The sequence below is a fragment of the Nicotiana tomentosiformis genome, chromosome 8, assembly GCF_000390325.3.
Source record: "Nicotiana tomentosiformis chromosome 8, ASM39032v3, whole genome shotgun sequence".
Lineage (NCBI taxonomy): Eukaryota > Viridiplantae > Streptophyta > Magnoliopsida > Solanales > Solanaceae > Nicotiana > Nicotiana tomentosiformis.
Window position 1 is genome coordinate 109,893,916 of NC_090819.1, and position 72,089 is coordinate 109,966,004.

At 37.7% G+C, this 72,089-nt stretch overlaps 3 protein-coding genes, 1 long non-coding RNA gene and 2 other non-coding genes across 6 annotated transcripts; 4 read left to right on the forward strand and 2 right to left on the reverse strand.

The window, feature by feature from the left end:
- Nucleotides 1–3,331: 3,331 nt before the first annotated feature.
- LOC104095124 (BAG family molecular chaperone regulator 6-like) lies at nucleotides 3,332–4,390 on the reverse strand. The gene has a single exon (XM_009601169.4). The coding sequence runs from the start codon at nucleotides 4,388–4,390 to the stop codon at nucleotides 3,332–3,334; it is 1,059 nt and encodes a 352-aa protein (XP_009599464.1).
- Nucleotides 4,391–9,483: 5,093 nt separating this feature from the next.
- Nucleotides 9,484–9,581, forward strand: LOC117276501 (small nucleolar RNA Z161/Z228). The gene has a single exon (XR_004506756.1). It is a non-coding gene; the product is annotated as a small nucleolar RNA Z161/Z228 (small nucleolar RNA).
- An 86-nt stretch (nucleotides 9,582–9,667) lies between these two features.
- On the forward strand, nucleotides 9,668–9,740 carry LOC117276500 (small nucleolar RNA Z105). The gene has a single exon (XR_004506755.1). It is a non-coding gene; the product is annotated as a small nucleolar RNA Z105 (small nucleolar RNA).
- Nucleotides 9,741–37,287: 27,547 nt separating this feature from the next.
- LOC138896938 (uncharacterized) lies at nucleotides 37,288–38,709 on the reverse strand. The gene is made up of 2 exons (XR_011410562.1): nucleotides 38,323–38,709; nucleotides 37,288–37,432 (listed from the first exon to the last, which is right to left on the reverse strand). It is a non-coding gene; the product is annotated as an uncharacterized lncRNA (long non-coding RNA).
- A 25,209-nt stretch (nucleotides 38,710–63,918) lies between these two features.
- On the forward strand, nucleotides 63,919–64,905 carry LOC138897983 (uncharacterized). The gene has a single exon (XM_070184011.1). It carries the CDS (start codon nucleotides 63,919–63,921, stop codon nucleotides 64,903–64,905), a length of 987 nt encoding a protein of 328 aa, XP_070040112.1.
- A 2,286-nt stretch (nucleotides 64,906–67,191) lies between these two features.
- Nucleotides 67,192–67,677, forward strand: LOC138897984 (uncharacterized). The gene has a single exon (XM_070184012.1). It carries the CDS (start codon nucleotides 67,192–67,194, stop codon nucleotides 67,675–67,677), a length of 486 nt encoding a protein of 161 aa, XP_070040113.1.
- Nucleotides 67,678–72,089: the final 4,412 nt, after the last annotated feature.

Sequence of the window (72,089 nt, forward strand, 5' to 3'; positions counted from 1 at the left end):
AAACTCTACAAAGTGAATTCAATATCAGAATACACCACTAAATACCTTGACTACCATAGTTTTATGTGTAAACTCGTCTTAATAACTCAGAAAATGAGCAGCTAGAATAGTTTCTTCTTGGGATTGAACTATATCTCCCATTTTCTTCTACCATTTCTCTTGTTCTTCTACTATTGAGTCCTTCTGTTGTCTTTCCTATGCTACCAGTCTTCCAGTGTTGTTTCTTATCCTCACATAATAAAGAAGCATTTTGTATGGTTGAGTTTATAGGTAACCCAATGCACTTTGACACTTCTGGTTCTTCTTGGTCTACCTATAATCTGTAGTAGAATATTTTCATCCACATCTTTTTATCCTATCATCTTCTTGTTGTAAGACATGGTTGCTGAGCAAATTGAGTAATTAGACACCTATATTGCATCATGTCTTAACATAGTTGTAAGGCGTCAACAAATTTCACTATAACTTCATTCTCAAGATCAGTTGTAAGGCGTCAACAAATTTCACTATAACTTCATTCTCAATATCACTTAGTTCAACAACTAGGTGCAATGTACCCCTTCTTTTACTCCTGTTAAAGATTTCTTCATAACATGGGCATCACCTTACACCAAAATTTTAAATTAGTTTCTGCCATTTTCAATGTTGAAAATGAGACTAATGTAAATCTACCGTCTAGCTAAAAATCACTTAATTATAAAAAATTTACAACCTTCTACAACAATAGTAGAAATTCAACCAGGAGATAACAATTGTCTATTGCCTAAGCTGTTCAAACTCAGAAACAAAGACGCATGAAACTCAAGTTCCACAGAGCAGGGAAAAAATATCAACAGGAGCATCAGATCTGCAATACCTTTTTCAAGTCAACTAATATCAAAGAACTTACACTTCTTCATGTGACTGAAGCTCCTAGTTAGTAGGCAAAGCCCCTTCACTTCAAAACAATCAATGTGGATTCTGGAGTGACGCCATTTGCATTTCTTTTGACTATATTGAAAGTGAAAGTTCAAGCTTTGAAGCTAATCTTCCAGCAGTCCTTTCAATTTTCCATAAGACTGCATCGTCGAGCCATAAGCGCCCTCAACCTAGTAATTTCAACATAGAGCATGAATATATGTGGTAAATTAGTAAACTATGAGCATATATTAAATTTTGAACTCATAATTTCAAAAGTTGGCAGGAAAATACTTCCAACTGTATTACCAGCATATGCAATCTAGGATATACTTGTAATTCCCTGTTTTTTAGGGCAAATACATCATCAGCTCCTCAAACGAGTTTCAATATTTCATCTGGCAACCTAAAACCTATGACCTTTTGAAAAACTTGACCTCTATGGAACATAGCAAAGGACCGCTCAAGGAAGACAGAGAAAGAGAAAGAGAAAAAGATATTGATGTCTGTAGAAGGAGCACTTTGGTGTCATGACTCAGATATCATAAAGTAATATCAAATATTCAGCCATCACATGTTGGATGGTATTTAGTTTTCTATTATCCAATATGGTAAAACTGTCGGTTAAAAAAAATCAACAAAAAAGGATGAAGTAATAACTGTATTTCAAAAATACTCATTCAGTCATTTAAGAAGTTCTTACTGGCACCAGTTGTATGGTTGGCTGGGTGTTCTATTTCTCTGCAATCATGTTGTTCGCAAGTAATCAAGACAAATAACTTTTACACAAAGTTAAAGAATTGAGCAACTGATTATTAAATACATTGAGATAGCAATGTAAAAGGAAGTGGAAGAATAAGTAGATGGTCAAATCTATGATATCGAATAAGATCATATAAGCATTAAGATCTAGTAATATGATGGAAAACCCTTACTACTGAACTTCTTTCCGAACTTGAGGTAAGTAAAATCCATTCTCAACCTCGTTGACTATTTGACAAAAAAGAAACAAATGTGAATAGTTGTAACCATATAAACATGAGTAAAAGGGCGAAATAGAGCAGAAATTCATCCAATTTGGAGATAGTGAAAGACTTACATGGACGTCTTTGGATAATTTCATCATGAACAATATTATATGTCGAATGGTCATCGTGGTTGGCTGGTTGGCTAGTGTGGACGGACGAATTGGCACTTTCACGGAGTTTGAACTCTTTGCTCTCGATAAAGCAAATCAGTTATTTTAATGACCTGCAATAATTAATTCAGTGAATAGAAAACACTTCGATGAAGCTCAATACTAATTTAAGTTCAAGAACTCAAATCACCCGATGGGACAAAAACATAACCAAAACAAAGATACAAATTACAAGCTACAGAAGCACTATTGGTCCATGTAGCAGATACATGGTTAAAAGATGGATTGTAACTTTTAGTAACTTATCAGATTCTCAAACATATTCTATGCTACATACACAGTTTGCCTTGGCAAAATTGAGCCAGTAATTACATCAAGTATAGCCAGACTTCAATTCATCATCTTGCAAAGTGTCTATTCTGAAGAATTCCAAGAGAATCAAAATCTTCTAATCAATAACTGGTTGGATGGGAATTGTCCACTGGCTATAGAAAAACTTATTCATTTATTGCGCAGAGGAGAAACTCATGGCAAGATGGAGTTTTACGGGAGTATAAAGATTAAACACAATTGAGTGGTCAACGACATAACCGAACCAACACGTAAATGCAGCATGTTTGCCTATAAACGCCTTTTTTCAAATCAAACAAGTAGACACCTGATCCTCACTTTCTGCAAAATAATAAGGTAAATCGTAGTTGAAAGGCATGGAAATAAGAAAACCCAAATAAAAACAGGAATACACAGCAACATGCATAAATTGTAGCATATAAGAAGTGACAAAATTGAAGAAAACACCTTTCCATCGAGCTCGCAGATTGGAAGCGAATATGGTATAAGAATCGTTCATTTTATTCGACAAACTTGAAGAAACAAAACTAAACTATGCGGGAAATGTAACTTTGGGAGTTTCCCCTCTTAATCACAGAGCAAGTAAAGTCAACCAAACTATTACCGGAGAAAGCAAATAACAGCAATTTAGACTACAAATATAGACCTTTCTTGAATAAATAACCGAAAAAATAAAATAAAACAAACAGAAAGGCCAATGCGCAGTGTGCAAACTAACCAGTTCACAGTTGTAGTGAAGAAGAACCCAACCAAAGAATTTGTCAATCTATCAATTTCTCTAATTTCAGCAAGAGACACGTCGCACTACAGACATAGGTAGATAGGAAAGAGCAGAAGATTAGAACAAGACAAAAAAAGACAAAATCAACGAATTGCTCATTAGAAATACTAAGTCACTGGAAACACTCTCAAACAAGATTGGCTCGGCTTCTGCCAGAGCAGTTTTTAAGCAGTATGCCTCTTTTTCTTTGTCTTTGCCTTCAACTTATCACATAGGAAAGCTTTCTCTAATTGCGTCACCCTCTGCGCCAGTGAATTCAGCATCAGCGTTTGCATTTCGTTTCTCTGGCACAGCTCATTCATCATTCTCATCATCTTCTCATTCTCTTCCACCATTTTCTCCATCAACTCTCTGTTTTTTCTACTCTCATTTTCCCCATGTAACCTTGCTTCATTCTCCTCCTCATCAATTCCTTCAATCACATCTCCTACTTCGCCTCTTTCCACACTTACCTCCGGCAACTCATCAGACTTCTCTGCATCGCATTCGCCCTCTACTTGTGTTTTCTCATCTTTCTTCCTACAATTCAATGCTGCTTGATTTTCTGCTTCCACACTCTGCTCCAATAGATCAGAAACTTCACTCTGACATGTCGATTTTTCATTTTCGTCCTGATCTCCTGTAGAATGGGGGATGTCTTCGGTCTGATTGACCAATCTAGGGACTTCATCGGAATCGTTGTATTTATTCTCCTCTTCGACTGCAATTTGATTACCTGCGGAAACAATAAAGTCAATTTTCTCTTGCAAAGAGATTGCCTTTTTAATCACAGCCTTTCTGCAGTCCCTAACACCGGAATCAACTCCACGAACGGAATCCAATTTCAAAAGCAGAGACATCAGCGTCTCATTTACCCGCAACCTCTCCCTTTCGTCTCTCCGAATCAACTCCGCCATTTCGCCGCACAAAATCTTGCGCTCAATTTCGTCCACCTCTTTTCCTATTGATATAATTTTCTTCAAGCTTTTTCTCACTAAAAACCCTCTGAATACCTTCTGAATCCTTAAGGCGAATACGGACTGGTCCGGCTTAGGTTCCTGAGTCTTCAAGGATGAAACGGGCCGCTCAGGATCCGAACCGACGAAGTGGACCGGAATCTGAACAACTGGCTTAATACCGATAGTATTTTGATGTATTGGCCGCACGGGTATTCCTCTCATGTTTGAGGAATAGCGAGGGCGAGTCGGCTGGGACCAATAGCTTCCGTAGAATGGGCTTTCCATTGTTAACTTTGTTGATATTCTTCTGATAGCTAAAGAGATTAGTAGTGTTTTACGATGAGAGAAGCGGGGAGGTTTTCTGCTATTTATGTGTTTGCAGGGAAACTGAATTGAATGTTCCAGAAGTTTCAGGAGTTCTCTTTAGACGGCATGGAAATATCTTAGCTATCGCAGTAGTGATGTAGAATGTTCCTCAAACTGTTGGACCGCAATCAACTTTAAGCTTTGAAAAAGTAATACAGTACTTAGTTGGCGGGCGTTTGGACATAAGAATTGTAAAATTTTGGGAAAACGTGGAAAAAGAAATTCTAAAATATTATTTGAAAATTAAAGTTGTGTTTGGATATGAATATAATTCGGATTATTTATAAATTTTTGTGAGTGATCTGAAGTGAAAATTTTTAAAAAATAGCTTTTTAGAGTTTTTCAAATTTTTAAAAAATTTTGAAATTTATTTTCAAGTAAAAATCAAAAATTTCATGGTCATACACTGATTTCAAAAAAAAAAAGTGAAAACAAAATTCAAAAAAAAAAATTTTTTAATGGCCAAACGGCCCTTAGTATATATAAAATAGTGAATTTATCGCGGTACAATGATAAAATTAAATAATCTATTATAAATTAAGTAGAGATAGAAAAATAAAATATTTACTAACAAAATGGTCCAATTTTTTTTTAAAAAATTACAATAAGTTGACGCTATAGAAATTGATCAAAAGGAAATCTAATTATCTTTTTGGATTGAGGACCCTGTGAAACTTAGTACCGGTATAATATTAGCATTCACAGTTGTCATTCATCATGAAAAAACTCATTATTATTAAAAATCAATTGGAAAACTGAATAGACAATACGAAAATATTCGCATATCTTAATTAAATAAACTGTGAATATTTAACTCTCATACCCTTATTATTATGTTAAAAATTGTATAGTAACAACTAAAACTCATGGGAGGAAGATCCTTATTTATGAGCATATATAATAATTTATTGAATAACTTTCTCATAATTTCAAATGGCTACAATGTAATTGTTGTTTACCCGGAATATATTACAGTTGAATTTGTTCGTGATTTCTACACAGATGAATCAATTTGATCCCATAAGATAATGGATCAGTCAATTTTGATGTAAGATACTTAGCTCAAATGTATATAAAATGATAAATATGGAGAGCCCGGGGACATAGTTTCCGGGCACGATGATAATAAGAACAACAAGCTAGAAAGAGAAAAATAGTATCAGGATGTTATTTTAGAATGTGTCTTTTGATATCCAGAAAATCGTGTCTTACAATGACAGTTGAGCTTTTTAATCTATAACTCAGTGGGCATAATGGTCGGGCCCACCACTAATGACAATTATTAAAATGTGATAATGGAAGCCTAACGATAAACATAAATGCCCAATTTTCTGTAATGAGTCGTTACCCTTTAATGCTATGGAATATTCTTCATTAAATATTACCGGGCGCAGCATGCTTAATGCCTTTATGGACTTGCCTTTCTCGGTGACACACAAGGTATATGTGCCCGATTTTTCGTCCTCCTGGCTTCGATTCCACGTGTCCCCTTCTTTAATGGCCACGTACCATAACATAATTTACCCAATACAGATAGTCCCCCTACTTTTTGGTGACATAACTTTGTGTTACCGGAAAGTTGGTGAGAATCTTCTTTTGGCGGGAATTACTATAATTCATTTTGAAGGTTACTAACGATTTATTAGACACCAGTCTCTCCGCATTTAATGCCTTGAACACGCGTCCTCACATGATTTAGCACGCCTTTTTCCGGTTATCGAGGTAATTGGAGCCAAGTATTTTAGCCGCCCAAAATTTTTACCTATACGTATCGACTCCCTTTTTCCTTTAGGTTTCACCAGTTGCTTGAACTTCCAACCTGCATCCCTGTTTTACATCTCTTCTCTAATTTCTTCCAAACACATAACTTTTTCTTCCCCTCTTCTAATGTCTTCTTCATCTAAACGTTCTGGTTTTTCAAAGAATAAGAACAAAAACGAAGATTCTGCTCCTCCAATAGTGAGTTTCATAATCTCCAAAAAGGCCTAATACTTTGAAGGATTTGGTGGAGAAATTTCCCACTGATAACCCCCGTACATAGGGCGGTTAGCAGGTATCCATCTTCCATTCGTCCTTTCAGTATCCCCACTGTGAAGGAAGACTGCTGCTGCCCAAATTTGGACATCATTGCTCCCGACCTATCGGAGCGAGTGACCCTTCCCAGAGAGGGTTTCACATATTTTTACACGTACCCTTTTACCTTGGGCACGTTCTCTTTGAGTGGGGAGCTTGATTCCGTGATAGCGGAATTTTGTCTTCGCTACTAGGTATGTCTGGCACAGGTAAGCCCCTCTGTATGGAGGACGGTTGCATGCCTTCGGCGCTTGTGCTTTAAAACCAGAGAAGAGCCGACCCTGGCTCACATGATGAATCTGTACTCCCCCAAGATCTTCCGGGGGAGATGATAAATCTTTGCAAGCGTGGTCACCATACTTTGATTTTTAGAATGGATGATGACAATGACCGAGGGTGAGTGGAACGGTTTGTTGCAGTTGCTTCCGGTGACATTATTCCAACAGCTGCCTCATCCTTTCCGGTTGCTTGGAACCGTTCCCGTAAGTTTCTTTGAATACATTCTCCCTCCCTAAATGTGTTTTTTACGCATGTATTGATCTTTCAACTTCTGTATGTTATAGCGACCTGATGGGTTCCACCGGTGGTAGAAGGCTTGGACCGGTGGGTCAAAAAGATCTTCGACATTACCACGCCCGAAATCCGCTTGTGGAAAGAACTGTCTATCAAATACAAGTGGAAGGCCAAAACTCATGGTAACTATAATTTGCTTTGCTTTGTTTTTGTATATATGGAATATGACTGAATCTCCTGTCTTGTTTGTCAAATTAGGTCTTCCCCCGGGCTCAGTCGAGATCCCTAAAGAGGATGTTTTGGCCGACCCTGCTGATGCGGCGAGGCTACTCCAGGAAGCGCTTGCTCGAACGGGTGCCGCCGGGTCTACTCCGGGCACAAATATTTCCTCACATAGTCCCCGGCTAGAGAACAAGCAACCAAAAATAAGGCGTTCTTCTGCGGCCGGGGAGAAGAATAAGAGGGCAAAGGTTGATGCCCCAGAATTATCCCAGGTGGCGACGTTGGTCGGTCCTCCTTCCGGCCGATCATAGACAGTGTCGTGATTGATGATGAAGAAGCTAGTGATGAGGGAGCTTCTCTTCATAGAAGACAATGATCCTTATCCTCTCAACATGATGCTCAACCTGTTGATGCAGTCATATCCATCGAGGATGATGTCTCGGCACTTTGGGGAGAGTTTGATTTGGTGAAAAATGCCAACTCCCGTTCTCGGGCCCTAATCGTTGTGCTCGGTACTGCGAGGCAGAGTACCGGGTCCTTGTCGTCCTTGGTTGGTGAGCACCCAACAACCAGTGCTGCCTTCGATGCAGCCATTTTCCGTTCTTCTCCTTTACCAGCTTTGTCACCACCTTCTTCGCCACCAGCAGCTGCTACATCTTTTCCATCTTCATCCTCATTTCCCCCAACAACATCATCTCCAACGGTTGTACCTGGCTGTGCTGAAGGCGTTCTTCTTCCCCAGTCTCCTGTTCATGGGAATTTGGAGTAAAATTATGCTACCCCTTCTAAAGATCCTCAAAGGAGGAGAAATGTTACCTTCTCGATCTCTACTGGGTGCAACCTTCTTTCCCGGCCGGTGGAGCTTGCGAATTACCTGAAGCCCTTGGCTTCATAGAAGGATTGGGAAAAAGATTCAGATACTCTCGAGGGAGTGTTTGTTGAACACTGCCATGCATAATGCCGCAACGGTATATTTCTGTCTTTCTCTGCTATTTTCCAGCTTCTGACTTAGTGCATTTTAAATTTTTACCTCTTCTTATCTTGCAGGCCAATTTTCTTGCTTCCGAGGGCCTATAAAGGTTAATCCGCGAGAAGGAGGAACTCTCTTCTGAACGGGATCACCTTTTGGCAGAAAGTGACCGGATTGTTCTTCGCCTCTCGGAGCTGGAAACCAGGGCCACTGAGGCCGATGTTTTGGAAGCCCGTTTGCAGCAAAGTGAGCAAGAAGCGGTGATCCTTAGCCAGGAAGTTGGGCTGCTGAGGGACGGTTTTGATGAAGTCAAGGCTAAATGGGCTGAAGTCCAAAATGTCATTCTTACTGCCAATGATCGTGAGGCTGCTGCTGCTAAAGGGGTAACTAATTTAGAAGCAACTTTGAATTCTAAGGTCGAATAACTTGCTGCCGCGGGGACGAGACATGCCTGGTTGAAGGAGAAGTATAAGAAAACTATCGACCACAACAGGCTGTATAGTTTAATTGTCCATGATTTTGATGTCAGTCTCCGATCTGCTAGGTCCGCTCGGGACAATCTTTCTGCAGAGATCGCTCAACTCAAAGAAGAACTCAAGCGCCGAGAGGCTCCTCTCGTTGTTGAAAAAACTTACACCATGTACATTATGAGGAGAAAGACATTGGAAGGAGCCAAAGCTTGCATTTTTTATATTGATGCCTAAATTGGTAAGGCACGCGAGCTTGAGTTGGCTGCAAAGAAAGGACTCCCAGTGCGGTCTGATGCTCCAGGTTCTTCTGATTCTGATTTCGAGATTTCGGACACTGAAAAGCAGCAGAGATTGCATATGAACGAGCTAGGGATTCTTTTATAAAGCTGTTATACTTTTTATGTCCTCCTCTCACCCCTCCTCCCCCCCCCCGCCCCAAAACCCCAAATTATACTCCCTTGTATTAGTGTAGGTGCAGGTGGGCTTTGTCTTTTGGGCTTAATGTACTATACCATGATCCATAACGAACCACCAGTTAAAGCCCAATAGGAAACATCCGTTGAGGTTAAACCCTATTGACACGACGTTCCTACCCTTATAAATAAGTTCCCATCCTCTGTTTCTTTCGTGGCGCTCTTAAACCCTGAAAGCTTATTCTAATGTAAATTAGTGTAGATTTTTGCTGTTCTAAAGTTTCATTACGTCTTCAATGCTTTCATTTATGTATTTTTCTAATGTTAAGAGTATTTTTGGTAAATCAGTTAAAGCCAAATGATGATTTTTTGGATTAATTCTCACGACGGTCGTCTGAGGCACCTTTTGGTGTCGAAATTGATGTAAAGATCCAAATTTTCTGATGGGTTCTTCTTCTTGTGAAAAAATGTTTTATTTAAAAAGTTGCTGATTTAGCTTTTAAAGATATTCAATTGTTTTGGTTTGATGGGGCAAGCATAATGATGATGATGTTATAATTATCCGATTTATTTCATGAAAGGAATTACTAACCTCCTACTCATTCTGAATGCTTGCTCTTATTTACGCTGACCCCTTTAACCTCTCGAATTTGAAAAAAAAAATCCCTTTTTCTCTTTTGGAGTAGATACATGAATGTCCACATTTTTTTTTAATTTTCGGGGTATTTACAAGGTCCATATTTTTTTTTAATTTTCGGGGTATTTACAAGAAACAGATCTGGATATAGAGGAAACATATTGTTTGGATTTGATTGATTTAATAATAATTTTTTTGTCAACGCGATGATAAATCTGATGTTTACTACTAGTTAATACATGTTATGCATTTTAAAATATTAGTTTCTCGACAGCGATGCACATATGCTAAGTAATGTACTAAGTCATGTAGTACCTCAAATTTATAATATTATTATTATTTCAATAAAGTTTTAAGTATATACTTATACCTGAAAAAATAAAACTACAAATTATGTGAAAGATCAATATATCTTCTAAACCTATGACCATGAACAATCAAATATATGTTCCTTTTGTGTGGCTTAATTGCTTTGTCATTACTAAGACTTGTGTTATCAGATTATAACATGCTTCATATTACATAATTATTAATATCAATAGCTGATATCTAAATTTATGAAAATCGTGAATACTTTAGCTGAACATATATTAACATAGAATTCACTTACACCTATAGTATAGATTGTGTTGACCTCCTTTTATTGAGTAATTATTTTTGTATAAATATAGATAGATAATTTATGAAATCTAAATAAGAATAAAAACACTAGAAGAATTATCGATTAAAATGACGATGGTACGAATATAAATCAAATTTAGAATATTATACCAGCACAAGTTTCTCTTTTATATTAAAAAAAAATACTAAAATAGATATTTTGATTGGTACACCAGCAGTAATACTTTTTGACAAATACAACTTCAAAATCAGATCAGTTCAAAGTTCATTTACATGTAAAAGAAAGGCCGCTAATTTATTTTTAATTTTAATTTTTTTATTAATTATTGGATGTTGATCTTTATTATTTCATCTTCTTCCTTCGTATCATTGCTAATTTTTCTTAATAAAACTCCTACTTGAATTTTCACTATCACATCAATTTTGACAAGAAAAGTGAATTATTTCTCTTTACTAATACCAACTCGAGATAGTACTTAGATTCTTGCTACTGCAGCACTAAAAAATAGTCCATATGTTAGAAATATTTATTTTTAAAAAAACTTAATTGACTTGTCTTCTTTTGATTAAAGTATTCTCAACCTGTTAATATACTAAAATTTCTATAAATAACATTTTGGCCTTCTCAGAGATAGATTGGAATGTATTGACATGAAAACCTAGCAAAAATATTTTGTAGTATCAAAAAGTATATCATGAATACGACATCTCCATCACAAACTTCAAGCCTTAAACAGTATTTAAAACATTATAAATAAACAAATTAATATTTTTTCCGTGAAAAGGGCGAAGAATTTTTTATGCATCCGTCTCCCTTCGTGTAGCTTTTATAAACTCCCGTAAACTTAGCAGCACTGGACCTAATCTTTGGACGACATTTGAACTTCCTTCTAAATTATCAGACTTCTTATGTTTCTGAAGATCTTTTTCTTTGAAATTGATAATTGTCTAGTTTTTTTTGTTCAGTAACAGTTTTCCATCAGTAAAAGTTCTTCCCATATTTTCTACTATAATCAGATAAACCCATACACTCTAGGCTACATCTGCTTCTGAGTATAATGAGAATGCGAGAAGAAAGAGCATAAATTGCTAGGCAACTTGCTTTGAATCATTACTAATAGAATAGACAGTGAAGGAAAGAGATCTAACTAATGCATGATACATATATAAATGTTATGTGATGATACTTTTGTTGAAATTGGCAAAAGTCCCACATCGGTGGATGACAACTTTGAATGAGAATTTCACCCTATAAAAGGAGGCCTAATGTTTAAGATTTAAACACACCTCTCATTTGCCTTTTTATCTTCTTAAGGTATTTGTATCTTCTCTCTTTAGTATTATTTCACTTGTAATTTTGGAGTGGAATAAAATATTGATTGTGTCCGAGGAAGTAGGTAAAATTGACCGAACCTCGTAAATTCTGGTGTTCTTTTATTGTTGTCTTATTGTCTTGTTTATTATTTAGTGGTTGTCATAATTTTTGGTATAGTAGTTGTGACTCATTCACACTATATACATTTGGCTTCCGCAACAATTGGTATCAAAGCCAAGGTACTGTCTAAGTATGCTCTGTGGTTGCAACATAGTCTGATCTTCCACATTAGAAAAGATCTATCTTGGTAACTGAGTCAAGGTTCTGTCTGAGTATGCTCTGTGGTTGCAGCTTAGTCTGATCTTCCACACCAGAAAGAAAATAATCTTGATTTGTGTCGTCAGCTACTAAATAATATTTGTGTCAAAATGGGAGACAGTAAACAAGAAGAATCTATATCAAGTGTCAATAATACGTCATCGTTGGCATCTTCGCTTATGACAAGAATTGTGTCAAATGCGAAATTTGCAGTAGAAATTTTTGACGGGTCAGGACATTTTGGGATGTGGCAAGGCGAGATTCTAGATGTTCTTTTTCAACAAGGGCTAGATCTTGCCATTGAAGAAAAGAAGCCAGATGTTATTGGAGAAGAAGATTGGAAAATTATCAATCGTGTTGCTTGCGGTACCATTCGATCCTACCTTGCTAGAGAGCAGAAATATTCATACACAGAGAAAACTTCTGCAAGTAAATTATGAAAAGCACTGGGGGATAAATTTTTGAAGAAAAACAGTCAAAATAAATTGTACATGAAGAAGAGACTGTTTCGCTTCACCTATGTTCCTGGTACCACAATGAATGAATATATCACCAGTTTCAATAAGTTGGTCACATATTTGCAAAATATGGATGCAATTTTTGATGATGGTGACTTGGCCTTGATGTTGTTGGGGTCACTTCCTAATGAGTATGAGCACCTTGAAACTACTCTACTCCATGGAAATGACGAAATTTCTCTCAGAGAAGTTTGTTCGGCTTTGTACATCTATGAACAAAGAAAGGGAGAAAAACAGAAGGGCGGAGAAGGAGAAGCACTAATTGTGAGGGGTCGTCCTCAAAATCAAACGAGGACTAAGAAGGGAAGATCCAAGTCGAGATCTAGACCCAGCAAAGATGAATGTGCTTTTTGTCGAGAAAAGGGGCACTGAAAGAAAGACTGTCCGAAGTTGAAGAATAAGGCCAGACATAACAATGGAAAGGCCATTATGGATTCAAATGTAGCTGATTGTGATGATTCGGACTTCTCATTAGTTACAACAGAGTTATCAACATCATCAGACATATGGTTGATGGACTCGGCTTGTAGCTATCATATGTGTCCCAACAAGGACTGGTTCGTGAATTTTCAAGAAGGAGAATATGGAGTCATCCACACAGCGGATAACAGCCATCTTACCTCATATGACATTGGTTCAATAAGATTAAGGAGCCATGATGGAATGATCAGAACATTAACAGATGTTCGATATGTACCGGGTTTTAAGAAGAATCTCATCTCTGTGGGAGCCCTAGAATCAAAAGGGTTCAAAATCATTGCAGAAAATAGAGTGATGAGAATATGCTCCGGTGCACTAGTGGTAATGAAGGCCAATCGGAAGAATAATAACATGTACTGCTATCGTGGTAGCACAGTTATTGGGACAACAATAGTGACATCCAGTGATGACAAATAGGCAGAAGCAACCAGGCTATGGCACATGCGCTTGGGACATGCTGGAGGGAAATCCTTGAAAGCTCTATCTAATCAAGGATTGTTAAAAGGCGTAAAGACTTGCAACTTGGAGTTTTGCGAGCATTGTGTCAAAGGGAAACAGACAAGGGTTAAATTTGGTACAGCGATCCATAATACTAAAGGCATTTTGGATTATGTACACTCTGATGTTTGGGGTGCTTCCAAAACACCTTCATTGGGTGGGAAGCACTATTTTATAACCTTTGTTGATGATTTTTCCCGAAGAGTGTGGGTGTATACAATGAAGAGGAAAGATGAAGTGTTGGGAATTTTTCTCAAATGGAAAATGATGGTGGAGAATCAAACAGGCAGGAGGATCAAGTGTATTCGCACAGACAATGGAGGTGAATACAAAAATGATCATTTCAATAAGGTCTGTGAAAATGATGGCATCGTCCGATATTTCACTTTCAGACATACACCACAACAGAATGGAGTGGCAGAACGTATGAACCGGACTTTACTGGAGAAGGTACGGTGTATGTTGTCCAATGCTGGCTTGGGCAAAGAATTTTGGGCTGAGGCAATTACATATGCATGCCACCTCATTAATCGTCTACCATCTGCTGCTATTGATGGCAAGACACCATTTGAAAAATGGTATGGAAAACCTGCTGTAGATTATGATTCTTTGCACGTGTTTGGCTCAATTGCATACTATCATGTGAAAGAGTCAAAATTGGATCCGAAAGTAAAGAAGGCTATATTTATGGGGATTACTTCTGGAGTCAAAGGATACCGCTTATGGTGTCCAGAGATAAGGAATATTATATTCAGCAGAGATGTTACCTTTGATGAATCTGCCATAACAGATAAGGTGACAGTTGAAGATGTCAAACAAACTGGTGGTGCATCAAAGCAGGTGGAGTTTGAGGGAAAATTTATTTTTCCTACACAAGAAGCAGAGGAGGAAACTCATGAAGATTACCCTCTGGAAGAAGAGCCAGTAGAAAGGGAGATTCCAACTCAGGAATCTCGACAACAACTTGAATTAATAGCAACCAGCAGGCCAAAAAGGACAATAACGAAACCTGTTCATCTCATAGAGACGGTTGTTTGTGCAACCTCAATTGTAGCTGATGGTGTTCCTACCACTTATAAAGACGCAATCCAAAGTTCAGAAGAAGATAAGTGGAGGATTGCCATGAATGAAGAAATGCAGTCCCTTCATCAGAATCATACATGAAAATTGGCCAATCTCCCGAAGGGAAAGAAAGCAATTGGGTGCAAATGGGTATTTGCAAAGAAAGAAGGATTTCCTAACCAAGAAGATGTTCGCTACAAAGCAAGATTGGTGGCCAAAGGATATGCTCAAAAGGAGAGAATTGATTACAATGAAGTATTTTCTCCAGTTGTAAAACATTCCTCCATTAGAATTATGTTGGCTTTGGTAGCACAGTTGGATTTGGAACTAGTTCATATGGATGTAAAAACTGTGTTTTTACATGGAAACTTGGAGGAGGAAATCTACATGACTCAGCCAGAAGGATTCAAAGTTGCTGGAAAAAAAATATGGTATGCAAACTTGAAAAATCGTTGTACGGATTGAAACAATCTTCTAGACAATGGTACAAGCGATTTGACAAGTTTATGTTGCAGCAAGGGTACAAGAGAAGCAAATACGATCATTGTGCATATTTGCGCAAACTTAATGATGGTTCCTTTGTATATCTTCTCCTATATGTTGATGATATGTTGATAACTTCCAAGAATTCAGAAGAAATTGATAAGTTGAAGATTCAACTAAAGGAGGATTTCGAGATGAAGGATCTGGGTGAGGCAAAGAAAATTCTTGGCATGGAGATAATAAGAGATAGACGTTCAAAGAAACTCTGTTTATCTCAGAAAGAATATTTGAAGAGAGTACTACAACGTTTTGGCATAGATAAGAAGACTAAGCCAATTAGTACGCCACTTGCTCCCCATTTTAAGCTAAGTACTACTATGTCGCCAAAGGATGAAACTGAACAGGAGTATATGTCAAGGGTACCATACGCAAATGTTGTTGGTAGCTTGATGTATGCAATGGTTTGTACGAGACCTGACATTTCACAAGCCGTTGGAGTTATTAGCAGATATATGCATAATCCAGGAAAGGAGCATTGGCAAGCTGTGAAATGGATTCTACGGTATATTCATAGTACTGTAGATGTTGGGTTAGTTTTTGAGCAGGAAGACAATCGGTCTGTAGTTGGATATTGTGACTCAGATTTTGCGGGTGATCTAGACAAACGAAGGTCAACTACTAGTTATGTGTTTACTTTTGCAAAGGCACCAGTTAGTTGGAAGTCTACTTTGCAGTCAACAGTTGCTTTGTCTACAACAGAGGCAGAGTACATGACTATTACAGAGGCTGTGAAGGAGGCAATTTGGCTTCAGGGGTTGCTAAAGGAGCTTGGTATTGAACAAAAAAATATTACAATTTTTTGTGATAGTCAAAGTGCTATTCAATTAGCGAAGAACCAAGTTTATCATGCAAGGACGAAGCACATTGATGTTCGGTATCATTTCGTACGAGAAATCATAGAAGAAGGTAGAGTCACGGTGAAGAAAATTCATACTACGGAGAACCCTGCTGATATGCTGACAAAAGTGGTGACTGCGGTCAAGTTTCAACATTGTTTGGATTTGATCAACATTGTTGAACACTAAAGATTGAAGATGAAGACACAATCAAAATTTGTTATTGAGAGAAAATTGAAGATGTGGAATTTTGCCAAGGTGGAGATTTGTTGAAATTGGCAAAAGTCCCACATCGGTGGATGGCAATTTTGAATGAGAATTTCACCCTATAAAAGGAGGCCTAATGTTTAGGATTTAAACACACCTCTCATTTGCCTTTTTATCTTCTTAAGGCATTTGTATCTTCTCTCTTTAGTATTATTTCACTTGTAATTTTGGAGTGGAATAAAATATTAATTGTGTCCGAGGAAGTAGGCAAAATTGGCCGAACCTCGTAAATTCTGGTGTTCTTTTATTGTTGTCTTATTGTCTTGTTTATTATTTAGTGGTTGTCATAATTTTTGGTATAGTAATTGTGACTCATTCACACTATATACATTTGGCTTCCGCAACAACTTTTTCATCTTTGAATTAATATATTTTTCGGAATAACGAAAAGATTAAGATGATGAGACGCTAATGTTATGAGTATAATTAAAAGAAGCAAGGGAGTGCCGCTAATTGAGAAATGAGTGTCGGGTTTGTAACTACATGCCAATCAGCCTTCTAAATTATCCCATGTAATTATTGCTGATGATGACCCAAAAGAGATAATTGTGCCTTATAATATTTCATCCCATGATGACAAGAACTTTGAAATAGAACATAGAAACGTACTGTTTGGAACAATAGTAACCTATTATGAAGGTGTTGTGTCCCTTCAAACAAATTTGTTACTTTAATTTAATTTTCTTCTAAGTAGTTGTTGGCTAGCTGTTTAGGACAGAAAATTTTCGGGACATTAGTATTTGTTCCGAAGGATTACATCCCTTCAAATAAATTTGCTGCTTTTATTTAATTTTTTATAAGCGGGTAATTAGATTTTTTAAAAGGGTAAATATGTAATTTGACTTTTAACTTTAAGAGTTCATGCTTTTAATATAATACTAGTCTCTCGTCACGTGCGTTGTACGTGTATCCCGAGAAGACGTCAAGCATAATTTATGTGTGAAAATTCACTAAAATTGTAACAAATAATAATATGAACCCATAACTTTTAAAACATAATAGGTTCAATAAAACAAACAAACAACAATACTAATCTAGTGTAATCCACAAGTGAATAGATTCAATGCTAAAATCTTAAAGATTGAAACCCATAGAATTTAAATCTTGGATCCGCCTTTGATCTCAAGTTATTTAGTACAAAATATTTAAAAACACACGAGTAATTTAGTACAAAACTTTAAGAAAACCATGAGTCATTTAGTACAATTTGTTTTTAAAAACCATCATATAAGATTATTAAAATATGTTTTTGAGCAATAAAATAAAAACTAAAGAATAATATATAAATTCACATTATAAAAATCATATAATATATGATCCTTGATTAGTGATTTAGTAGTTGAGGTTAAAAATGATTGGATGCCATTAGTTCGTATGAATATGAAGAACTAAACTATTTAGATGCATATGTTATTGTATAATTGATTTGACACGTGTGCTCCTAAAAATAATATTATATGGCAAATAAAAAACTTAATTATTCTAATTTTTTTATATTTAAGTTATGAAAATATTAGCTTCCTTGGCTTCTTGCTTGTCGTGAAAGCCAATAATTTCAAACAACATGCTCTTCGTATATATGCTATATACAACGAAAGAAATATTCAAAAGGATAATAAATAATTATACATGAAAAACGCAAGCTTATGCACTTCATCAGATCATCAGATTATTTGTTAAGTATACACCAGAAACACAATAAAATTAATATACATGACATAGTCCTCAACTACACACTCGGTCAAACTGTTCATGCTTCTTTGAGACTTGGGAATATTTTTTTAAAAAAAATACTATTCAAGAACACTAATAGTCACAGTACTGTTCCAATTAGAAATCAAATAATTGCATTCTAAATAAATCATAGGAGTACTTAAGAATTTTCGTGTTCTAATATCTTAAAACGTGCATGTATGAGATATGTGAATAGTGAGGTAATGGAGTACAAATTTAAGAATATTATCCTATTTAGATCTTGCTCAATATTTTTATTACATATACATATAGTTCAATTAATTGAACAACAACTGAAGGGGTTAACATGTAGCCAATAAGTGTGACTTTTTAAATATCATGATCTTACTTTCCAAGAGATGCTATCAAGAGCTTGGATCTTGTTACAGAGATGGATTTTATCCACAAAATAAATAAAAAAATAATTTAAGTTATTTTTTCAACAAATATTTTGATTTTTTATGGAGGTAAATAATCGGACAAATAAAGTATGTGTGCATAAAAATACCATGAGGCCATCGGTTTATACAACACTTCAGCTCCTTATTAGGAAGATGGATATACAATAGTCACTGCACAAAAACATATATCACACACATAAAATAACGCTATTTAGGCGTTAATATGAGAATCAACACTATAGGAAAAAAAAGGAAAATAACATATAAAGTGAAGTAGATGGGTCAAGGATTATGAATAAAGAGAAAAAAATGAACCCAACTTTTGCCAACTAACTCATAACAAATCTCTATGACTTCAGTGCATTATCGGCGTTAGGTCCTAAATAGTCGTAGGAATGACTGTTCAAATACTACGCATTTTACCTTTACATATGAACCTGGTCTATAATTGAGATTAAATTTAACTTTTCAAATTACTTTTCTATCTTATGAGATTAACTAAGGAAATAAAAGCATTGAGTTTAGAAATTATAAATTATACATGCATATGAAACTGGTCTATAACTTTTCAAATTGTTAACCTTTTGAGAGTAACCAAGAAAATTATGTGTGTGTTGAAAGTAATAATCCAAAGAGAAAGAGAGACAAAAAGGTAAAGTTATCGAGTAGGAATCGATTGGAATGGAGCCCAACGTTCATAGTCGAAACCAGATTGTAGATGGTATGTTGGAAAAACTGATAAATAAGTAAATTGAGGAGTGAAAAAGCTGATATTCATGAATTTATAATTACTGTTATAAGGTGAAAGAGTTAACTATTCAATGCACATTTTAAAGACTGATATTAATCGATAGTGGAAGATGAAAGTTATTCTAAATTTAATAGATTACAATAAATGACATTAACTTTAGAAACATATTTGTCAATTTTTCAAATCAAAACAATCTGTTAACATTTTATATTTAATATACGTACTATACATTTATTATATATTGAAATGTAAATTTACATTTTAGTAAATTTGATGGACATTTTCATATTTCAACTTTAGACTTAGTAGTCCTATTTAATTAATTAGATTTTTAATTAGATTTTAATTTAGTGTAGGGGTAAAATGGTAATCTAACTTTGGAGGTAGGAGCTTCCCACTCTTAGTATAATATGATAGATATAGTAAAATATTTCGAAAAATCTTACTAATTCTAATAGATTAATATAGGTGAAACTATTTTTTATTTTTCTTTAATAATCATGTAAAGTAAGAAAAAAATCAAGAATTTTGATCTCTTTAATATATAGAAATAAATATTTGAAAAATTCGTTGAAGAAACTTCGTATTGAATGAGAGTTTCTAATATTTGAAGAGGATTAATACATTATCCTTATTCTAAAAGGTCAGAGACGGAGTGTACTCTAATTTTAGAACAACGTCAAAGTTTCTTTTATTTAAGAAAGCAAAAATATTAATTGGAATATGCGATAGTGAAATATGCTGCAAATAAACCCAAACTCCATCAAACCAAATATAAATTGGTTCCTTTTCTTTAAAGTAAGTACATATCAGTTTTTATACTATTATTTTGTTAAGAAAGAATTAGCTTCTAAGCAATACCATTTAGCATTCGCATTCGGGAAAGGGCCGAGAAATGTACCTAAAACCAAAAAGAAAAAATAAGATAAAAAATGCAAGTACACAAGGATAATTTCTAAAATTATTTCAGGAAGATTAAAAGAAATTTGACAAACAAACGAAAATAAATTCTAGGACAAAAGTAAATGGCACCTAATACATAACAATGAATGAAGACAAGAGTGAGAAAAGTGGGATTGATCTTCTAAATCGATAGAGTCAAGTAAGTTTTGAACTTGTAATCATTCATATGACATATAGGCACAAACATGATTATTGATATCGGGTTTGTCCATGCATTTATTATAACCCACATTCATGAGGCAATTTTTGATGATTAACTATATCATAAGCAGATTAGTATTTTAAATTGGGAAAAACCTTAATATAACATATAACTACAAAATAAAAAATGAAAGAAAGACAACAAAAAAATTACCTTGAGAGCTTGTAACGTAATATCCATATCTGCTAGACTTCAAAGCTAGCTAACCACATAGTCATCAAAGTAATACATAAATAATGGTGTCGCAAACTAAATTTATCATTATTTTATAAATTCAAACAGAAACTCTTGAAGAAAAAAAAAATAGACACCTCTCATTGATCTTCATTTGCTTTTCGAGTTTGTTCATTATCAAATTATCATCCTTATGGGTCTACTTCTTCAATTTATCATTCTTAACATATATTATTATCATTATCATATAGTAGTAATGGACCAAAATTATGGAATAGGGAATGTTGGCATTTATTGTTGGGACCGTTTCTTTAGTTAATGGGTGGATATTATATTGTATAAAAACAAATAGCACACAAATATGAAAAAAGGGATAAAAGCCAAAAAGGAGAAAACAAATAAATAAGATCTCTGGCCAAAGAGATGAGTCAGTCAACTCATCTCTTGTTGTCCCATATATATATAAAGTTGGAGATATAGATACAGAGATATAGATATAGATTCGTTTGGTCTTTCTCATTCTGAGTAATAGTATTTATTACTGATAATATTCCAAGTCTTTTCGCCTTTTCTTTGAATATTTCAATTGGTGCTTTAATCTGTATGGTGAGCAGTATTAAGGGTCTAACGTTTGGCTCTTTGGCAGCTTAAAAAGCGATGCCTCAGGGATGAACGCAGAGAGTAGCGAAGCCGGGAATTTTATTTAGGGTGTTCAAACTTGAAATAAGCATAAAATATTTTCGATAAAAGGAGTTTAATATATGTTATATACAATTAAAATTTAATATTTTACCTATATATGCAGTGTAATGTTTCGACGAAGGGTGGCTAGTTGTTTACCTTTGCCCCAAAATGCAGAACCCTATATCAATCACTATCCTTCCTTCTGTTTAAATCTTGCAGGTTTAGTAATGTACCTGCCTGAACATCTAGAAAGAGAACACCCTGATTTTAGCAATTTAAATAGTATTGAATGGGTGTATCAGTAGCGCTAGGTTTAGTAATGTTGGGTTTAGTAATGTTGGAATTAATTATACTGCAATTAGTATGCTTGTATTATTTCTTATGAATTTTTTGGTCTGGTGTATTAAAAATAATATGTATGCATAATTTTTAAAATTATTTTGAATACCAAAATATCCTTATATTCTTTAAAAAAGATTTGTAAAAGGTTTTGAAAATGTAGTATTGTCTTTTTACATGCTTATTCATGTATTAAAAATCGTATAATACTGAATATGGTGTATAACTAATTAATTATACATAAAATTGAAAATTCTATGAAATAAAGGATTAATAATGTTTACCCTAAAAACGGATAACAATTGAATTTATACGCGGTTTTAAGGATATGTGATATAATTTGACACAAATTAAGAGAATATATTAATATTGAACTTGACGATACAAGAAATAAATGCAAACCAAACAAATCGAATAGCCTTGGCCCTCGAGTTAGATCACCTTTGAGCCAAGAGAAGTTTCAACTTGATATAAGAACAGAGTAACAAGATAATGAAAGCTAGAAAAAGATAATGTATTGCTTTATGTTGCGTAAAAGTGCCCCCTTTACAAATAATCATACCCCTTTTATATAGTAGGCGAGTCCTACTCTTAATACAGTTCTAAATGAAGTAAGAAATCTCCTGATTGGCTAATTAATCGGTCTATCCTTGATACATGCCGAGATTTTCGCCGTGATCTACGCTCGATCGTGGATATTTCGTCTTTCTGTTATCCGACTCAGCAAGTTTTCCTTGATCTCGCCTGATCTCGACTTTGTTCGGTCCCGGGGTCTCGATCTTGGCGATATAACTTCACATCTCGGTTTGATATGACTCGAGGTCGGACCTTAATCTATCATATTCCAGTCTCGATTAGTCAAGCAAGGGGCGAGCCCGATTTTGGCCGTATACAGATAGTTCCTTCGTTTCTCGGAGAGAAAATAATGAGAAACGACATTAATTTCCGAATCCCGTCTCGATGGGCCATGGCGTAAGCGACGAACCCGACTATGACGTTGACCTATTGTCTAGCCATAACTAGGCTCTTCCTGAATCAACTGTTAACTAGTCGTTGGCCCATTCTCATATCAATATTCCGTGTAGTTTTTCTTGGGTTATTTTCTTTGTCTTAACTTACCTCTCGCACTGGCTCCTTATTCATCAATAACATCTCGGGTAGGAACCCTCACTTCCTCTCCTTGACGCCGTGTTTGCATAATGTTCTGGAATCGTAGCATATCTGTAGGCTTTGAATAAGTGCAATCTTATCCTTTTTTCATTTTATTGCATTCTTCCTTTACCATTCCATAATTACTGTAACGACTTAATTCTGACTTAATGCCACATCACTCCATATTCCCCCCCTTTAGAGGAGTACTAATATTTAGCGCTACGACGATTTACCTATAGATGTTTTACCTCTTTATCTTTGGCATCTTCTCACATCATTGTTGACCCTTACTCGCTTTGCGGTGATCCTTCTGTACCAAGGATAGCAACTTTTCTTACTCGTGAGGGTATCACTTAGTATAACTGGCACATACAGTCCCTTAAGCTTAACTTTGCTCACATTGCTTGCTTTAGGGAAGTGTCTTCCTGAATGACCATTCTCTGAATCTTTCATGAATCTTCTTCTGTTGTCTATTCTATTATTGCTGGAACGAAATCTGAATTTCTCATGATGTCGACCATTATCAAATCACTCAATCCCTAATCCATGCTTAGTTTATCTTGTTCGCCAGCCCATACGGATTTCTAGTACTTTGGGGTCTAACTTTTGTCACACTCCTTTTTCTACCCGCAAAATAATATTGTATGGATTAAAGGGTTTTTCGAATTAAAGTGACAAAATTGAGTAGGGATTATTTTATTTACAGAGTCGCCACTTGGAATTGATTTTGTTGGTGTTCCAAGTCACCTTCTATTTGAATCCCTAATCAAAGGAAGATTTGACTCTATTATTATTGGTCTGCGAAAACAAAGTCCGGGTAAGGAATTCTGTTAACCGGGGAGAAGGTGTAAGACATTCCCCGAATCCCGTGGTTCTAGCACGGTCGCTTTTATTGACTAAAATTTGGCTTGAATTATTTTTGGATAAAGTGTGTATTATTTGCCTTAAGTTACTATTGTCTAGTGCTGCTTAATAATTAATAATTTTGGCCTAGGAGCGTGCAAGCACACAAAGTCCTTACTTGATTATATGTATTAAAACAAAGAACGTGTCAGTACACATGGTTTAAATACAATTAATATTGAAAAGTCAAGGAGCGGGAATGCACACATGACTACTTTATTAAAAAAAACATCGACCAAGGACCGTGTATGAACACATGGTCTACATCTCAAACGTGCCTAAAATTGCCTATCGCTTAAATTAATTAAAAAGCGCTTCTTTTTTGTTTATTACTTGTTCGAATGAAAAAAATAATATTATTATTAAAAAAAAATTCACTAATGCAATACATTAAACCCGGGTAAGCTTATGTTAAACTATCATGATATTGGGCCACTTATTTTATTTAACAGAAGACAATTTATTGGTTTTAAAGAAAATGCCCATCTTACTTTCTATTGTCATTGGCCTACAAATTTTAGCTTATTTGGCCCATGTTGCTTAAGAGCCTCGATGACCAAGACAACACAAAATAACAAGTATTCTTCTAGGCCCAAATTACTTCTTATATTGATGTCCAAACTAAAAATTATTTTTTTCATAAAAGAAACTTACATGCTAATTATTATCTTTTATCTTCTTAACCAACTATTTCTTAAGGACTAACATAATATTTCTACTCATCTACACCAATCATGGCACTAATCAAACTACACTCATTACCAACATAAAAACCACGACTAAATATAAAAACTACAAAAAACGGTAATACTTCAAAGCTAAAGAGATGAACTATATTAAGTATAACATTATGTTGACTATAATTCAAAGCATCAAAACATTTGAAGCTAGAAGTCTTTCTTAGATAATTATACATAACCATGAAAGTAACTCACGGAAAAGAGCCCAAACTAAACAAACATGGTTAAAAGTGGGGTTTTTATCTTTTCCTTAAACTAAGTAATCTTAACATAATGCAATTTTAATCACATATATAAAGAAGAAAACGATAATTTAACTAATTTTTAACAGATTTACATGATGATAACACTAATATAACATTCATCTTGAAACAAAATCAGATCAAATATGTTCCATCAACCAAACCGGGATCAAATCCTTCTTATTATCATCAAGAATATGCAATATAAGAATTTGAAAGTTACATGGTTTGTGGAATAATAAAATACAGCAGTGCAGCAACAAAAAACTCAGCAGCAAATACAGTAGAAACAGCAGCAACTCAAGTGTTAAGACAACCCAGAAAACTCAAACAAAGATGCTTGAAACTGGTAGCTATCAACATCACAAATTGCCTAAGGGATCTTTCTATTTTTCTCGAGGTTTTTGCACTCAAATAATCCTCACAAAACTCTAAAATTTCAGCTTGTTATATGTATTAAGCTGATGATTTTTCTCAAAGATATATGTCTTTAAGCAACTCTCCAAGATGTGTCTCAGTATAAGATAGAGTGTGTAATAGAGTGTCTTCTTCTTTTCAGTGAGTAAAGAGCCCTTTAAATAGGCCAATAAATCAGATTTTTTTGGACAGATTTTGGTTCACCAAAAATCTATCCAAAAGACTGACTTTGTATGCTAAACACTGTTCAAAAGCTGTCAAAAAGTATTGTACTTGTCACCACACAATGACTTTTGAGTTTTGCACTCCAAAGTCTTTGCACAGTATAAACAACCAAACTTGTACTATTCCTTCTTTAATTTCAGCTTTTATCAACACAAAAATTCAAATACTCAAATCCAATAAAAACAAATTCACTAAGCACTTGAAACTTCTATCATAAACTATCATGACTAAGCAAATAGCTATTTCAAAACTAATGAATAACTAATTATCAGTGATTAATAACTATGAACGACTAAGCTAACATAGATTAAATATAACTAATAATAAAAATATAAATAATAATAATAATAAAAATAAATAAATAAAAAAATCAGAAATTATGCTAGACATAAACTAAATACAATACAATTAGAAAAAATAGACAAAGGAAATGAGAATAAGGGTATACCAATAGAGGGTGTTCGGGGTGGTCGCCGGAATTTGGCCGGATTTTTAGTTGCCGGATTTTCGGGATAGAATTGACATCAATAGGTAGGTCTTGATGAGTTATATCCGTTGATATAGGTATTGTGGGGGTAGTAGTGGCCGGAACTTCAAGATTTTGGGTAAAAAAGTGGCGGCTAAAGTTTCTTAGATCTAAAATTCAAGGATTTTGAGGGTTTTTTGAAGGAATTGGTTTGGAGATATGGGAAGAGGAGGTTGTGGAGATTATATGGTGTTAATTTGGAGGTGTTTGGAGGTGGTCCGCCGCCGGTGGGTGATTTCCGGCGGCGGCGGTGGAGAGAAGAGAGAGAAGAGAGAAAGAGTTATGGGTGAAATGAGGGAAGTTTTCAGATTTTTGAGGCTTTAAATACCTCTTGAGAGATCAAATATGGACCATTAGATCAATGGGTGATCAATGTGTGAGATTTGATCTTGGGTCACTTAATGAAACGATGTAGTTTTGAGGCAAAACTACGTCGTTCCGGACCCTTTCAAAGGCAGCCCCTTATCTTGCACTTTTGGCCACTTTCTCTTTCAAATTTGGCCCAATTTCTTTCTTAATCCTACTTATTAAACTAAATTTATACAAATAAATAAATTAATTAAGTAACTTATTCAAATGATCAATTAACTAGATTAATTCACCAATTGAATAGTTAGTTAATTCCTAAAATGCACAAATAAAGAAAGAACTATTTTTTGGTATTTTTATGAAAGGAAATATGCAATCAAAGACTCAAAAATTAGAAAATATAATTAAAGCAACAAAATACTAATGACTTTAGGAGGCGTTAAAATAGTACAAAAATTAGGTATTCACAGCTGCCCCTCTTTGCTCGAGAACATGAAGAGTTTTCGTGCAAAGAAAAGTGAATGCCATGGCTAATTTTTGCTCACATATTACTCCAATGAAAGCATTTTTTTTTAAAATGGTGACCGAACTGTGCTTCCGAGGTAGCCTACATATCCTTATTTAGAGGAATCAGGTCAGTGTAGTTCTGGGAAAATTTGGTAGCTTGGACTACCAGACACTAGATTTAAGACTGTTGTTGTTGCTGTTACTGTTACTTGCTGCTTGCATCAAAAGGAAAAGAGAAAGAACTACATATGTCTGGAAACTAAGAGTTACAAAATTCCTAATCTATGTGTCTTGTGGAGTCAAATCTTGATTCTTGACCTGCTCGCTTGTGTTGACCTTAGATTGGATCTTGATGCTCTTTGAGGAAAGGATCATGGCTCATTCTCGATTGCTTGCTTTCCGGATCAGAGTTCGGGAAAATGAAACTCGAGAAGCTGAGTTGCTGACACATTATCCAAGCTAACTCCAACTAACTTGTGACCGAAAAACTTCTTTATTATGATGAGAAAGCTGAAACTGCAAGCTTTAATCATCACAACATGTGCTCTACGGCAGGGCCTGCAAAGCCATCAAAGACAAACAAAACGAACAAAATTTTCTGCCCCAGTTTGGCACTGAGAAAATTTTGCGAGTTATTGGGTAAAACTGCAGGTCAGCTTATTTTATTTGAAAGATCCAAAAATGAAACTAAAGGCTCCGAAAAGGATGTTCTTATCTTAGGTATAAAATTGATATAACTTGGACTTAGGAGGTGCGTGTCCCATGGGTATCATTGGAATGGCTGTGAGATTGAAGGACTCGAACTAGGAATTGCATCTCCTTGGAATAATGACTCATATTAGGGAGTGCATCTCCTATTAAAATGAATACGGTTGACTCAAGCTAGGAAGTGTGTCTCCTACGAGTGAGGTTGAAAGACTCGGACTAGGAAGTGCGTCTCCTAGGATTAATGGTTCATATTAGGAAGTGTGTCTCCTATTGGAATGACTCAAGCTAGGAAATGCGTCTCCTACGAGTGAGGTTTAAAGACTTGGAGGTAATGTAACCAGGGGTTGGCACCCTGTATCACTGATAAAGAATGTAACTAGGGGTTGGCGCCCTGTATCACTAAGAAAGAATGTAACCAGGAGTTGGCGCCCTGTATCAATAAGGGGCTATATAATCAAGGGTTGGCGCCCAAACTAGGAAGTGCGTCTCCTACGAGTGAGGTTGAAAGACTTGGAGGGAATGTAACCAGGGGTTGGCGCCATGTATCACTGAGAACGAATGTAACTAGGGGTTGGAGCCCTGTATCACTAACATAGAATATAACCAGGGGTTGGCGTCGTGTATCACTAAGGGGGAATATAATCAAGGGTTGGCGCCCAAACTAGAAAGTGCGTCTCCTACGAGTGAGGTTGAAAGACTTGGAGGGAATGTAACCTGGGGTTGGCGCCCTGTATCACTAACAAAGAATATAACCAGGGGTTGGCGCCCTGTATCACTAATGGGGAATATAATCAAGGGTTGGCGCCCAAACTAGGAAGTGCGTCTCCTACGAGTGAGGTTGAAAGACTTGGAGGGAATGTAACCAGGGGTTGGCGCCCTGTATCACTGAGAATGAATGTAACCAGGGGTTGGCGCCCTGTATCACTAACAAAGAATGTAACCAGGGGTTGGCGCCTTGTATCACTAAAGGGGAATATAATCAAGGTTTGGCGCCCAAACTAGGAAGTGCGTCTCCTACGAGTGAGGTTGAAAGACTTGGAGGGAATGTAACCTGGGGTTGGCGCCCTGTATTACTGAGAACGAATGTAACCAGGGGTTAGCACCCTGTATCACTAACAAAGAATGTAACCAGGGGTTGGCGCCCTGTATCACTAAGGGGGAATATAATCAAGGGTTGGCGCCCAAACTAGGAAGTGTGTCTCCTACGAGTGAGGTTGAAAGACTTGGAGGGAATGTAACCAGGGGTTGGCGCCCTATATCACTGAGAACGAATGTAACAAGGGGTTAGCGCCCTGTATCACTAACAAAGAATGTAACCAGGGGTTGGCGCCCTGTATCACTAAGGAGGAATATAGTCAAGGGTTGGCACCATATATCAGTGAGAAAGAATATAACCAGGGGTTGGCACCCTGTATTACTAAGAGAGAATATAGCCAGGGATTGGCACCCTTTATCGCTGAGAGGGAATGTAACCAGTGGTTGGTACCCTGTGTTACTGAAAGAAGTGTAACCAGGGGTTGGCACCCTGTATTACTGAGAAGGAATGTAACCGGGGGTTGGTACCCTGTATTACCGAAAGGAAACGTAACCAGGTGCTGGTACCCTGTATTATTGAAATGAGTGTAACCAGGGGTTGACACCCAGTATTACTGAGAAGGAATGTAACCAGGGGTTGGTAGCCTGTATTATCGAAAGAAAATGTAACCAGAGGTTGGTACCATGTATTATTGAAATGAGTGTAACCAGGGGTTGGCACCCAGTATTACCGAAAAGAATGTAACTAGGGGTTGGCACCCTGTATTACTGAAAGGAGCGTAACCAGGGGTTGAAAGGGTTCTACCTAGGTTAAACTACGAAAAGCAAACCTGGGCGAAGAGTAGTTCTACCCAGAAACATGAGCTGGTACCCCCTAGGTGAAAAGGTTCTACGTGCGTTAAACTACGAAAAACAAGCCTGGGCGAAGAGTACTTCTACCCGAAACTATGAGTTGGATCCCCCTAGGCGAAAAGGTTCTACCTCGGTTAAGCTACGAAAAGCAACCTGAGCGAAGAGTACTTCTACCCGGAACTATGAGCTGGATCCCCCTAGGCGAAAAGGTTCTACCTTGGTTATGCTACGAAAACAAGCCTAGGCGAAGAGTACTTCTACCCGGAACTATGAGCTGGATCCCCCTAGGCGAAAAGGTTCTACCTGGGTTAAGCTACGAAAAACAAGCCTGGGCGAAGAGTACTTCTACCCGGAACTATGAGCTGGATCCCCCTAGGCGAAAAGGTTCTACCCGGGTTAAGCTACGTAAAACACCCTAAGCGAAAAGTACTTCTACCCGGAACCATGAGCTGGATCCCCCTAGGCAAAAAGGTTCTACCTGGGTTAAACTACGAAAAAATAACCTGGGCGAAGAGTACTTCTACCCGGAACTGTGAGCTGGATTCCCCTAGGAGAAAATGTTCTACCTGGGTTAAGCTACGAAAAACAAGCCTGTGCGAAGAGTACTTCTACCCGGAAACTATGAGTTGGATCTCCCTAGGCGAAAATGTTCTACCTGGGTTAAGCTATGAAAAACAGCCTGGGCGAAGAGTACTTCTACCCAGAACTATGAGCTGGATCCCCCTAGGCGAAAAAGCTCTACCTGGGTTACTACGAAAAACACCCTGAGCGAAGAGTACTTCTACCTGGAACTATGAGCTGGATCCCCCTAGGAGAAAAGGTTCTACCTTGGTTAAGCTACGTAAAACAAGCCTGAGAGAAGAGTACTTCTACCCGGAAACTATGAGCTGGATCCCCCTAGGCGAAAAGGTTCTACCTGGGTTAAGCTATGAAAAAACAACCTGAGCGAAGAGTACTTCTACCCGGAACTATGAGCTGGATCCCCCTAGGCGAAAAGGTTCTACCTTGGTTATGCTACGAAAAACAAGCCTAGGCGAAGAGTACTTCTACCCGGAACTATGAGCTGGATCCCCTAGGCGAAAAGGTTCTACCTGGGTTAAGCTACGAAAAACAAGCCTGGGCGAAGAGTACTTCTACCCGGAACTATGAGCTGGATCCCCCTAGGCGAAAAGGTTCTACCCGGGTTAAGCTACGTAAAACACCCTAAGCGAAAAGTACTTCTACCCGGAACCATGAGCTGGATCCCCCTAGGCGAAAAGGTTCTACCTGGGTTAAACTACGAAAAAACAACCTGGGTGAAGAGTACTTTTACCCGGAACTGTGAGCTGGATCCCCCTAGGAGAAAATGTTCTACATGGGTTAAGCTACGAAAAACAAGCCTGTGCGAAGAGTACTTCTACCCGGAAACTATGAGTTGGATCTCCCTAGGCGAAAATGTTCTACCTGGGTTAAGCTATGAAAAATAGCCTGGGCGAAGAGTACTTCTACCTGGAACTATGAGCTGGATCCCCCTAGGCGAAAAAGCTCTACCTGGGTTAAGCTACGAAAAACACCCTGAGCGAAGAGTACTTCTACCCGGAACTATGAGCTGGATCCCCCTAGGAGAAAAGGTTCTACCTTGGTTAAGCTACGTAAAACAAGCCTGAGCGAAGAGTACTTCTACCCGGAAACTATGAGCTGGATCCCCCTAGGCGAAAAGGTTCTACCTGGGTTAAGCTATGAAAAAATAACCTGAGCGAAGAGTACTTCTACCCGGAACTATGAGCTGGATCCCCCTAGGCGAAAAGGTTCTACCTTGGTTATGCTACGAAAAACAAGCCTAGGCGAAGAGTACTTCTACCCGGAACTAAGAGCTGGATCCTCCTAGGTGAAAAACCTCTACCTGGGTTAAGCTACGAAAAACAACCTGGGCGAAGAGTACTTCTACCCGGAACTGTGAGCTGGATCCCCCAAGGCGAAAATGTTCTACCTGGGTTAAGCTACCAAAATGATCTGTATGAACAATAGTGATGCATGCTGAAAATAAAAGAAAATGGAGATTATGTGAAACCTTACCTTTGGTGACATTCGTCCTTTAGGAATCGACATTCTGCACTGCTTTGTTTCTGCTGCAAACAAAGAAAAAAATGTGAGTTTTAAAATGTGGTGGTCGATTTGTGGCCTTGATGTCTTTGGAAGCTTGGCTTTGTGCCTATCTTTTTTATGATGACTTCCTGAATACCACGGTTGGCCGCGTGGGACCTAACCTTCTCAACTTTATTTTTACTTTGTGGCATTTCACTTTCGACTTCTTTCCTCAACATTTTCAATTTCAGAGCATTGGCGAAACCTTTGGCTTTTCAAACTTTTGCCAAAACGGTTAGCCACTTGAGACTTAACCTTTTCAACTTCATTTTACCCTTGTAGGAACTTTCAATTTGATTTCATCCTTACAAGAGTTTTTGATTTCGAAGCATCGGCCGCCATGGCCAATCGGGGTCAACTCAATGCCCATACCGAGTCTGGGTGCCTTTTTGCATATTAGCTTGTATTAAACCGGAGTCCTATAAATCAGTCTTGCTATCCCTTCTTTGCCTTAGTTTCAAAACAGAGTTAGACCAAAAGGGATTCAAGGAAAAACAAACAGTAGAATGTAGAATGAATTTAGACAGGAGGTATCCCTTTCAGGGAAAGGAAAGAAGGACTTATCTGGAGTACATACAGATTTCAGTGAACATGACATACTTTTTGGACTGGATGCATGATCTGTGTAAACTGTCTGACTCTTAGAAATTCATCAAAACTTTTGCCTCGAAACCGAGAAACAATGCCGAGGACTATCAAGTGACAATACCAATGGCTGTGAAGTTCCTTTTTTCGATCAGTAGTCCCCTTTGCGGGTTTTCACCAGCTAATCTCTCTCATTTCTCTTCTCACCATCGCCTTATAGTGCCCTTTGCGAGTTTTCACTAACAAGAATCTCTCATTTTCATTTTCTCTGCTCTGCAACGCCCTACGATGGCCGTGAGGATTTTTACCAATAAGACTCTCTTATTTTATTTCTCTCATTTGATTGTATCAGATCCAAGTAACTGTATCCTCCAATTCTTGAACTTTCTCGTTGATTGATCGGAAGGACTTGAAAGGGATTTGGGTAAAAATAATTTGGATTGAATTACAACTTTGGAACCTTTAAAGCGAAACTATCTTCGACCATCTGTAACAATTGCCCTAGTTTTAATTTTTTTTTTTTTGGAAATGTTGATTTTTATTTTGGTGTGACTGAACCCCAGAGAGAGGCTGCCTACGTATACTTTCGGAATCAAGTCGAATGTAGTTCAATTCACTTTGTTTTGATTTTCTTTTGTTGTTTTTTTTTCATTTTCTTTTCTCTTTTTTTTTCATAAAAACTTCTAGGATCCAAAGATGGTAATCAAAGAAAAGTAACCAGCTCAAGAGGGTTGCAAAGGGTTGATAGAGTTTGGGTAGCGAGAATGAAAGCCTTCGTCATCCCAATCAGAGAACATTAAAGATGCGTAAAAATGGTCAAACATAATACCTTTTGGCAGTGTCTGTATAGACAGTTGTCTCGGAGACATTTCCTTCGATATCTCCCAAATACAACGCTTCCTTTTGGCAGCAATCTTGTTACAATGTATGAACCATTCCAATCTGGAGCCAATTTTTCTTTGTCTCCTTCATGATGCTAGAGGATACGTCTTAGGCCGGGTTGCCCCACTTCGAACTTTCCGGGCCGCACTTTCTTGTTGTAGGCACGGGCCATTCTTTGTTGGTACAACTGCCCGTGGCACACTGCGGCCATACATTTTTCATCAATCATCGTCAATTGTTGCAAGCCGGTTCTTGACCCAATCTTTATCCTTAATCTCGATTTCAACAATGATCCGAAGAGAGGGAATTTCAACTTCTTCCGATTTCATTTGGACTTGGCTTAGGCCTAGTGTTCCAATTCTTTGTTTATTTTCTCACAAGCCTTATCTTTAACACATTCTGCTTCTTGATTCATTATTTTGAGGTCTGACGGCGTTTTAGGATCTGGGCATGAAGTTCGCAAGCATGTCATGTTATTAAAATCTGCATTAACAGCACTTCAAAAAGAGAATAAGAAAGGTGACAAGATTAAGAAAAGAAAACATTCCTAGACAATGAAATATTAATTTCATTTAATTGATTTTTATTTTTTTAAATTTGATTTTTTTTCATTTTGAATTTAAAAGATAGAAGGGTTTTCATCGAAAAGTAAGACAATAATGTAAAACATCCGGATTACACCCTGAAATAATCTGGACGCAGAAAGGATAACAAGACTGGCTACCGAGTCTCCCGTCTGATGGGGGACTTTCAGGTTTGGCGACCATTTTTTGCTTTTCTTCTGTCTCGGCAATGGATGCAATAGCTTTCAATGCCGGATCAAATTCCTCATCTTCACGGATCATTCCAACTATTGGCTCATTGGTGTGAACATTCAAAGGATTGTTCATCATATTAAGGGCATCTTCATCCTAAGCATTATTGCCTTGACCTCGATGAGATCTTCCACTGCTCTCTTAAGATTCCAACAGTCTTCCGTATCATGTCACACTGCTCTAGAGTGGTATTTACATCTAGCAGTAGCCCGGTGCGAGGAGGACTCTGGGCTTGGCCGGTTCGGGGCCACTGGCTGCAACAGACCTAGCCTGACTAGCTTTTGGAACAAGCTCGAGTATGATTCACCAATAGGGGTGAACTGATTCTTTCTGAAAGGCTCTCTTGGGCAAGGATCGTATTGGGGATCATTTGGTTGGGGGATTATATGGAACTTGGTAAGAACGGGCATTTCTGGAAAGTGGATCTCGGTTTTGTGTATAATGCAGTGGCCGTATGTAAGGTTGCGCGTTCATCACTACATAGGGAGGCGGTGCAACGACCTGTGATGTGGCTTTAAAGGTAGCATAACTCAAGATTCGACCCGTTTTTTTTAAACCATTTTCGATCATCTCCCCAATTTTGATAGCTTTGGCGAACGGATTACCCATAGCGGACATCGTGTTCTGGAAGTAGTCCGCCTCTTGGGCCTATTGGAAGACCGTAACCATTTTTGCTTCGTCCATATGAGTCTTTACGATGGCGGCTTGTTCGCGCCATTTGACAGCATATTCACGAAAACTTTTTGCCGTTTTCTTTGTCAATCTGGACACAGAGTTCTCTTTTTTTGAAATTTTACTCTTGTTTTCCTTTTTTTTTTTTGCCTTTTTCTTTTCTTTTTTTCTTCTATCTTTTTTTCAGTTTATTTGATGCAATAATCGAATCTGATGGGGATTTCTTACGTATCATGACGCCGCATGAATCAGATCTTGCGTAGTTCAGGAAGATTGGGAATAGACTGGCCCATTTTTAATTTTTTTTTATTGATAAAAACTTTTAAATATATTTTTTGAGTTTTTTTTCTTTTTATGGATTTTTTAATTTTTTTTAAATTAAAAAGGAATTCTAAAGAAGGAAGAAAATATTTTGAATTTTGATTTGAAGATTCTTTTTGTTCTTTTTTTTTTGAATGAAAGGCTTCGAAAAAGAAGAAAATTATTTTTGGATTTAATTTTTTTTTTTTTGGATTTTCTAAGGAAAGAATTCTAGAGAGGGAATCAAGGAAGGGAAACTATTTTTGAATTTTTCTTTTAAAAAAAAAAATTTGGGGCCGGAACCGATGAGGTTTGCCTACGTATCTCATATTCGGTGAGAATCAGACCCGCGTAGTTCGGCGGATGACAAATAAAAAGGTAAACTAACTCTTCTTATTTTTTCATATACAATTAATCCGACAAAATCTCCTAGCAAAGAAAATATTTTTAATTTTGTTTTTCGATTTTTTTTTTTTGAATTGGTGAAAGAAAAACTTCTAAAGTAGAAAAAAGAAATTCAATTTTGATTTTTTTTTTAAATTTCAAAAGAAAGAAAATATTTTTTGGATTGTGGAAGAAAGACTTTTTTTTTAAAAAGGAAGAAAATATTTTTGAATTTTTGGTTTAAAAAAAAATAAACTTCTAAAGATGCAATTAAAGGAAAATATCTTTTTGGATTTTTAAAAATTGGGGGCCGGAACCGATGGGGTTTGCCTACGTATCTCACATCCGGTGAGAATCAGACCCGCGTAGTTCGGTGAAATCCGACTATTTTTTTATTTTTTTATTTTTTTATGAAAATTAATATTTAAAAACCATATGCACTAGACCACATCATTTTTTCTCTATTCATTCAACTGATTTATGCTGAAGTCGGTCGACATGCAAGCCTCCCAAATAATGTAACAAGTAGCACATAACATGACATAATGGTCTCAACAAGGTACATGTCCTAAAACAGAACTCGGCCCCTGCGTCGAGCGATGCTAAGTCAAATGCACATGATGCAAATAAAGCGTAGCCTACTAGGGATATTCATTGTTTGTGGCTTGTTATTCTAAGTTTGTAAATCATAAAGGAGATGGTATCTAGACCTGGCTTACCCGGGCGGACAACCCAAGCCGAGGAGCGTCAAGCGTCACGCGTCACCAGTAGTAGAACAGCACTGGCTTGCTAACGGCTCTCCCGACTAAACACATGTGACTAAATCCGTCACCAGAAGCTGGTAGGTTAACTGGCTTTATCTCAAGACAGAAATTTTGTGATGCTGGTAGGCAAACACAACATAACTAATTATCAGAAGACTCAGAGGGATGCGAGAGAAGATACAATTTATATGTACAGTTCAACAATATCAAAACGGTAAAAACTCGACAAGTAACATATTAGGCCCAAATAAATCACAATATATACAAAAATTAATAAAGCCAAATAAAGTCAATGTACAAGCTCGAATTCTGAAAGTCCCCAGCAGAGTCGCCATAGCTGTCACACCCCTTTTTCTACCCGTAAAATAGTATTGTGTGGATTAAAGGGTTTTTCCAATTAAAGTGACAAAATTGAGTAGAGATTATTTTATTTACAGAGTCGCCACTTGGAATTGATTTTGTTGGTGTTCCAAGTCACCTTCTATTTGAATCCCTAATCAAAGGAAGATTTGACTCTATTATTATTGGTCTGCGAAAATAAAGTCCGAGTAAGGAATTCTGTTAGCCGGAGAGAAGGTGTAAGGCATTCCCCGAATCCCGTGGTTCTAGTACGGTCGCTTTTATTGACTAAAATTTAGCTTGAATTATTTTTGGATAAAGTATGTATTATTTGCCTTAAGTTACTATTGTCCAGTGCTGCTTAATAATTAATAATTTTGGCCTAGGAGCGTGCAAGCACACAAAGTCCTTACTTGATTATATGTATTAAAACAAAGAACGTGTCGGTACACATGGTTTAAATACAATTAATATTAAAAAGTCAAGGAGCGGGAATGCACACATGACTACTTTATTAAAAAAAAATATCGACCAAGGACCGTGTATGAACACATGGTCTACATCTCAAACGTGCCTAAAATTGCCTATCGTTTAAATTAATTAAAAAGCGCTTCTTTTTTATTTATTACTTGTTCGAATGAAAAAAAAATATTATTATTAAAAAAAAATTCACTAATGCAATACATTAAACCCGGGTAAGCTTATGTTAAATTATCATGGTATTGGGCCACTTATTTTATTTAACAGAAGATAATTTATTGGTTTTAAAGAAAATGCCCATCTTACTTTCTATTGTCATTGGGCCTACAAATTTTAGCTTATTTGGCCCATGTTGCTTAAGAGCCTCGATGACCAAGACAACACAAAATAACAAGTATTCTTCTAAGCCCAAATTGCTTCTTACATTGATGTCCAAACTAAAAATTATTTTTTTCATAAAAGAAACTTACATGCTAATTATTATTTTTTATCTTCTTAACCAACTATTTCTTAAGGACTAGCATAATATTTCTACTCATCTACACCAATCATGACACTAATCAAACTACACTCATTAACAACATAAAAATAATGACTAAATATAAAAATTATAAAAAACGGTAATACTTCAATGCTAAAGAGAAGAACTATATTAAGTATAACATTATGTTGACAATAATTAAAAGCATCAAAACATTTGAAACTAGAAGTCTTTCTTAGATAATTATACATGAACCATGAAAGTAACTCACGGAAAAGAGCCCAAACTAAACAAACATGGTTAAAAGTGGGGTCTTTATCTTTTCCTTAAACTAAGTAATCTTAACAGAATGCAATTTTAATCACATATATAAAGAAGAAAACGATAATTTAACTAATTTTTAACAGATTTACATGATGATAACACTAATATAACATTCATCTTGAAACAAAATCAGATCTAATATGTTCCATCAACCAAACCGGGATCAAATCATTCTTATTATCATCAAGAATCTGCAATATAAGAATTTGAAAGTTACCTGGTTTGTGGAATAATAAAATACAGTAGTGCAGCAACAAAATTCAGCAGCAAATATAGTAGAAACCGCAGCAACTCAAGTGTTAAGACAACCCAGAAAACTCAAACAAAAATGCTTGAAACTGGTAGCTATCAACTTCACAAATTGCCTAAGGGATCTTTCTATTTTTCTCGAGGTTTTTGCACTCAAATAATCCTCACAAAACTCTGAAATTTCATCTTGTTATATGTATTAAGCTAATGATTTTTCTCAAAGATATATGTCTTTAAGCAACTCTCCAAGATGTGTCTCAGTATAAGATAGAGTGTGTAATAGAGTGTCCTCTTCTTTTCAGTGAGTAAAGAGCCCTTTAAATAGGCCAATAAATCAGATTTTTTTGGACAGATTTTGGTTCACCAAAAGTCTGTCCAAAAGACTGACTTTGTGTGCTAAACACTATTCAAAAGCTGTCAAAAAGTATTGTACTTGTCACCACACAATGACTTTTGAGTTTTGCACTCCAAAGTCTTTGCACAGTAAAAACAACCAAACTTGTACTATTCCTTCTTTAATTTCAGCTTTTATCAACACAAAAATTCAAATACTCAAATCCAATAAAAATAAATTCGCTAAGCACTTGAAACTTCTATCATAAACTATCATGACTAAGCAAATAGCTATTTCAAAACTAATGAATAACTAATTATCAGTGATTAATAACTATGAACGACTAAGCTAACATAGATTAAATATAACTAATAATATAAATATAAATAATAATAATAAAAATAAATAAATAAATAAAATCAGAAATTATGCTAGACATAAACTAAATACAATACAATTAGAAAAAAATAGTCAAAGGAAATGAGAATAGGGGTATACTAATTGAGGGTGTTCGGGGTGGTCGTCGGAATTTGGCCGGATTTTTAGTTGCCGGATTTTCGGGATGAAATTGACATCAATAGGTAGGTCTTGATGAGTTCTATCCGTTGATGTAGGTATTGTGGGGGTAGTAGTGGCCGGAACTTCAAGATTTTGGGCAAAAAAGTGGCGGCTAAAGTTTCTTAGATCTAAAATTCAAGGAGTTTGAGGGTTTTTTGAAGGAATTGGTTTGGAGATATGGGAAGAGGAGGTTGTGGAGATTATATGGTGTTAATTTGGAGGTGTTTGGAGGTGGTCCGCCGCCGGTGGGTGATTTCTGGCGGCGGCGACGGCGGTGGAGAGAAGAGAGAGAAGAGAGAGAGAAGAGAGAAAGAGTTATGGGTGAAATGAGGGAATGTTTCAGATTTTTGAGGCTTTAAATACCTCTTGAGAGATCAAATATGGACCATTAGATCAATGGGTGATCAATGTGTGAGATTTGATCTTGGGTCACTTAATGAAACGACGTAGTTTTGAGACAAAACTACGTCGTTCCGGACCCTTTCAAAGGCAGCCTCTTATCTTGCATTTTTGGCCACTTTCTCTTTCAAATTTGGCCCAATTTCTTTCTTAATACTACTTATTAAACTAAGTTTACACAAACAAATAAATTAATTAAGTAACTTATTCAAATGATCAATTAACTAGATAAATTCACCAATTGAATAGTTAGTTAATTCCTAAAATGCACAAATAAATAAAGAACTATTTTTTGGTATTTTTATGATTGGAAATATACAATCAAAGACACAAAAATTGAGAAATATAATTAAAGCAACAAAACACTAATGACTTTAGGAGGTGCTAAAATAATACAAAAATTAGGTATTCACAACTTTTCCTCCTGACAACCGCGTTGGAGTCACGAACTTATTTCTCGAAATGAGGATACAACCTTATGTCCTATATTCTTTTGTTATCTCCAGGCCTGGCACCTCTCATCTTTTCCTTCCCTCGATTATAGACTATGTAACATTTAACATTCTCTCTCTACTAGGGACGGGAGCCATACTAAGATAATATTTATCCCTTTCAAGGCTTCCAGCGCCTGTCTTTGTAATACTCATACATAACCGTACTATTGTAGAGTGCACTATCTGGGTGCCTCACAAGGATATCTATTAGCATATTTGCACTATCCTTCGGAAATGTCAACTAACGCAAACATTTCATTCCCTATTTTGGGTCACTCTAACCCCAGCTAGATCCCGATATCCATCCTTCTGTTATACTACTTTTGTTAACTTCCATATGACATAAATGAGATGAGTGTGGCCGTTTGTACATACCCCTGCTACCGTTGAAGGTAACTCAAAATGCTTATTTCTCCCATCCTGAATGGTAAATAATGATAGTCTTCATTAACTGGGCGCCTCGTACCCTTCTTCACCTTGCTTCTTTTACTTGTTGAGACTTGTACTATCTTCTGAATCTCTGATTGCCTTTCACCATAGGGGTGGATAGATATCCTTGCCTTAAGGCTCCTTATCAAGAGGCTTACACATCTTAGTACACATATGATCTACTGAATACCTTACATTTCCTCATCATAAGCATCATGAAAAATCGAGTTCCTCTGACTCAACTCTTCCATATCCGCACTCAATCTCTTACCAAAAAGAGGTATCATCATATTACGGATAAAATAAAAGCTAGGAGTTTGAATTCTTATAAATGAGCTCTACCACACGATCTAGAGTAAGAAGAAAGAGTGATATTCCTAAATGCCCTGTAGCCTCCTGCTTATAAGTGTGGTGCACGACACACCCATAAACAAGACTCTACTAGACATGGCTTGTAGGCTCCCTAGGACAAAACTGGTCTGATACTGCTTTTGTCACGACCCAAACCGATGGACCGCGACGGGCACCCGATACCTTACTCAACCGAGTACCAATATAAAATATCTTTTCGTATCATACTATCATAGATAACTGAGCCGGAGAGGCTGCCGTGAGCTAGGTAGAATACAACATATGATACCAACTTATACATAAGACATATGGGCCTATAAAGCCAAAATAACCACTCGTATACTGAACATAGGCCGACAAGGCCATACAATCGTTTACGTACATGGCATCTGTCTACAAGCCCCTAAGAATACATAATTGTCATAAAGGTAGGGACAGAGCCCCGCCATACCAAACAATACACATCTAAATCATACTGACAAAACAAGCAACTCCGGAGCAAATGGAGTGTACCAACATCTTTCGCTGAGCTGATTGCCTACTTGGAGGATTCTCGACCTGTCTATCGAGACCTGCGGGCATAAAACGCAGAATCCCCAGGCAAATGGGACGTCAGTACAAATAATGTACCGAGTATATAAGGCAATATACTGAAAGCTAAAATTGAACTGATAATATAATAACTGAAAGTAACTGAGAGTCAAAGATAATCTGAAGATATGCTTACCTGCTGATACTGACTCAATTCTCTCAATATAGTAAGTAAAATAGCTGCCCGACCCTATAAGGCTCGGTATATATATAACTGCTCTGTCGTAGTAGGCTCGCTCATAGGCGCTTGACCATACTAGGTTCTGTGTCTCGGCCAACTGGGCTCGCTCATAGGCGCTCGGCCACAATAGGCTCGATATATAACTTACCATCTGATTAGAGGTTGCCCAATAGGGGCCTGCCCATCAATTATAGCTTGATGGTAATGAAAATACTATAATACTGCATATACATGCTCTCTGCTCTCTTGACTAGAACACGACAATACTCAATTAAATATGGAGTCCCGATAAGGAGAATATTGTAACTTACGAGACTAGAAAAATATACATAAATTCGGGAGTATGAACTTTCTTTATGCCTCGTTATCAAACTCGTATAATTACGAGATCATGCCAAAATGAAAGAAGGGCTTAGCCTTAACATACCTGAAGTAGGGAAAAATCCGTATGATATTCTTGGAAAAGGTTGCACCGTACTCCCTTAGAATCGCAAAATCCCGTTGCTATTACCTTATGAAATCTCGTATGAAATTTTGTTTAAGACGGTTACCTTACTGAATATGACCCTCTTTTAACTTGTGATTTTTGGAGAAGCCTCACGTTACCATTGCCAGATTTGGAGCTAATAACGTTACTTTGCAACTTTATATCCATTTTTCTTAAAATGAAGGAGGCATCAATGACTAAGCCTTCCAAGGTTGATGACTAAGCCAATACCATAACGTTACTTTGCAATTTTATATCCATTTTCCTTAAAATGAATGAGACATCAATGACTAAGCCTTCCAAGGTTGATGACTAAGCCAATACCATAACGTTACTATGCAACTTTACATCCATTTTCCTTAAAATGAATGAGGCATCAATGACTAAACCTTCCAAAGTTGATGACTAAGCCAACATAAGCCTTATCAAGTAACTTGTAAGAGTCATCAAACATAGATTGAGTTACTGCCACGTTTTTGCTTCAGTCTTTATCCAAAGACTTCAATTAATCTACCACTAATTATTAATTAACTAGGTAATGTTCCATTACTCAATAATTAATCAATTACTCTCATAATTAAAAATTATTTCCACTTACTTAAAATGCTACCCACTTCTCACATACCTTATACATCTTACTATCATGGCCATGTGGTACCTTGTATGGTACTAGTCCATAAATACCAGGTATTTTAGCTCGGGCCATATTTTATCCCAAAATATCAAATTTCGACGAAATTTATTTTCTTCGATTTGATTACTCTCTCACCTTCAACAATTTACTCATCACTTGTTTAAAATAGCATAATGCTTATAATCACGAAATAATTTTATTCCCGAACTTGCATCGATTAACTTACGAAAAACTTTAACATACGAAAATGCGGCATGTAACAGGCGGGTTGCTCCCTGTAAACATTTCCTTTGATACCATATCATAGTTCCCTTTGACAGGGTCTCCCCGAATTTCTTTAGTAATACGGATTCGATCTCGTCGTCCTCTAGATCATTCTCTTTAATTGCACATGTGTAAGAGGTGACATGCTCATTTGGGTTTAGGAATCTCGGGCATGCGGAACATCTTGGGGATCGGTTTGGGAGCCGCGCTTGGGGGGAAGTGCTTTTTTACGAACTTTGTGGAATTCAAACCCTTCAATATTGGTGGTGCCCCCGGGATTGGATCAACTCTGGAGTTATAAGTTTCCACCTTCTTATCGTTTGCTTCGGTCTTCTTTTCCCCCAACTCAACTCATTTCATTAGTTCTTCGAGCATCTTTATGATTACGGGATCGGTCCCCGATTCATTCCCGTTCGATTTCCTTGGCACCGATTTGACCCTGTGAACAACTTCCTGGGACGACTCGGGCTCGATCCTGCTTGGTGCATGATTGTGGTTTTGGAGTTGGGTTATCGCAGCTTGTTGAGCCTGCAACATCTTGAAGATCACTCGAAGGCTGATTCCGCCCTCTTCGCCACCATGTGCGCTCTGAGCGGCCGATCGAACATCCCTACAAATGCTACTCTCGGGATCTATGATCAAATTTTCCTTGACGGCTACATGCGAGCTAACGTCGATTGGATCTACAGTCGAAACTCCATCGAGGCCAACTGGAGGTACGTTGTTCCCTGATGCTATGTTGCCATTTTCGTCATGGTGGCCGAAGTCATTGTCCACGTGTACGGGTGTTGCCTGAGAGTTCGACATTTTGATCCTGGAATAAAAAATACTCACAAGAACAAGTGAAAAATAGTGTGTGTTACGAAAGTTAGTACCAGAGAATCACTATTATCCTTAGCCCCACTGTGGGCGCCAAACTGTTTACCCTAAAAACAGATAACAATTAAATTTATACGCGGTTTTAAGGATACGTGATATAACTTGGCACAAATTAAGAAAATATATTAATATTGAATTTGACGATACAAGAAATAAATGCAAACCAAACGAATCGAATAGCCTTGGCCCTCGAGTTAGATCACATTTGAACCAAGAGAAGTTTCAACTTGATATAAGAACAGAGTAACAAGATAATAAAAGCTAGTAAAAGACAATGTATTGCTTTATGTTTTGTAAAAGTGCCCCCTTTACAAATTATCATACCCCATTTATATAGTAGGGGAGTCTTACTCTTGATACAGTTCTAAATGAAGTAAGAAATCTCCTGATTGGCTAATTAATCGGCCTATCCTTGATACATGTCGAGATTTTCGCCGTGATCTACGCTCGATCGCGGATATTTCGTCTTTTTGTTATCCGAATCAGAAAGTTTCCCTCGATCTCGCCTGATCTCGACTTTGTTCGGTCCCGGGATCTCGAGCTTGGCGATATAACTTCACATCTCAGTTTGATATGACTCGAGGTCGGACCTAAATCTATCATATTCCAGTCTCGATTAGTCAAGCAAGGGGCGATCCCAATTTTGGCGGTATACAAATAATATAAAGCTAATATATATATATATATATATATATATATATATATATATATATATATATATTATTTTCCCCGATAAATTCTATTAAATGACCCCTTAATGATTGAAATCTATTTCAAATGTTGTACTAAGTACTTATCAAAATAATTGAAAAATGCCAAAATGACACTAATAGCAGTAGTTGACCCCTACCTTACCCGCGGGCCTGTCTCTGCATGTAGGATTCTTAAACAATTCAAGGTTGTTCTTGATAACATTTTAAGTAGGGAAAATGGTCAAATATATCCCTTTATTTTGGTATATTATTCATATTTACCATTCGTTATACTATTGGGCTATATCTACCTTTACCGTTAGCCAATTTTTTTAAAAATACCCTTCACCTAAAAAAAAGCCACCAAAAAAGACTTATTTTTTTAAACCCATTAATAACCCGTTAAACCCCTTTTATTTGCTGCACTTTTTCTCAAAGATTAGTCATCTCCCTCGTAGTCACTTGTTGAACTGAAGAAGTGAAAGATATAAAAATACCAACAACCATATATTCATTTATATATTTAGTCACAATTCTTTTAATATCCTTATTGTATGTTTATTATATTCTACCTTTTCCAAAAACAAAATTCTTCTTCTAGCTTTTCTCTTTTGTTTTATTCGTCATGTCGAACTGTACCGAGTATTCACCATGATTTTCTTTCCATCATGACCTGAGTGTTTATAGTATCTTATTAGGTCGACAGTTCTGAAGTCTTAAGGCAGCTACCGATGTATTTCTTCCTTCAATTATGAGCCTTTGTTGATGAGTATTTAAGCACTATGATTTTCTTATGCTACTTTAAGCATTTGAGCTACGAGTATTATCGTTGTAATATGGCCATTAATTTGGCTTATTTTCAAGTGGGGGCCAAATTTTTATGACATTTGCCATGACATAATATTCACTATAACACAATTTGTGGACTAAGTTTTTATGACATTTGCCATGACATAATATCCATTATAACACAATTTGTGGACCAAGTTTTCTGACATTTTTTATGACATAATATCCACTATTAGGCCAAGGATTTCTTGCTATAAATAGAGGAGCTTCTCCTCATTTGAGAACACACCAATTCAAGAGCTTTTCACTCTTGTCTTTCTTTCTCCTCCTTTATTATAGAGTATTTTGTAAGAGAGTGAGCGATGTAAAATACTTGTGTGAACCCTTTCTTTAGAGTGATCTTGTGAGGTTATTCTCTTGAGGTATTTGGGAATTAGAGTATTTATTCTAATTTTATACTCTTGTTGGTATAGTAAAATTGCTCTTCTCTGCTTGTGGACGTAGGCCACCTTGACCGAACCACGTTAAATTTGTGTCTTCTTTATCTTCTTTAATTGTCGTTATTATCAACTTGCATTATCTTTGTTATTATCATTATACGTTGTTTGGCTAAATTCTGCACTATCCGGGTTCTCGATCCTAACCGGGTTAGTTTAAATAGCCAAAATAACTCTAACAAAGTCTTATGTTGAGAAATTTGACCGAAGTGCAAACTTCGGAATGTGGCAATTAAAGATGGAAGCTATCCTAGTTCAGGATGACTTAGATTTGGCACTGCAAGGAAAGGAGAAGATGCCAGATAAAATGACGGACGAGGAGTTTGCCGTCATAGACAAAAAGGTAAAAGCAAATATTATTTTAAATCTTTAAAATGAGGTTTTTCGTGAAGTTGCAGTAGAAAGTTCAGCCAAAGGCATATGGGGAAAGTTTAAAACCTTATATATGAAAAGAACAGTAGAAGGATCAAGTTGTGTTATTACTTGTTTCCTTACCTAGTCGTTTAAATATATAAGAGATACTATGCTTTATGGAAAGGATAATATCTCTAATAAAGATATCAAATCTATTTTAAAATCAAAAGAACAAATAAATAAAGATATTACTAGGAAAAACTAGTGGGAACCAATGGGAAGACTTATTCATAAGAGATACTATGCTTTATGGAAAGGATAATATCTCTTATAAAGATATCAAATCTATTTTGAAATCAAAAGAACAAATAAATAGAGATATTACTGAGGGAAACTAGTGGGAACCAAGGGGAAGGCTTATTCATAAGAGGTAGATCCAATAAGAAAGATTCAAGTAGTGAAAAACCTAAATCAAGGTCAAAATTCAGATACAGAAATGTCATGTGCAAATATTGTCATAAGAAAGGTCACATTATTTCTGAATGCTTTAAATTGAAAAACAAAGAAAAACATACATAAAAGAAAAATGAGCACAAAAATATTGACACTGCCGAAGCAAGTGTAGCTGCTGATGAGACTGAGAAAACTATTTTTTTAGCAACTAATAATAGTTTCAAATCTAACAATGAGTGGATTTTAGATTCGGCTTATTCTTATCATACGTGTCCCAATCGGGATTTATTTACCACATATGAATCTATTGGAGGTGGAGTTGTCTTGATGGGCAACAATGCTGCCTGCAAAGTTATTGGAAAAGGTATAGTCCGAATCAAAATGCACGATGATGTGGTGAGAACTCTCACCGATATTAGACATGTTCCTGACTTGAAGAAAAATTTTATCTCTTTGGGCACTCTAGAATCTCTTAGGTGCAAGTACACAGGTGAATGTGGAGTTCTGAAAATTTCTCATGGCGCTCTTGTGATCATGAAAGCACGCAGATCTGGTATGTTGTATACTCTTTTGGGATCTACTGTTACAGGTGCTACTACAGTTTCAATATCAGATAAATCAAATCCTGACATCACCAAATTGTGGCATATGCGATTGGGGCATATGAGTGAAAAAGGTCTTTCCATCCTCAGCAAAAGATGTCTCTTATGTGGCCAAAGTACCAGAAATATGGAGTTCTGTGAATATTGTGTGTTCGGAAAGCAGAAAAGAGTCAGCTTTAAATCTCCAGCGATTCATAGAACAAAAGGTACTTTGGATTATATTCATTCAGATCTTTGGGGTCCTTCACATACCCCATCAAAAGGTGGTGCCAGGTATATGTTAACTTTCATTGATTATTATTCAAGAAAAGTTTGGGTTTATTTCCTAAAAAATAAAAGTGATGTTTTCTTAAATTTCAAATAATGAAAAGTTTTGATTGAGAAGCAAACAGGAAAACAAGTTAAGCGACTTAGAACACATAATAGCTTGGAATTTTGTAATGATGAATTCAACGAATTTTGCAAGAATGAAGGAATTGCTCGACATCGTACTGTGAGAATGACACATCAACAAAATGGTGTGGCTGAAAGGATGAATAGAACTCTTTTGGAAAGGGGTCGTTGCATTATTTCAAATGCTGGGTTGACAAACACCTTTTGGGAAGAAGCTATCTCTACAACCTATTATATTGTCAATCGAGCTCCTTCTACACCTTTGAACTTTAAGACTACAGAGTAAATGTGGTTATGCACTCCTGCTAATTATTCTGATTTAAAGATATTTGGTTGCCCTGCATACATGCATGTAAATTATGAAAAATTAGAGCCAAGGGCTAAAAAGTACATTTTCTTTGGGTATGCATCTGGGGTGAAAGGATACCGACAATGGTATCCTGATCCCACGACACCAAAATTTATAATTATCAGAGATATAACCTTTGATGAATCCTCTATGTTACATTCTAGAAAAGAGTCTTCTAGTTCTTGTAATACAGATAAAGGAAATAGTACACAGAAGCAGGTGGATGTTGGGATTGGCATTCTTTCTGAGCCAAGCTCATCAACTTTGGAGCAAAATATAGTTGAAACTCCTGAAGTTGAGCCAGAAGCTGAAATTCCTGAAGAGGAGTATTCTATAGCCAAACATAGACCAAGAAGAGAAGGTAAACAACCATTAAGGTTTGGAGAATATGTTGCATTTGCTTTTTTAGTTGCAGAGGAAACTGAAGAAATTAGAGAACCATCAAAATATTCAGAAGCAGTTTCTGGTGTTGACTCAGCCAAGTGGCTGATTACAATGAATGAAAAAATTGAGTCTCTCCACAAGAATGGTACTTGGTCTCTTGTAAAACCACCATCAGAAAAAAGAATTGTTGGTTGCAAATGGGTCTTCAAGAAAAAGGATGGCATTCCAGGGGTTGAAGATGCGAGGTATAAGGCACGATTAGTTGCAAAGGGCTATAGTCAGGTACAAGGAGTTGATTTTAATGATATTTTCTCACCTGTTATTAAACATTGCTCTATTCGTATCTTTCTTGCCTTCGTTGCCATGTATGATTTGGAATTAGAACAATTTGATGTTAAGACAACTTTCTTACATGGCGAACTTGAGAAACAAATATACATGAATCAACCCAAAGGATTTGAAATTGAAGGAAAAAAATATCATGTTTGCTTGTTGAAGAAATCCTTGTACGAATTAAAGCAGTCTCCAAGACAATGGTATAAAAGGTTTGATTCCTTTATGTTGGGTCATAGTTATTCGAGGAGCATGTATGATAGTTGTGTTTACTTCCGAAAGTTAAATGATGGTTCATTTGTGTACCTATTATTATATGTTGATGACATGCTCATTGCTCCTAAGGATTTAACAGAAATTCACAATTTGAAAAGTTAGCTGAAAAGTGAATTTGAGATGAAAGATTTGGGAGCAGCTAAGAAAATCCTTGGCATGGAGATCAAAAGAGATCGAAAAGCCAACAGGCTATTTCTGACCCAAAAGAAGTACTTGGAGAAAGTTTTGGAGATGTTTGGCATGAAAGATGCTAAACCAGTTAGTACCCCTCTTGCTGCTCATTTTAAGTTATCAGCTGCTCAGTTCCCGCAGTCAGAGGAAGAAGAGAGATACATGGCACAAGTTCCTTATTCCAGTGCAGTCGGCAGTATTATGTATGCAATGGTTTGTACACGTCCAGACATTTCACAAGCAGTGAGCGTGGTAAGCCGGTATATGGCTTGCCCTGGTAAATCACATTGGCATGCTGTGAAATGGATTCTCAGATACTTGCGAGGTACTTTAAACACATGTTTGGAGTTTGGGAGAAATACTAACACTTTGGTTGGTTTTGTAGACTCAGATTATGCAGGTGATCTTGACAAAAGAAGATCACTGACAGGCTATGTATTTTGCATCGGTGGTTGCACTGTTAGTTGGAAAGTTACATTACAATATGTTATAGCTTTATCTACTACCGAAGCAGAATATATGGCAGTGACCGAGGCGATCAAATAAGCTTTATGGTTGAAGGGTCTATTTGCAGAACTCAGTTTACACCAAGGTGGTATTGCCATTTTCTATGATAGTCAAAGTACCATTCACTTGACTAAAGATCAAATGTATTATGAGAGTACGAAGCACATTGATATAAAGTATCATTTCATCTGAGAAATCATTTCTGAAGGAAAAGTCCCTGTTCAGAAGATCAACACTAGAGACAATCCTGCTGACATGTTCACAAAACCTCTTCCAGTGTCTAAGTTCAAGCTTTGCCTGAAATTGATTGGCATTTATGAAGAATGATTTTGCCCATTGGGGTTTTAGCGGAGAAGGTAGAGCAAATTTACTATATATAAGCCAAAATCAGACCAAGATGGAGATTTGTAATATGGCCATTAATTTGGCTTATTTTCAAGTGGGGGTCAAATTTTTATGATATTTGCCACGACATAATATTCACTATAACATAATTTGTGGACCAAGTTTTTATGACATTTGCCATGACATAATATCCATTATAACACAATTTGTGGACCAAGTTTTCATGACATTTGCCATGACATAATATCCACTATTAGGCCAAGGATTTCTTGCTATAAATAGAGGAGTTTCTCCTCATTTGAGAACACACCAATTCAAGAGCTTTTCACTCTTATCTTTCTTTCTCCTCCTTTATTATAGAGTATTTTGTAAGAGAATGAGTGTTGGGAAATACTTGTGTGAACCCTTTCTTTAGAGTGATCTTGTGAGGTTATTCTCTTGGGGTATTTAGGAATTAGAGTATTTACTCTAATTTTGTATTCTCTTTTGTACTCTTGTTGGTATAGTAAAATTGCTCCTCTCCGCTTGTGGACGTAGGTCACCTTGACCAAACCACGTTAAATTTGTGTCTTCTTTATCTTTTTAATTGCCGTTATTATCAACTTGTATTGTCTTTGTTATTGTCATTATACCATTGTTTGGCTAAGTTTTGCACTACCCGGGTTCTTGATCCTAACAATCGCCAAATCACACCTTTAGAACCAAAGTTAGAGTCCAAGCTATGGGGTGTGATACACATAATTCTTAATAACAACTGAACTTATAATGAGCAAAATTTTTAAAATAATTAGAGGAGATTCAATTTAAGATCAAGCTACAGTCTAAGGAATTCATCAAGAATAAAAGAAAGTACACCACCAAGTTGGAAAAGAACCTTAACAACATAAACACACTAACTTCATGTATTAACCAAACACAAGTGTTGTTAAAGTATATATCAGTTGTTACCAACATACAAATCAACTATCAAGTGTGCATTACATTAGACAAAGGGATTCCATATTATAACCACACAAAAATACAACCGAAAGTGATAACATGACATGCTAATGCCACCATGAACAACTAAGAACCAAAATATAAGTTTTTACTAATCTTACCGCCACCATCATTCTCACACTCTCTCAAAATGAATAATGTGTTAAGACGTCTCAGAAAACTAGGTTCCGTATTTTTATATGATGGGTTTAACGGGTTGTGGATTAATGTATTTTTTTTTAAATGACTTTTTTTAATTTGATAGTTTCCGTTAGGTGGAGGATATTTTTAAAAAGTTTGGCTAACGGTAAGGGTATATGTGGCTTAATAGTATAACAGAGGATAGATGTGAACAATATATCAAAGTATAGGGATATATTTGACCTTTTTCCCTTTTAAGTATTCTACCTTCTCAAATTCTGACGCCTTCACATTAATACTTTCACGCACTGGCTAGGAATTGTTGCTATCACTCATTTTTTGCTACATATAGTTGGATGATAAATAATTAGAAGTGCATATTTTTTAGTGTGTTTTTATTTTATTTGTCGCATGTGTCGTATGAGATTACATGATTTTTGAAATAATATATGCTTATTATATGTTTCTTGTATGTAAGAATAAGTTTTAATGATAAGTTATCAAAAGATGTGAATTTACTGCAAAAGGAAAAGATGGAAGAATTGGGAGCTCGTCCATTCTCGCGCATAGCATGAAAACGGATGCGAAAAAGGAGACAATTGAGTGCACAAAATAGTAAAGTGAAGCAAATGCACGAATTGCTTTGCGAAATGAAAAAAATTTAAAAGCGAGTTCGCGTCTATGGTCGGAATGATTTGATTCGATCTGCCATATACAAACCCTAATTGATAGAAATACATTCTAAAATATCTTTTTGAGGGAGACACTACTTTAGGGGGAGACACTACTTTAGGGGGAGACAATACTTATGAAGGCAAGATCACACAAAGAACAAGACGGATAATTTTTTACAGAGTTTTTCACTTTCTTTTTCCTATTCTTTATTGGTGGTTATAGATTTTGGTATTGTAGTTTTACATATTATTATGAGTAGCTAATTTCTTATCTAGGATTTTGATGAAACCTTTTGCAGGATGAATTATTGTTACGTTTTAATATAATTTATCCTTTGAATTTCTTTGCTTGTTTAACTATGTGCTTGTTTTAATTAATTGAAGAGTTCACAATTGATTGTGCCTATTTATTATGTATTGCTTGGGAAAGGGTACTTATTTAGGTGGTTGTTGATCAATGTTCCTCTGACCAGTGGCGGACCCAATATTTTGTGCAAGCGGGTTCAATCTTAAAAGTATATAAATTTAGTAGTAAAATAGTAGTTGTCAAGTGGGTTCAAATAAAATATTTATGTAAAATTTACACAACTTTAATCCTAATTTATACATATACACAATATTATTTTTTTGTGAAGCGGGTTCAGTTGAACCCGCTAGCAACCACTTGGGTCCGCCACTGCTTCTGACGTAGTGAGGAATTAATACGGTAGATTTAAATGTGGGTTTAAAAATAATAAATCTTTAATATAGTCAATGTACCTGATAAGATAGTGTCAGTTAGCATAGTTTAGAAAAATTTAGTATTCCTCCGTGAAATTTTATTTTGGTAAGATCAAGGTGTTTGGCAATTTTTATTTATTCTCTTTTTAATCGCATGATATTTGTGTGTTTGATATGTGCTTAGATATGGAAGAATGAGTTTCAGGGTTGGTCTTTGGATAAAATTAGTTTATCTCCATTAATTGTAGATTTTCCAAAGCTATATTGAAATGCCCTTATCTTACCTCATTTCTATCTAAATACATATTGGTTAAGAAATCAACATAATTTCAGAAGTTTTTAAAACCAAACATTAGTTGAGGAAAAGGCGATCACAACAATCAACGGATAATGTCGGAACAAAGATTACTTAAGGGACAACTTAAAAGATACTTTAAACGGAGAAGAGCCAAATATACCCTTATACTATCAGAAAAGGTTTAAAGGTATCCCTCGTTATATTTTGAGTCTAAATATACCCTTTTTGTTATACTTTGAATTCAAATATAACCATATCGTTATATTATTGGTTCAAATATACACTTTTTTCGTTAAGTTTGTCCAAAGTGAACATCCAGTCCTACGTGACACTGACATTTGATGAGACGAGTGTCACATGGCTTGCCACCTCAGCGCCCCTAACCCATTTTACCCTTCTTATTTTTTTTTCACCACTAAAATTTTCTTCCCCCAATCACTATTGCCACCATTACCGCTACCATAAACAATATTGTATTTCAAATTTTAGTGATATATGGATTAGGGGCGTTGAGGTGGCATGCCATGTGGCATCCACCCCATCAAATGTCAGCGCCACGTAGGATTAGATATCCACCTTGAACAAACTTAATATAAGAGGGGTATATTTGAACCAATAGTATTACGGCAGGGGTATATTTGGACCCAAAATATAACGAAAGGTATATTTAAAACCTTTTCTCATAGTACAAGGATATATTTGGCCCTTTGCCGCACTTTAAATTCGTCAGATTCAATATATGATCCAAAAAGAAAAAGACACTAAACATTGCGGGCTAATTTCTTATTTAAAAAACAATACATTCTTCCACAAGAGAGATTTTTAAAAAACTTTAATTAAATTTCAAAGGTGTGAATGGTCATAGATGCCTTTCAATGGTGTATGATTTATGGTTGTTTAAGGGGAGGGTACTGAGACATTAAGAGTTAAGAGTACGGGGAGGGTAAGTGTAAGGGGAGGGTTCCTTAAGGGTATTTTTCTTAACGGTATTTAAGGGTGCATGTTATGGCTATTTAATTGGATACCCTATCAGTACCCCTACCGGTCCTAAGGGTGCGGTACCGATACTTTATGGGTACTTAACGATAATTTTAAATTTTTTTAATTTAAATATAAACAAGCTTTAATGGATAAAAAATTCAATACTTTTATTTCAAAACTTATAAAAATAAAATAAAATATTTTTCTTTCAATTTACGGAGATTTTCAATAATTTCTATTGGTTCTTCGCTTGAAATTGATAGCACTTGTTCTTCTGTGTCCCTCATGTCACCGGTAGATAGTATTTCACTACAGGCATCGTTGTCTTCTTAAATTATTTCTAGAAGGCCAAAGTTTCTTCTCTTCAAATATTTCAGCAAATCTTCGTAGCAAATATTATTTTTAACAGTTGTTTTAGGAAAACCTGAAAAAACAGAATTATACGTTTTATATATGTTACTCCTAAAATTGAACTAGTTAAGATTTGTTTCAAAACGAGGACCCCCTCCCTAGCATTATTCTTAGTAGATCTATTACACATTTTTTTAAAAACCATTTTAGGAGCCATTTTTAATGATTAAATTTACAACAAGTAGCAATATAAGTATAACAAAAATAAATACGAATCACCGGAACAATACGGTCCGGTACCGGTACGGTACTAATAATACCGTACCATTAGACAAACCAAGTATGGTTGTTGAAATTATGATTCATTCTCCCCTTAAGAAAAGTCAACTAAATGATAAGCACTTCTATGGCAATTGATCAACTTCAATGCCATGATTCGAAACATAGCATGAAACTATCTTTTCTTGAAGTACAAAAGATTATGTCATATAATTGTTTATGTTAATACCGGCATTAATCTTCAATTTTCTAATCGAAGAGATCAAGTGTAGCAACGAATCATCACCTGTACGTGGTTGTTGAAACTTTTATTTGGTCCCCCCCCCCCCCCCCCCGGAAAAGTCCAACCAAGACAATCTTTCAAGTGTTGATCCCATGAACAGAAGCAACAGACAAATTGTCCTTACATTCTTCTAAAGTGGAGTTGTAGTAATTTGTACTTGAGGTAAGTAAGTTGAGGTACTTGAGGAGAAGCAGCAGACAATTAATTTCTCAATTAGTGGAGAATACTAATTTGTGCTTGAGGTAAGTAAGTGTCTGAACTGAACATTTCCATTCAGAGGTACAAAACAACAATCTTAATGGGAACTTCCCAGAGTCCGATTGATGAATGTTTAGTAATGGATTTGTAATTACTCCTTCATCCTTAATAGGAAGTTTTGGGTGCGAGCTTTGGGTATGCAGTCATCTTTGTTAGGGAGTACTTTACCCCAAATACAAGACTTTTCGGTGCGAGTCCGAATTTCATCGAATCCCAATACAGATACCGATTAACGTATGAAAAACCAAAGAGAAATAAAGATAAATGTTTTTCTTGCAAGTCAAACTGACAATTATGTCCTTATATCTTATTGTAATACTAAATTTCAAATTGTATGACCCAAAATTTAGATATAGGTTGATACAATCAAATTTTATAATAAAGTAGGGTTAATCTTAGCCAACATTAATGTCCAAAAGATAGACCAAATATTTTTGTAGTAAGATCCCACGTATGCTATTGAGTGGCAATAAATGACGACAATAATGATATAGTAAATGATTCAAGAATATGGAAGGGAACAGTTAATAATAATAAATGACATTTAAGTAAATAAATGGACGGAGGTCACCCAAAAAAGGTGAGAATATTGTATAATCCTTCTGAAAAGGATAGATAATTATAAGCCTTTGAATATTCGGATCCTCCTTAGATCGGGGGAGAAAAGATAGATAAAGATATGAGAAAAAATCCTGCTAATAACGACGAAGTACACGTCTACAGTCCTAGGTACTGTGCTCTTTATGCCTACTCATTCGCCATTGGCTACTCGTTCCCCCTCCACCCGCTGGTGGAGGAGTTTACCGCCATTATAATGTTTACCCTGCTCAGCTCGCCTCCTACGTGTACAAAGTGATTAAAATGCTATCGAAGTTTGCCGAACTGGCCAGGGTCGAGGTCACGGTGTGACACTTGGTGCATATGTTCGCGCCCAACTTTTACCAAGGAACAATGTTTAACCTTCGACATCGTAGGGGCAAATGTTTGGTAGTGAAGATGAATGATAAAGGTAGTCGGCAATTCTGGCTCGACTATTTCTTTATCAAGACTGAGGCCGTCATGGCCGATGCTACAAGATTTCCTGAGGCCTGGAACCACACCCATAAGTACTCGTGCTTTTATTTTTACCTTTTCAAATTCTTGTTCATTCCGAGCTTGTCAAATAACCCTCTTTTTTTTTCTGCAGCCACTGGTCGACCTCTTCAGTTGGTGACGTACCTCGCCGATTGGATCAAACAAGTTATCCCCTATACTGTGGGGATTCGTGATTGGCCGAGCTTCTTTCAAAGGTTCAAAATGGCCCTCTCCTCGACAGGTAATTTCCTTCTTCTGGTCGGCATAGTGCTCGTTTTTGCATATACCATTTTTTTGCTTCTTCTGGGTTCCGTCAGGGGGGCTGCAAGAAGGAATAGGGCATATGTGCCCTCATTCAGGAGGAGAAGGGTTGCTACGCCTTCCGCTTCTTCCCCCATCTCGGTTGCTGCGCTCGCTCCTCCCTGTCGAGGATGATGAGGTCTCTCCACATGACACGGACCCGAGGCCCCGCAAAAGGAAGGCTATGGACGTAGGAGGTGGTTTTCCCTCGGCCGTCGACTCATTAAAGGATGAGTACAAGGTATGGGAGACCTCAGTTAGAAGAGACCAATGTGAGTATGCTTTCGTGCCCGAGGATGAGAAGGTTGCGAAGGGGGCATTCGGTGATAGTTCTGCGCTTTTAGGGCAAGAGGAAGCCTCTTCTTCTAGGTAGGCAAGGGATGCTTCCCCTGCTGATGGGGACAAAGGCAAGGGTTCCGTCGAAGAGAGCGATGAATCGGATTTTGACATGGACCCCGAGGATTAAGATGATCGACGAGGGGAATACTCAGATCAAGGTAAGGATGGAGGGGGATTCAAGAACTATCACGATTCTCATGGATCGTGATCTGCTGAAAATTACCAAGGACGTGGTCAACGCTCTTGGTCCTCTTTGCTCCGAAGCCGAACAAGTGACCCTCAAAGAACTGACGATGGCACCCTATCGAAGAGCATTGTCGGCCTCGTCTCAGGGTAAGTGTAGTCATCCCTTGTTCTTTTTCTTTTATTTTGACTCTCTTCTAAGCTTTGAATTTTTTCCCCCTTTGATTTGCATACTATCATTCTAGAAATTGAAAGCATATGGAGGGAGATGAAATGGAAAGAGATTTAACAGAAGCTGAAGGGTAAATACCAGGAGTTCTGCAGGAAGTACCAGGACGCTCAAAGATGGCTTTGCGGGGAGGGCGGCATACCGGCCTTGAGGGAGGAGTTGAAGAAGAAAGATGAGGAGTTGATGGTGGCCGTAGAGAGGTTCAACATTCTCGAGGGGGCGTTGAGGAGGAAGGAAGAGGATCTTGAAATGAGCAAAGGAGTGGAGGCCCAGTGTAGTGACCTCCAAAGTCAAGTAGTTCAACTGTAAAGTCAGTTGGATGGATACCAACTCCAGATCAACTCTCTTAGGAGGGAAGTTGCTGAGAAGAAGTGAATGCTTGAGGAGGTGGAGTCCTCCCGAACGGAGGCTCGTAGGGGGGCTGATATTTTGGAATTGGCGAATAGAACTCTCTATTCTGGACAAAATAACATTCTTTGGGCGGCCATGGCTAAGGAAACCAGGCTCGAGGAGAGGATTGGAGAGTTGGTAAGGAGAACTCCAAGCTTCTAGAGCGAGTTGCAGTTCTTGAGGCCAAAAATGCCCGATTGCTCGAGTGGTCCTCTGTGTCTCACGCCTCTAAGTTTCCTGACATTTCCCGAGATAGGTACGAGAACTGGATCCACGCTGAAGCCCGATTGGACGTGATCCGTGAATTGAACAAGACCGGCTCTATCTCTGAGACAGCCCTCGAGGAGGCTCGAGTTAAAGCTCGCGAGGCCCGACTTGACTATGATTATGATCCTGCCACGCCTCAACCCGATTTCGAGGAAGATGATGAAAGGGGTATGGACCATCTTGCAGATAATGCTTAGTATGACTCCACTTATGGTCGAGGCGGATAAGGAGAGGATGGTGGAGATCGGGGTGGTGACTACCTTGAGTGTTAACATTTTTTGCTCAACTTTTGTATTGTATCTTTTGTTGGCGTCTTTGAACGACTTTGTAAAATCTTCTTATGAAATACAATAATTTGTTTTAGTTTTGTACCTTTTTGTCTTTGTGCATTGTTTTGGTACTTGTGTTATGTTCCTGTATTTTCTTCATTATTACCTTCTACTCGAGTTTAGGCCGAGGTCCGATATGTGTTGTTCGAATGGGATGAACATATCGTTGAGTTAGGTAGAAATTTTTCTTTCATCGAATTGTGGCCGAGGGCCGATAGGTATTGTTCGAATTGGTCGAATGTACCTTTGATTGAGTCATGACCAAGGGCCGATAGGTGTTGTTCGAACTGGTCAAGCGTACCTTTGATTAAGTCCTGGCCGAGGGCCGATCGGTGTTGTTCGAAGTGGTCGAATGTACCTTTGATTAAGTTATGGCCAAGCCCAATAGGTGTTGTTCGAACTCGTCGAACGTACATTTGATTAAGTCGTGGCCGTGGGCCAATAGGAGTTGTTCGAACTAGTCAAACTTACCTTTTACTAGGTTGTGGCCGTGGGCTGATAGGTGTTGTTCAAGTTGATCGAACGTACCATTTTGGAGAGCAGTTTAGATCAGGCATGCATTTTTATTATTTCAACATAGTTGTTTCAATTACATCATTTCGCCCTTAGGCAACTTTTGGAGAAAATTATAAGTTTTGGGAGTTGGCTGGCATTCCAGTCCCAGTCTCAGTATATCTAGTCCCTTCATTATTCGACTTGGAAACTCTTGAGGAGTCGGGCAATGAAAAATATATCTGCTCTCGTGTATGCCAACTCGAAGTGTCCTTCTCGTCGCCTCGTTAAAAACCTCCTTAAAAAAGCCCTATTGGTAAAAAAAACTCAAGTGAGGGAAAAAAGAGTACGACTTATAGGGCATTTTTGTTTTTCAAATGTTAAAGTACTTGAGATGGTTGATATTCCAATTGTTTGATAGAGCTTCCCTTCCATAGTTTCCAATTGGAACGAACGCTTGTCTACTTTGCCTATGATTTTGTGTGGTCCGTCCCAGTTGGTTTCCAACTTGCCTTCTCGTGGCTCCCTGTTTTCTAGGATCTTGGCTTTGAGCACGTAGTCCTCGATCTTGAGCAATCGAACCTTTGCCTTTTTGTTGTAGTAGCATTCTGCTTGTTGTTTCTGTGTGACCATCCTTATTTATGCCATGTCTCATCGCTCTTCGACCTCATCGAGGTCTTGTCTCGTATTCTCATCATTGTCGGTGTCGCTTTCATGGGAGTACCTCAGGCTGAGTTCTCCGAATTTGACTGGTATAACTGCTTCCGTTCTGTAGACTAGAGAATAAGGCGTCTCCCCTATGCTTGTCTTCGGGGTTTTTCTATGTGCCCATAATACTTCTAGGAGTATTTTAGGCCATAGTCCCTTGGCCTTTTCGAGCTTCTTCTTCATGATGCTTAAGATAGATTTGTTGGAGGCTTCTGCCTGTCCGTTGCCTGTCGGGTGGTAAGGAGTTGAAAGTATCCTTTTAATGTGACACTTCTCGAAGAACTTGATGGTTTTCCTCCCCGTGAACTGGGACCGTTGTCACAACTTATCTCTTTAGGTAGGCCAAATCTACATATGATATTTTTTCATATGAAGGCGATTACCTCTTGCTCACGAACTTGGGAGAATGCCCCTGCTTCTACCCACTTAGAGAATTAGTCAGTTAAAACTAAAAGGAATTTTATGTTACCTCGTCCTTGCGGAAGTAGTCCCATGATGTCCATTCCCCATTTAATAAATGAACTTGGAGAGGTGGCAAAGTAGAGGTGTTCGCCTGTAATGACCCGATCGGTCGTTTTGTTTAATTGTGCCCCATTACCCTATTTATTGCATCACGCATGTGTTTTTATGATTTTATGACTTGCGGGGTTGGTTCGTTTCATTCCGGGAAGCTTTTGGGTTAATTTGGACCCTTGATCCTTGACTTAGAAGTTCAAATTAGAAAATGTTTACCAAACTTTGACTTTTGTGAAAATGACCCTGGAACTGAGTGTATGCTCAGAATTGATTTTGGAAGTCCATAGGTTAATTTGTGTTGATTGGCTGAAATTTGAAAATTTGAAGTTGAAAAGTTTGACTGTAGGTTGACTTTTAGCTATCTAGCTCAGAATTTGATTTTGGAACTTGGAATAGGTCCGTTATGGTATTTATAACTTGTCAGCAAAATTTGGTGTCATTTGGAGTTGATTTGATAGGATTCAGACGTTTAGTTTTAATTCTAGAAGTTCGTGAAAATTTCCTTGTATTTCATGCGTTTTTTAGTTCAATTCATAGTTTTAGATATTATTTTTGTGTTTTGATCGTGCAAGCGAGTTTGTATAGTGTTTTTAGACTTGTGTGGATGTTTGGTTTGGAGCCCCGAGTGCTCGGATGAGTTCCGGACATGTTTCAGAATGGTTTTGGACTGAAATTGGACTGTTAGTGTTGCTGGTGCTCAGGTATCGCAATTGAGAGCACCAACATCGCAATTGCGAAGGCGACAATGGGGGATCTAATGTCGCAATTGTCAAGACTGTCAAACTTCACCTAGGTTTGCATTTGCGAACAATTGTTCGCTTTTGCGATGCCCACCAGTTCGCAATTGTGAAGCTATCATCGCAATTGCGATGTTGACTAAGGTTGTCAGTGTTCGCAAATGCGAGTCCTGGTCCGCAATTGCGAGTGTTCACAAATATGAATCCTGTGTCGCAAATGCGACATCTGCATCTGGTTAAAGGGCTGAGAGACGGGATTTTTGAACCCATTCTCTCATTTTTGAACCATAGACTCGGTAGGAGGCGATTTGGAGAGGGGATTTTCACCTACAAACCTTGAGTAAGTGGTTCTAATCCATTTCTAATCATATTCAATCAACATATCTAATATTGTAACATCAAAATCATGTGAATCAAAGTGAAAATTAGTGAAACTTTGTGAAGTTTTTGAAAAATAAGAAATTGAGATTTGAGAGTCGATTTGGACTCGGATTTTGAAACTAATAACATATATTAACTCGTGGGGCCATGGGTAGACGGAATCTACCATTGGACCCGAGGTTTGACCGTGCAAGTCCCGAGTTGACTTTTGTTGACTTTTTGGGAAAAGTGTAAAGACTTTAGCTTTATCTATTGCAATTAAATTCCCTAGCATTGTTTTGATGATATTAGATTGATTTTGGTTAGATTTGAGCCGTGTGGAGGCGGGTTTTAATGGAAAAGATATTTTCGAGTGTTGAATTGGCCTAGTTGAGATAAGTGTCTTGCCTAACTTCGTGTGGGGGAACTATTCCTTAGGATTGGTATGGTTTGATTCAATTTTACTAAATGAAATCCGTGTACGCAAGGTGACGAGTGGGTACACGGGTTGTACGTGGTATTTGACCGGCTTAGGCTACTTAGACTATTTTTATGCTTTAGTTAAATATCGTATCATGTTCTAATTCTCTTAGTCAATCTATTCTTACTTGTGTTAGTCTATCTTTACATGCCTTAAATGATTTCGTTAATACTTGTTCTACCTCCTAATTAATAATTTGCTCTCATGCTTTAGTTGAACTTGTTGCCTCTTTTATTATTATATGATATCTCTTCATTGTTAATTATCATTAACTGAAGTTATTGTTCATGCTGCCTCTTTCATTGTTGATTACCATTACTTGAAGTTATTGGTCATGTTATCTTTTTCATTGTTGACTCCCACTATTTGAAGTTATTGCTGCACGTTGATGTGTGGCTATAATTTTATATTTTAGTACATTATTTGCCTTGTATTTTGTATGCTTTAATGATAAACTACACTTTATTTGCGCGTAATGAAGTCTATTTTATATGTAGGTAAATTGGAGATGAAAGTAAAGCAAAAGGAATAATTAAAGTCTAAAGCGTGCTCGAAAACAGTTGAAAAGAAGAAAGAAAGAAGTGAGCAGCGGATAAATGAGAAAGTTGGCGAAGCAAGCTTAATAACTCGCGTGGGAGCATGCTAGGCGAGGTAGGAGGCGAGGTCCACCTCGCGTTAAGGCTGGCGACGCCAGGTCTGGCGCGAGGTCCTGCTCGCGTGAAGCCTTGCGAGGCGAGGTCTGAGGCGCGCACACTCCGAACTTTGAAGGCTTATTTCGTCTCTTGGTTTGACTAGGACTTGGCCTATGTCGCTTAGCTCTTTTCATACACATATAAATAGACATAAAACACCACTTTTGAAGAAGTTTTTACAACCAGAGGCAAGGATAGCTCGTGACACAGTCGTTGGGAGTTAGAATCATTGCTTTCTACATCCTTTCATCTTCACTTTGTAATTTAATTATGCAAAACATTTGGGATATTGTTACTATGAGTATGAGTAGCTAAACTCCTAATCTAGGGTTTTGATGAAACCTATTGGAGGATGATTTTCCTGTTACGTTAATATAGATTTGCCGTTGTATTTTCTCTATTTGTTCAACTATATTATTATTGTTGTTGATTGAAGGGCCCTCAATCGACTGTGCCTATTTAGTATGTATTACTAGGGAGAGAGTGCATATTTAGGTAATTTTTGAACAACATCACTCCTAATGTATATGAGGGATCAATACGAATGGTTTAAAGGTGGGATTAGGGATAACGAAACCTTGGTGCGATCTGAGTGAGCCATACTTAAGGCCAGCTAGCGTAATTCGGGAGAATATATCTAGTAAATTATGGTTGTTACTAGGGAGAGAATTACAACACTCAGAGCATTCATGATCGTTAGAGAAAACTTAGGAAAATTCATAGAAAACGTATCGGAAAGGATTCCGACAGTAGGGGAAATCATAACCTTAGATCATCCCAATTCTTGTCTACAACCCGTTCTTAGTTAGTTATTAATTATTGCATTTTCATTACGTGATATTTAGTTAGTAAACATCAAATTTGTTACTTAAATATTTCTGAAGATTGATTGCGTGAATTGGTGCGGGTCTAGTAGATGTGGTTAATAGGTTAATTCCCTGTGGGATTCGACTCCGGACTTATTAACCGGAATATATTTGCAACGACCGCTAAGTCCTTTTTACAAGGCATAGTTGGGCGTGATCAAATTTTGACGCCGTTGTCGGGGAGCTAACGGTGTTATTAATTGCAGCTAAAAGAATTGCTAGAATTCTTAGTGTAGTCAATTTTCTTCATTTTAAACCAAATACATTGAAATTCTAACGTTTGTAGTCTTGGGTGCTACATGTGCATGCCTAGAAACTCCTCAAGAACTGGTGAATTGTTCGAAGCATAATCAGATCCTGAGAAAGTTTTCAAGGCACTGAATCGTGCAAACAAGAAGGGCAAACAAGAACAAAACTCAACAGAACAAATCGAACAAGACATGGATGACGGAGTAGAAAATCCAAACAACAGAAACACTGAGAATGACCCGAACAATCAGGGTGTGGTGCCTCTTGTGCCAGAAGAAGCATTGTATGACTAGGCACAACCCACCGCCGAATATCTGGCAACTGCAATTGCAGTCCCTCATATACAAGCAGAGTCATTTCAAATCACAAATAACATGCTACATTTGTTGCAGAACAAGGGACTGTTCTCAGGGTCATACATTGAAGATCCTCAGTAGCATCTGAAGAATTTCCTGTCGATATGTATCATACAAAGGAAACCTAATGTGACACCGGAAGCAATAAAGCTGTTATTGTTTCCATTCTTGGTGACAGAAGAAGCTCAGACTTGGCTTAATTCACTCCCCATAAACTCCATCACTACTTGGGAGGAATTAGTCAAGCAATTTTTGAACAAGTTCTACCCACCCAATAAGACTGCCAAACAAATTGATGATATATTGAGCTTCAGGCAGAGACCAACAGAAACACTACAAGAAATGTGGGAGAGGTTCAAGGGTATGCTGGTTAAATGTTCACATAATGGCATTCCAGATCAGATGTTGGGGCAGAGGGTTTACATGGGACTGGAAGACGGCTTAAAGGCCAATGTTGATGCTTCAGCAGATGGAGCATTTTTTAGCAAAACATTCAGAGAATGCAAGATCCTACTTGACAAAATGGCCCAAAACTCAGGATGGAAGACAAGAGACTCTAAGATCACTCCTATAGTGCATTCAGTGGCTTTGGACCCAAACAACTCCATAGCTGAAAATATGGCCACTCTAATGACGCAGATGAGTATCATCACCAAAAAAGATCGATGAATCAGTCCAGAAGCAGCAGGTACACATAGTTGACACAACTAACGGGGGCTTATGTATACCATGCATTAACCAACCATATGTATGTTCGTGGAGTGCGGAAGGTGACAACCAGCACTATCAGGAAGATATGAACTATGTGGCCAACTATGGGGGACAGAGGCAAGGTGGTCAGAATTGGGGGCAGCAGAATCAACAATATAGGCCAGCACAACAACAGTACAATAACAGCAACAATCTTGGAGCTATGCGACCACAGGGTCAAGTTGTGCCTTACCAAAGGCAACAGGGTTACAACCAGCAAAATCAGCAGCTAGCGTATCAACAGCCTCAACAACAACAGATAGTGAGACAAGATGATGGGTTTGTTAAACTTAAAGGAAAGCTGCGACAACTGATTGGGTCCAATGGAAAAATGCAAGAGAGAGTGGACTCACATGAATCAACGATAAAAGGGCATTGAGATTCAATTAGGACAGACTTTGATGGCTCTAAATAATCGTCCCCAAGGGATGTTACCTGCAAATACACAAGTCAATCCAAAAGAGCAGGGCCCAAAACTGCTTATGGCAGTGAGTCTAAGAAATGGTAGAGACCTAGATCTGGAGCAAGAAATTGCTCGCGAAAGCCGACCTACGGAAACACTTGTGCCAGTACCAATTGAGATAGATAATTCAACAGGGTTAACTGAGGTGACGGTACAATATGCACAAGAGAGCACAAGCAAAGAAAAAGAGGTTGCGAATGAGACTGAGGTAGCACAAGAAACAACAGTAGAAGCAGTTCCTGAGCAAGATAAAACTCAAATCACAGGACGGATGCGACCTGCAGAACCATTCCCACAGAGATTGGCCAAATATCAGAAGGATGGGCAGTATAAGAAATTTATGGAGATATTGAAACAAATCCAAGTGAACATTCCACTGATTGACGCTTTGTGGGAGATGCATGGGTATGCTAAAATGATGAAAGATTCAATGTCTCGCAAATTCAACTTCCAAGACCTGTCCATTGTTACATTGACCCAGACCTATAGTGCAGTCGTGACGAGACCCATAGCTGAGAAGTTGTTAGACCCAGGGAGTTTCACAATCCCATGCACGATAGGCAGCTATGCTTTTGCTAAAGCATTGTGCTATTTAGGGGCAAGCATAAACTTGATGCCCTTGTCTATCTACAAAAGTTTAGGCATTGGAAGAGCAAGACCCACATCCATGCTACTACAGCTAGCCGACCGGACACTGAAGAGGCCATCAGGTATCCTTGATGATATATTAATACAGGTTGGGAAGTTTGTGTTCCCAACAGATTTTGTCATTCTGGACTGCCGGGTTGACGAGGAGATTCCCATAATTTTGGGAAGACCATTCTTGGCCACTGGGAGAGATTTAATTGATTGTGAAACTGGAGAGCTAAAAATGAGACTAAATGATGAAGAGATAATATTCAATATGCAGAAATCTATGCGGTGACCAAGTGAATTTGCTAACTGCTCTCTAATAGAGAGTGTGGATGTAATTTTGTAGGAGGAAGATGAGACCTTGGACGCTAAAGACCCTCTAGCAACCTGTCTCATGAACTTAGATGAAGCAAATGGAGAGATCTTGGTGGAGTGGGTACTGGCTCTTGAAGGCCAAGGGTTTTGGAAAAGAGAGCTCGAATTTGAGCCTTTGCACTTAGAAGAAAGGAAAACTCCTCTAGCTAAGCCATCGAGAGAAGAGCCACCAAAGTTGGAACTAAAACCACTACCACCCCATCTCATGTATGCTTTCTTGGGACCTAACTTAACTTTACCTGTTATTATCTCATCGAGTTTGTTAGATGTGCAGAAAGATTAGCTTTTGCAGGTATTGATTGAGTGCAAAACTGCAATTAGTTGGACTATTGCAGACATTAAGGGTATCAACCCGGCCTTCTGTATGCATAATATTCTACTGGAAGATGGCCACAAACCTTCCAGAGAACATCAAAGAAGGCCGAACCCCAACATGAAGGAAGTTGTGAAAAAGGAGGTGATAAAGTGGTTAGATGCGGGGATCATTTTTTCCATCTCCGATAGCAACTGGATCAGCCCAGTCCAATGTGTGCCAAAGAAAGGTGGGATGACTGTAGTGCAAAATGATAACAATGAGTTGATATCAACAAGAACAGTCACGGGATGACGAATTTGTATGGACTACAGAAGATTAAACAAGGCCACCCGAAAAGACCACTTTCCCTTGCTGTTCATTGATTAAATGCTAGATAGACTGGCCGGGAGGTCCCACTTTTGCTTTCGGGATGGATACTCGGGGTATAATCAGATCTTCATTGCTCCGGAAGATAGAGAAAAAATGGCATTCACCTGTCTATATGGCGTCTATGCTTTCCAGAGAATGTCGTTCGGCCTATGCAATACACCCGTCACATTTCAAAGGTGCATGATGGCCATCTTCACAGATATGGTAGAGGATATAATGGAGGTATTTATGGATGATTTATCAGTGGTAGGAGACTCATTCGATGATTGCCTAAAGAATTTGAAAAGAGTACTGAAAAGATGTGTGGAGACTAATTTGGTGCTCAACTGGGAAAAGTGCCATTTCATGGTATAGGAAGGTATAGTCTTGGGGCACCTAGTGTCGAGTAAGGGCATTGAGGTGGATCGTGCAAAGGTTGATGTGATATAAAAGTTTCCACCACCCACTTCTGTCAAAGCAATAAGAAGTTTTCTTGGCCACGCCGGTTTCTATAGACAGTTTATAAAAGACTTCTCCAAAATTGCTAACCCCTTGTGTAAATTGCTTGGAAAAGATCCCCCTTTTCTGTTTTCTGATGACTGCAGGGTAGCTTTTGAGGAATTGAAGAAGAGGCCAGTAACAGCACCTATCATAGTTGCACCCGACTGGGGGCAACCATTTGAGCCGATGTGTGATGCGAGAGACTATGATGTGGGAGCAGTTCTTGGGCAGCGAAAAGATAAAGTCATGCATCCAATATACTACGCAAGTAGAACTTTGAGTGGTTCCCAACTAAATTACACAGTGACCGAGAAGGAGATGCTAGAAGTGGTGTTCGCATTTGACAAATTCAAGTCATACCTGATTGGCTCGAAAGTAATTGTTTATACTAACCATGCTGCTCTCAGGTACCGAATTGAGAAGAAGGAGTCAAAGTCGCGCCTGATTCGATGGGTGCTACTGCTGCAAAAATTTGACTTGGAAATTCGTGACCGAAAGGGAACGGAGAACCAAGTGGTTGATCACTTGTCTAGGCTGGAAGGAGACGAAAAGAAGGTTGAGGTGGAAGAGATTGTGGAGACTTTCCCGGATGAACAACTCTTAGCGACGAGCCTCGATGCTACACCATGGTATGCAAATATTGCAAATTACCTGGCAAGCAGTATTGTTCCTTATGACTTGTCTTCTGTGCAAAAGAAAAAGTTTTTTCGTGATTGTCACATGTATTTCTGGGATGAACCATATTTGTTTAGGATTTGTCTTGATAACATGATCCGGAGATGTATTCTCGAGATAGATCAATCTTCTATTTTGCAGGCATGTCATGCTTCACCGTATGGAGGACATTTTGGGGGTGTAAGGACAACGTCTAAAGTGTTGGAGTCAGGTTTTTATTGGCCGACGATGTTTAAAGATGCACAATTCTGGGTGAAAAATTATGATGAGTGCCAACGAACGGGGAATATTTCCTATCGACATGAGATGTCCATGAACCCGATCCAAGAGGTAGAAGTGTTTGATGTGTAGGGAATCGAATTTATGGGACCATTTGTTATCTACAATAACAAGTATATACTTGTAGCGGTGGACTATGTCTCGAAATGGGTAGAAGCCGTCGCACTTACTACAAATGATGCGAAGGCAGTTATTGGTTTCCTGAGAAAGAACATCTTTACCCGATTTGGCACTCCAAAATCTATCATCAGTGATGGGGGTACCCACTTCTACAACCGAGCCTTTGAAAAGCTGTTGGAGAAATATAGCGTTCTCCACAAAGTTGCCACTCCATATCACCTACAAACAAGTGGGCAAGTCGAGGTGTCAAACAGAGAAATCAAGAGTGTTTTGAACAAAACTGTAAATGCTAGTCGGACTGATTGGGCAAGAAAATTGGATGATACGTTATGGGCTTACCGCACTGCATTCAAAACTCCGATTGGAATGTCGCCGTATAAATTGGTGTTTGGAAAGGCATGTCACTTGCCGGTGGAGTTAGAGCATAAAGCCTCCTGGGAATTGCGATAATTAAATCTGGATGTGGAGGCCGGTGGAACTAGTAGAGTCACAGAGTAGCATGAACTTGACGAGTTTCGGTACCATGCTTTTGAGAGTACAAGGTTATACAAGGAAAGAATGAAACTGGTGCACGACAAAAATATTCTTGAGCGAAATTTTAAGCCGGGAGACATGGTATTATTATTCAATTCGAGATTGAGGTTGTTTCCGGGCAAATTGAAGTCAAGATGGTCAGGGACCATTTCGTGTGGTAGAGATTCACCTACCGGAGCCGTAGAGATTGGTGCATAAAATGACTCTCGCACGTTCAGAGTTAATGGGCATAGGTTAAAATATTATTTGGACATGGATGACGCGAAAGTAGTGTCGGTGACTCATTTGCTCGAGCCACCAATGTTGAGCGAGTCTTAAGTGCGATTACCTGTGCCTTGCGGTGATGTTAAATCAGGCACTTCATGGGAGGTAACCCATTATAAAGTTGTATTCGTCATGCCGTGATATTAACTAAGGCGCTCGTTGGGAGGCAACCCAATTCATAGTTGATTTTTAGTGTAGTTAGAATTTTTCTTTTCATTTTTAGGAACTAACATGTTTGCAGGTGATTTCGGAAAGTCGTATGTAGTATCTCGTGTTGCCTGGTCTCCAGCAAGCTGGGCCAGGCATTAAGCCATGCGGCGCTAGGTATTGAGCTTGCTAAGGAGCTCGCCTCGCATGGGTTATAGCGAGACACATCTCGCAGAATCCCTCGCGTCGTATGCCTATGAGTTCGCCTCGCCAGGTATGTCGCTCGCCTGAGAGCTCGCGTCGCCAGGTTGGTTATTTTTGCTTTGATTTTCTTTTTGTTTTGTTTTCCTTTAATTCCCCCTCTTAAAAATCCAACTTAAAAGACCCACGCCTAAAAGAAAACACACTGCACATCCCAATTTTCCTCTTCTCCTCCCACATAAACCCCACTGCTCACAAAACACACACTCACGCAGAACACTGCCAAAACCTCCCCCTCACAACTCCATTGAAGACAAGCAATCTTCTGCTATTTCCTTCACTAGCAACAACAATTCAAAGGCAAATCCCTTCTCTTAATCATCTAAGGTATGGTTTCTATCTCCACTCTTTGGCAATTTCGAGTTGGGTGAATGCATGACATTGGACACAAATATTTGGGGTTGTTCTTCATTGTAACCATGTGTTTGTGGGTCCCAACCACATGAACCCCATAGAAATGTTGTTGCTATTGTGTGAACAAGTGGTAGTACGGATCTCCCAAGCCGATTAGGGAGGGTGAGGCAATCCCTCACCCCTACAAGCACTCTCATGGCACTAGTGCTTGCTAAGTGTTTGTTATAATGCCTCAAAGGCATTCTTTGTCCCCATTAGAGCCCGAGTCTCTGGGATTATCATACTAGTGCTATGTAGTCATGCACCACTTTAAAATCTTAAGTGTGGGGTGGCTCACTGGTAGCCTGATGCTTCGAAATTGGAGGAAGCACCCATGTGCCATTGCTTGATTCTCATACAAAGAAACAATGAGGTGAAGTCTGAGTAACCTCGAAAATTGTTGATAATCATGTGTTAAACTCTTGAGTGTGGGGTGCAAGATCATGTTGTGACATGTTGCAATGTAGCTTAAACTGATTCATGCTCACTTGTGTAGGTGCGAATATGCCTCCAAGAAAAGATACCAGTAGAGGCAAAGCCACATCCACTGCTCCATCTAAAGCTAAGGCTACCTCCGTACCTCCCTCGAAGAAGAGAAAAGGAAAGGAAGCTACTTCTAGTCTAAGTGAAGGACTGCAAGCAGTGGCAGCTATCGCAACCACTCGTACACAATCTCAAGGACAACAGGAGTTTGGACTCAAAAGCATACCCCCACACACTAAGGATTGGTACATGCGTTGCAGGCCAAAACATGTACCACCAGAAACTGCTATTCATAAGCGTCGCCTGCAAGCCAAGTACCAAGCGATTTGGAGAGGCATCAAGGAGTTGGGGTTGAGTTATGTGTTCAAAAATACATGGGATATAAATCTTAATCTGGTTCGGGAATTCTATGCCGGGTTTGATCCAAAGGATCCTGAACAACTGGTGTCGATTAGTGGACGGTTGATAAATTTTTCAGCCATGACAATATGTAATTTCTTAGGTGCTCCGGATGTGCCTCAGTAGACATTGGACTACTTCATCGCTCGTCCTACATATCGAGGGCTGAGACACACTCTTTGTGGTGTCAATTCAATGGCAGCTTGGGTTCGGGATAAGAAAACAAATCGACACAGGAAATTCCCAAGAAGAAGATGAGGGCAGAGGCTCAAGTATGGCTGAAACTGATTAATAGCCGTGAGAGGACATGTGTGCTATATTTCTTCATGACGGGTCAGATGGTGAATGTGGGTCATTTGATCCGGTACCAGATGTCTGTAGTAAGAACTAGTAAGAGGATCGATCGAATGCCATTTGCAAATATGTTAACTCAGTTCTTGAGAGACGAAGAGGTTGAGGAGGAGCCAGTGTTCCATCACATCATTGATTAGCCTCTAAGACTAATAGACATTACCAGTATCCGGGTGAAGGAGGAGACTACGATGCCATCACTGACAGGTGCCGAGCGCAATGCTCGCGATGACAGTTTTATGGCCCACTTATATTAGATGATGGACCTGCAACTTCGGATCGGGGGACGGTCGGCCACTATAGAGGAGAGGGCCATATTGGACCAAGGGTTCCCGCTCAATGCTCATGCTCAGCAGCTGGTTGGGCTTGGTGATGGATACAGACTCCCAGATGATGAGGATGTCAACAGATCTGAGCAGTCTGAGGCCGAGCTGGAGCAGTCAGATGACGATGATGATGATGAGGAGGAGGAGGAGGAGGAGGAGGAGAAGGAGGAAGCACAAGAGGAGGAGTGGGCATCCTTAGAGGAGGATGGCGATGACATGGCTTGATCAGGGAGTTTTCCTACACCCTACTCATTTTTTTCTTGTTTTGTCATTTTGTGTATGTATTGAGGACATTGCATGAGAAATAAGTGTGGGGTGGTATCTTGTAAATATTAGTCTTGTTTTAGTTAAAAAAAATTTAGTTAGGTCGTCTTAGCGTTTTCTCTAAAAATTGGACTCTTCCCAACGATGGATCTCTTAGACAGTTTTCTTGAGGGAATTAAGTCTAAAAAAAGAGATTTTCTTGTAGGTAGTGTAGTAATTCCCCCTTGGTTTTTCTTTGAGCCGCGGTTCTTTTCCAAGAGTTTTATTTGAACCGGGTGTAGTTAGTTTTAATTTTTAGGAGTAGAAATCACTGGTTATGAATTGAATTGCAGCGATATCTCTTAACTTTGTTATGCCTTGAGAACAGTTATTACTCTGATTGTGACGCTTAGGCTCAGTTTTTTACTCTAGTATAAGTACATTAAATCGTATATTCTTAAATTTGCTTGATTGCCCTGACTGGAGTGTCGTGATAAAACCAATCCTGAGTAAGTTATGTGCCATGTCTGTGTGAGGTTTGTATTTAGTCAGTGCATTTTATTTGATGTCTAGAACTTGCCCCGCGCGTGTGCAAAGCAAAATGGTAGTCTTGTTCAGTCTGGGAAGTGATATATGCGTTTCTTTGTTGAGCCAGATATATAGAGTTTACCTGCTTGAATGTCATATAACGTAGTTAACCCCTTTGAGCCTATAACCCTGTTTCTTTGGTAACCACATTACATATCGTACCCCTTTGTTTGAATCGACCATATATTTAAACCTTGTCACCTCTCATGAGCACTTGAATTGGGATGAATTATGTAAAAGTTAAAGTGCGGGGGTGGTGATTTGGCGTTTGAGTGGAACAAATGAAATAAGGAGAAAGGTGCACCGTTTGAAAGAAAAATAAATATGTCAATAAAAGTCACTTGGATTGAAAGAAAAAGAAAGAAAAAAAATATATAGCTGTATTGTATGAAAAATAATTCTTGCTGGTGGTGGCTAGTGATATACTTGTGCTTAAAGAAGTATGGGCTAAAATAAATTAAAGTGCAGGTGGAATTCTGGTTTAACATAAGTATGGGATGTAGTATTAAAGTATATGTATTAAAGTGATTAAGGGAGGTGTATTCACTCATATCCAATTGTATCCTACCCGACCCGCAGCCTACAGTACAACCAATTAAAGTCCTACTTGATCCTAGACTGAATGAGCTCGATTAGTAGAGTCTTACACTACGGGCAAGCCTATGGTGCATCATTTGTGGCATATAAATGTTATTTCTGAGAGCGGATGAATTTTTCCTATATTGAGTTCCTACGTTCTTAAAATTCATTATGTGTGGAACTAAGCTCTTTGTTGGGTGAGGGCACGTGAGTCAAAAAGGAAAGTAAATGTCATTGACCTCCATGTTAGAGTAAGTAAGTGAATTGTGAATAAGGCATGGTATTTATGAGTCA

Bases quoted from the DNA above. Each gene is read 5' to 3' on its own strand.
- LOC104095124 (XM_009601169.4), bottom strand. From the start codon at position 4,390: ATGGAAAGCCCATTCTACGGAAGCTATTGGTCCCAGCCGACTCGCCCT.
- LOC138897983 (XM_070184011.1), top strand. From the start codon at position 63,919: ATGGCTCTAAATAATCGTCCCCAAGGGATGTTACCTGCAAATACACAA.
- LOC138897984 (XM_070184012.1), top strand. From the start codon at position 67,192: ATGGGACCATTTGTTATCTACAATAACAAGTATATACTTGTAGCGGTG.